Here is a 72,089-nt window from a genome sequence, read left to right on the forward strand (position 1 = left end):
TTCAACGCTCGCCCTTTCGATTGCTTGGCAATCACTTGTGAAGTTGGCATGTCATTGCAAAGTAACGAGGGCTACTCACTAAAGATAACAAAACCACTCTTACGGATATTTCAGCATGCCGCAACTAGTTGTTCAGGTTCAGTTGCCTTCATACACATGAAAGGTACAATCCTTATGCAACATGTTTTATAGCACGGGAGCAAATAAATGAGGGGATGCAGCATGAAAAATCTTCAGCAGACAACGTTAAATGATTTCTCATTATTAAATATTATTCATAAAATAATGTTCCTACGAAAAATTCATACAGTCCCTTTTTATCGTCATTATCACTGTCAGTTTAACATAATATTCACTCCCCTTCTGATAACTTCATGTTGCAGATTTTACACTACGGGATGCGGGCATCAATGCCATCCAATATTTCTAAAAACTACCTGAGACAATAATGAATACATAGGTATAATCTAGAAAAGGTATCATCATGACGCTGACCAACCTCATCTGCTCTTCCATGTTGCAAGTTCTAGGCAATGCAAGTTTTATCTATCCACGCAATATTCTCAAATAAAATCCATCTTCACAATGTCTGAGGCTGTGGATCAGGAGGGGAAAGGGTAACAAGAAATCTGTGAATCATCTCAAAGCTGGTGAATGTAATAACAGCAGCTGGTGTTGTTCTAATAAGGTTGGTGGCACACCCTCGGTAAAATCCAGGGAGACCCTCTTGTTGAAATACTTTCTTTATGCAATCAACCACACCAGAGTAACGCTTTTCTGAGTGGTGGCCTTGTTCTTGAAGCCTTGAGCGAACTACCTGTACAATCATGTGAAAATAAATTTGTATGTTAGTGTTTCTGTCAAGCAAAGATGACTAGCAACCAACAATTTACTGTCACATAGAAAACAAGCAAGAAGCTTAGGGGAGCTGGTGCGTGAAGCTGTGGCTTTCTGTTGAGATATAAGTAGCTTGCTTGAAGTTAATAGCTCGAAGGGCCTGTGGTTTCTATATAGGCAATGGAGGTATTTGGGATAGCTTTTACTGCATGATTTTTTGGCAAGGAAATGAAATAAGAGAACATTTTTTAAAGTTATCTCTGTTCACTTCACAGGATTTCTGAATGAAGTCCTTGAGTATCAGCATTCAGGGTTTTTTTTTTTTTTTTTTGTCAGTGAGCACATTTCTTATCTTTATCTATTGTTTATATCTTCCAAACCAGGTCACATGCTCATAAAACTAAAACTTGAATGGTAATTGATTCTTCCTACCCACGAAAGCTTATGAGCGCAAGAAACATCATAAGATTTTTTTCCTTTTTCTTAGGATAAAAGTGACTGCACAATTCATTGTGAAATCCTATATAATGATAGTCTTATCATCGATTCAACAGTTACTGGCAGCTTAGACAAGGCATTTTGAGTACGATTCTGATTGCTCAAAAACTGAATAGAACTTCAAGTTACAAGCAAGAAATATTTGACAGTCCAAAATTTTTCCTCTTCAAAAACAAGTAAAATCCAGAAAGAAGACCATTGAAAGGCTACAGCGCTGCCTGAACCTTGGAGAAAGGAGGGGGAGAAGTGGGAAGGCAGCTGAGCATCAATGATGTTTTTTTTCATGCTGATCAGTGATGACATATATATTAACTCAAGAAATCAGACCATTTTTTAAACAACATACCTCGTGTGGATATGTTAGTGTAGAAGCAAATATTTTGGAGACTGATGAGGCAACAGCAACATCACGTGCACCTAGTTTATCCATTGCGGTATTATCTGAAATGAAAAAATAACTTAAAAACAATTCTTTCCTATTTTAAATTACTAAGAGATTAAAACCAGTTATAAATCACCTCGGCTGGCCAAGTACATTTTGATCTTCTCGTATGTTGGAAATTGGATGGCAACATGACTGATACCAGCCAATGCAGGCACAAGACCACTGATTGCCGCATAAAAAAACTTACGTATTATTAAAACTCATCTTCAAACTTTAGATATAAATACCTAACACAGTCCAATGATATTCATTGAAGAATTCAATACCTGTACAACCCACGGATGCCTTCCTCATAAGCTATTCTTCTCAAAGCAGACAGTGTACTCCTATATGGAACTACACCAACTCTCATTCCTTGAGTCTGCAGAACAGAAGCAAACAAAACAATGTGAATGCTGACCACCTCAGCACCTTGAAATATGCAATCATCCACTATTTTTTTCACTTTCCACACTAGAACAAGTCACTTGCATGTATAGAAGATTTAATTACCATTATCTTGTACAATGCACAAATTTCAATGTCATGACTTAGGTACATATTGCAAAACCATATCACATAAAATAAACAAAAACTAAAATAATAATCACAAGCAACTAAATTAAAACAACAAAATTGTTGCTCCTAAGCACACTGAAGTGTTGACTGGACAACTAAGACATCTTATGCATCAGAAAATAATAACAAATGGGAACTCGAGAGAAGGTCCTCTCCTCTCCTCTCCGCCATGAGCCCACACTTGGCTAATCCTCCTTGAATCAGCATCATAGGTGGGGCATGGTATGTTCAGCAAGGAAACAAAAAAAAAAGAAGCATGACTCAAATGAGCTATAGGTTTTTGCATCCTGCTAAATCTACTAGGTGTATTAAATAAAGGAGCTTGACCTAAAATTCCATAGATGCTTCTGTTGGTAAGTGCTAGATTAACTAGCACATATTTTTATAATAACAGACAAAATAAGACATGAGCAAAAATCACACACTTGAAGTCTTGTCTTTACAACCCAAAGAGGATTTGTGAAAATAGTTGTTACAGCTCCAGCACCAGAAGCAGCTATCATATTAGCACCTATTGAAAGATGATGACCTTCATCTACACAAGCAACACAATCACAGGCTCATTAACACTAAAAAGAAAAAAAAAAGGTACTGTGAGATAAATGTTAAGAGAAACTATGAAACAGGGGAGAAAAGAAAGCAGCAATGAAGCTTTGTTTAATGACTAGTGAAAGTAACAAATTAGCACTGACCATTGGAACAAAGAAAGCTTTTGAGCTGTTCGTAGATTGTAAAATAAACCTGTAAAAGAAAAACCTAGATCATTAGGAAGAAGAAAATTTAAGGCAGCATGATCTACAAGAAAAGGAAGTTGGAAATGCTACGGGAAATGAGAAAATAGAATCAATTATTTTAATTCTGGACCAAATATATTTCATTATCTTCAAAATTCATCCTGGGGCCTCAGTTCTCACTAGTGATTGTTTATTATAAGGATACAGAATCAAGTCAACGAAGTACCTAAAAGAAACAATGCACGGTGACACTGAAAATTGACTGTGCTGTAGAGATGAATTCACCAATGACTTCTAGATTGAGCGTTACAACAAGTTAATCATTTTTTTGTTGATTCAGTCTGTGAATGGATTATTTCTTCCTTCATATTTCCACTCACCACGTTTCTAAAATTCAGCATCTTACAAGAACGCAAACAAATTTAATCGCATAATAGTTTATAGATATGCTGTGCCATGCCCTCGTCAAATTCTCATAATCAAGCTCCGATTTAGTTAAAAATGTTTGCAAACATAATCATACACTTCACACAAACTAGCATGGAAACCCAACTCAAGTGCTTCTGTTTTATAACAATAACTAAATGTTGTGATGTACAAAACATAAGTTCGAAACAAAACTCACTATGAGAACTAAATTGAGGAGGTAAGGCTTCAACTTACAGCCCAGTTAGGTAGCAGTGCGAGCACGGTTGGAGAAAGCCCCCGGTACATACCACGCAACCCCTCCCTCTGGAATATTTGTTCCAAACTACTAATTATAAGACTCCCTGACCAAAATTCAAAGAGAATTTCTGTAATTCACAAGCAAACCACACGGATGCAAATCTTCAAGGAACTAATTCAATTTTGGCGTCTGTTAGAATTTCAAAGATCAATTATTTTTATTTTTTTAAAGAAAAAATCAAACCTTTAAAACTATTGGCAGCAACATCGAGTTTTGGCAGGCCATGAACCTGAAACCTAGTTTTGATAACATCTAAAGGACAGACGAATGCAGCGGCAATAACCCCTGAATCCAAATTAAAAAAGAAAGCATCAATATTTCAATTAATTGATCTAGGCTAGAGAAAAAAGAAAGAAGTAAGAGTACCGGCAGCAGCACCGGCGCCGGCATTGCAGAGTAGACATTGCTTGGGATTAGGATGAGGATGGGCATGAGAATCGGTGGAGGACATTTCATGTGAAAAGAAAAAAAGCAGAGACTCGAGAATTATAAAAAGAATACAAGGAATCCTCTCTGGAGAGGGAATTTGCAGACAGCCAGAGTCGCATGGCCAGAAGATGAAACCCTGTTTTGATTGCTCGTCGAACCCGTCCGAGAATGCTAGTTGGGTTCTTTTTTTTTGTGTGGTTAATAAGGGATCGAAGAAATCGAATTAGGAGAAGGCATGCGATAAGGTCGAGGAAAGCATTTATTGTCGGGTTATTCCATTGTCGGAGAAGAAGGGAGAGAGGAACAATAAAAAGGAGAGAGATTCAGTTTCCTGTGTGGATTTTATAATTGAATTTCAAGAGATGATCCGGAATTAAAAACGTGAGGCTTTCTTTAACTTTCGCGGGGGCATTAAAATTTATGTACAGCAACGTCAATTTTATGCAGCCGCCACTCTAAACACTATCTGGAGGCAATTATCTTAATAAATAATCAGACCAAGTATCTTTGTAAATTGACCCTCCATTTCCTATCACAAGAGTTTTATTTGTCAAAAGAATGGTCAATACGGTGACATTTTGAAACATGTATATGGAGAGTATGTATCTCGTGTTTTTATCGTCTAACAAATATTGCAATCAATGCATAATTAAAAAACTAATATAATTAATAAAAGAGTGGACTTGCTTATGCAAATTCATCAAGACATGTTGTTGGGTGTTACTGCATCACTATCTTGAAAATTCAACAATTTAATTTTTAAAGAATTATAATTGTTAAAATTTTAATAATTTATAATAATTAAATAAAATATTTATCTGATTTTTCCACTCCAAATATCATCAAAACAATATTGATGTTGCATATATAAAATAGAACTATCATCAGGATATATCTTAATAATAAAGTGGTTATGTTTATTAGCACTCCTATAAGTAGTCGAACCTTCTCTAGTCTAAATCATATCTCTCTCGATGTCCTATTTCAGCAAATTATTAGTCTTTTCAATACAATTGAATATCTATATAGTTTAATCAAAAATAATAATTGACGATAGTATAATTTAAAATAAATACAAAAAAATACCATACATTATCTAGTTTCACAAGTTTTTCTGTTATGATCCATTTCTGTTTAATAATTATGAGTGCCTCTTTCTAGCTTTCATCTCATTATGTAGATGAGTGGATTTTCTTTGACCTTTATTCCTTCACCATCTAGTTAAGCATCCATATACATTTGGACCACCATATATAGGCTATAACGGTATATTATACAAGGGTTGAAAATGATAACTATATGTATTTTTATACAACAAGTTAAAGTAGAAATCATCAATAAATTGCACATAGTTCACATTTCGTAAAGTGTAATATGCAATTAAGTGTGAACATGGTCGATAATGCAGTTGCATTTGCTATAAATACAGATTGTTTCACTGATGTTAATTGTTTTCCACAGTTCTCGTGTAACACCAATCATTAGAGGTATCTTAGACTAAAATATCTCACCTCTAAGTTCAAATTGAGATATCAAGTGTGATCTAGAAGTTGTCTCATCAGCAACTATTTCAGCTATGACATTTAAAGGTTACAATACATCATGATTCAAAAAATCTTCAACTTTTTCTTTACGCTTCATAAAATACTTATTACAAGTAAAACAAATTGTCTACATTAACCAATATAAGTAAGCCACGTACACTTTTTTAAACATCATTAAAAACTTTTAACAAATTTGTTGCCATATTGCCATAACAATGACAACCAGAATCATATGACAATGCCTTTTTTTTAGATTCAACTTCTGAACATGCTCTAATCATATCATCAGTCTACACCAAATCCTAACATAAAATGTCAAACTCCTCTTTAGAAGGATTTGTACACATCATATGCAATATATTTTTCAAAGCAATATTTGTTAACTTAGTGTTTAAGTCACTCATAAAGTGTTGTGAACAATTTAAATGATATCTAATAAGCTCATAAAAAATTTATGCCATAGAATTCTTAATCACTACATGTTTATCTAATATAATAAATAACTCGGTGTGACCACCAATCACATATCAATAAAGTAAATCTAAAAACCAACTTCAATTATTATTCATCTTTCTTTTGATAATAGTAAAACGCAATGGATAAGCTCTATTATTTGCTTCATAAGCAACTACAACCAATAACTTTGCCTTGTACTGACTATAAAGGTGAGTATCATCAATACTAATTAGAGGATGACAATATTGAAACTCATTAATTAAAGCAAATAGCTAAAATGCTCTTCCAAATATTGCCTTATCGCCATCAACTATTTTATGATCCCTAATGACAGACGTTCCTAGATTTGAATATCTGATGGCTAATAACATTCTAGGTAGATTTTAAAATGATTACTTGTGTGTACCAAATAATTGCTTTAATATTTTTTTTTATCCATCCATGTCTTTCAATTGGAAACTTCATGCTCATAATTACTTAAATTTCTTCATACTTGTCATAACTTAATTTTTGGTTTTCCCCCAAATCACCATTTTCTTTTAAAAAATGAAAAGCAATAAAAAATAAAAAAAATAAAATATATTAGCAAATTGGAAAGAGCAGACTGAGAAGGGTTTCAAATATATGAGGGTACTAAGTTGGAATTTTAGATAAGATTGGGAACCCAATTATATCCAAGTTCAAAAAATAATACAGATACAAGGTCAAATTAAATGATTATAGGATGAATTTGAAAAAGAATTAAGTTTAAGGATTTAGTGAGACTTTAAATTAGCCAATTTAATTTAATCATGAGCCCAATTAAAAGTTTAATTAAATTTTAAAAATTAATTAGGTCAAATTAAAAGAAATAATTAAGTGTAAGGACTTCATTAAATTTTTAATAGGTCAAAGTAATTTTATTATGGACTTAATTGCTGAAAACTTAAGTCTATAAGTTTAATTTGAACTTAATTGAGAAGATTGAAATTTTAGAGGACCATATTATTGTTTTTAAGCTTAATTGTTTGAAATCATGGACATAATTGCAAGAAAATCAAAGTTTATTGGTCATTCAAGAGTTAAATTGAAGAAATTCAAGACCAAAAACCTTTATGTAAAAGGAATACGGATTTAGGGTTCAAAATTAATTGAAAACAGAGGTGAAATTGAATAAATTAGAAGTTTGAAGGTCAATTAAGAGTAAAATCATAAATTTCAAAACCAAGGATCAAGTTAAAAGAGGCACGAACATTCAAGAGTTGAAATTGACTGAAATCAGGGGTAAAATTGAAAAATTTAAAAATTTAAAGGATAATTGAGGATGAAATTGAAGACATTCTGGATTAGGGATCATTTTGCAAAAGGCACCAAATATTAAAGGTAAAAATCGACATGACTAAGGACTTAATAAAAAAAATCAAGAGAAATCAATCCAAATTGTGAGAATTCAACAAAATTAGAAAAACAAGGACTATTTTAAAGAAATAATAAAATAATGCTATTTTGGCACCACCATTTGCTTTCTTCTTCATTTTTCTAGCAAAAAAGCTGGTTATAACCCTACTTTGCAAAACTATTTAATGCATGTTTTCTCTACTAAATAGAACAAAAAACACATCCTCTTTACCACTTGACATTGTATTTCAAGACCAACCTAATAATTGTCAGTTTGTCACCCCTGAAACTGCTGCCATACTAGTCCAAAGTCACAGACCCAACTAATTGTTATGAACATAGTTTGGAGGTACAATTTGTTGGGTTTTTAACCATGGCTATAATTAATTCTATAGGGTTGAATTATCAAGATTTGGTTTCAAATGGAAGCCAATAAACCTCCTTTATCTTCTAGAAATATGAGATCTTTTCTTTGGTAAAAAAGAGAGAATTTCCAACTCTTTCCTAGAAAACCAAAAACCATTATCTCTACTAATACTTTTTTCCCCTATTTTCAGACTACCAAAATACCCAAACCCAATAATAAAAAAAAAAATAGCCTCTTTTTTTCCATAAGATGATAAACCGCAATCTTTAGTCTCCCAATAACAATTCTTCTAAGTGAACTAGAAACTATCTAACCAATATCACAACAAGCTGCATTTCTAATAACAATCTTCTCTTTACCACCGGTAGTGTTTTTCCTTTCAGTAACATCATCTTCTCTACATCATGACCAACAACAACTCAACACCTTTACAACTTTAGCTTTTATTTCTGTAGAGAACACTAAGCCAATGCCTCCCTCCTTGGTCGTACCATCACCTACATTACCAACAAGAATGCTAGACCACCAATTCTAGAGTTGCATCATCCTGCACTCCCTGTTCTCTATTTTGACCATGCATAACAACAATAACAAAGGTGGTCTTCCTTACATACCAACAATAAATCACTCTAGTATCCATTAGCATCTCCACTACTTTAAGGTAGACTAACAACGACAGCCAAACAACGCCCTCAAGTCAGGTAATCTTTCTCCTTGTACACTCTACCTTTTTATTGCATGAAAAATATGAATAAATTCATGTCTTGCAGCTTTTAGCTTTTTCTAGCAAAGCGTAAGATGGGTTGGATCCTCAGCTTTGCCTACATAACTAAGCTAGGTCCAACCCAACCTTATATATATAAAAAAATAATTAGACCTTCAGTCGACCCAACAAAATAGCTTCCTTGGGCTTAAGGCCTAACCAACCCAATTTTTAGGCTAAGGATGTGTTTGACAAATAAACCCTTATGCCTTTCTGTTAGTTTTTAACTTATCTTCATTTTATTATCTCGTAAAAAGACCTTTAATTTTTTTTCAAATTTTTTAAAAAACATTCAGGGATCATTTTGAATTTATTTATGAGTCCTTCATATATTTTTCCAATGATTTTTTTTAATATTAGGCTATAGACTTATATTGTAAGATATGAACCCAATATTAAAAAATACATGTTTTTCTCTTAAATTCACAAAAAATCCAAAAAGAATTAAAAAATTCCCTCATTTCAAAAATAGAAAAAAAAAATGCTTGTATGCGAATAGATTTTGAAATTTTCATGTTTGTTTTCTTATGAAAAAAAATTAGAAGTTTGCGATTATCCATTAGAATTTGGTCAAAATTTCAAATAAAAATCTTTTTATTTCTTGACATTTAGAATAGTTAAGTTTTGACTCGATAAGATAAGAATCTCATTATTGAGGATAACTTTTCTTAAACCTTGGATGAACTATTTTGAACTTTAGAATGATTAGGTTTTTACCTGATGAGATAAAAATTTTCTTATTGAGAAAGACTTTTCTCGAACCATAGATAGACTAATGAATATAAACGCGATTTAGAACAAACAACAAAGTAGACCATAAGTAGGGTGCATTGGGGTTTATATATCTTTTCTTTGTACAACCAGTCCCCTTACCCAGATTATTATAGACCATTAGATTTTCTAGTGTTTATAATACTAAGCGGTGCCTCCTTTTACTATTTTTTTTATTGATAAAGGATAATATTTTTTTTATCATTTACACTCACATCTACCTCAATAACCCTAATCTAGAAGGATGATCATTGTGATGTCGTACATATGCGATAACAGTTGTCAACATTGCCTCAACAATTAGATCTGAGTCAATCTGATAATGGCGTTATAAAATGAAAAGGTTTCGATATAATTGTGACCCTTTTAATTTTGAAACTTCTTATGAATTAAACCTTTGGTGATACTCTCCATGTAAATATCATCTACAAACTAATTCTTGAATATAATGCAATTGAACATAAGTTTTAGTTGAATGATGAACCGTGTACTAAAATAAATTTTTTATATGTTATTGTTTTATCATATTAATATATTCAGACTTATCTCTGAATTTTTTCCCAATCTTTAATTCATCAACTAATAAGTCCAAATACCTATTATTGTTAGCCTAGTCATTACATCCGTATTGGTCATCTATACTCATAACCTCAAATTTATAAATAGGAAAAGTTATGTATTGAGTGATAGGCTCAACTAACTCAGAATCTTCATCTCCCTCCTCAACCTCAACTTTGTCAATGTGACGGTCATCTTTCTCATCACTTAGTTCAGATTCTCCATAGCAATATGAAGTAAATGTCATACCTAGTTAAGATTATGTATTAATAACTTTCTATACTAATATTTGTTTACTTGTATTACCACTTAACCTAAATGGACTAGTCACTCATGATGCCCTATGGTTCTCTAACAATTATTTGAAACTCGAGTCAACTCCATACTAAAAGAGTTTTATTGTCTAGATCTACTATTCAAGTATAACTCCAACATATTAATCCCTACAAATCCAAAAATTGAATTCATACTCTCATCACTAAATATTGATACATCGATATAACGAGCTTGATTGGCCCTAGTTTGCAATATCCTCTAAGTAATTTCAACTTCTATTTCAAACATATTCCAACTAGGTCAATCACAAAACATTCTAAATAAATTGTTAAAGAACATGTCTGATGTAGCCATTAGGAATTCATGACTTCTTTCATTATAAGTGATACCATTTTCAGTATTTATAATGATACCATCATAGAAGCATAATATTCTTAAATTACAAAATATTATGTCAGACAACATAACAAAATACACTTTTAATTTATTAATATATTGAGGTTAATCAAAGTGTATAATTTATCAACAGAGCTATGACAGTAATATAATCAAATAAAACTTAAATGACAGTAATATAATCAAATAAAACTTAAATTCATCAAATTAATCGGTATACACCTACATTCATAAAAGTTTGCTATCATAACAAAATTATTAATCAAATTCATGCATTTTTATTATTTTATATGTAATTCGGTATAATCCATAATTTAATCTAATTAACACTAACTTTTTCAAAATAATTTTGTCGATTCACAATGAACAACAACCCAAAGTCATTGATTATTTTATCTAATAACATAATTATCAACTCAAGTCATATCTAACTAACCTAATCTTTAATTCAAAATCTTAACATTTTATAAAATCAAATTAACACATATTAGCATAAACTACATTAAATTGATAGAGGGAAAATGTTCAACATACCTCTAAATATAGAATGTGAGTGATGATGGTGACTAATGATAGATGTTTTGGCTAGAAAATTAATGAGTTGCGCTAGAGAGTGAGACAGATGGCCTACAATCTAGAAGCACACACACACACACACAGAGAGAGAGAGAGAGAGAGAGAGAGAGAGAGAGAGAGATGGGTGATGTTGCGCCACTGTGGGTGTTTTTTGGCTATAAAGAGAGAGAAAGAAAGACAGAGAGAGAGAGGAAGGTCATTGAATTTGGTGAGGGGAGAAGGATAATAGTTGTAAGAGAAGAGAGAGGGGGTGGAAACAAGGATATATATATAAAAAAAAAAGTCTCAAAGTTTAAATCTCAAACGAAGTTAGTTTAAATCTCAAACGAAGTTATAGACAACATTTGTGATTTGTATATATGAAAAATGTAAAATAAGAGGTTTTGATGACAATTATGACATGAGAATCGCAATTGCCATTCGTAATTGGTGAAACTATGCTATATCTCCAAATATTTTCTACATTAAAGTACTTTATTAATTTTTTTTACTATGCTAGAAAACAAAACAAAAACTCAAAGAAATTATTGTAGTCTATTAGTCATCACCGATAAATGTTTAAGAGTGGTAAAAATTGGTTTTAAAAGTGCTTTTTTACTTAATAATATATTAAAATATTTTTTTTATTTTTTGAAACTTATTCTTAATATTAGCACATTAAAATAATTTAAAAATATTAAAAAAATTAATTTAAAGCAAAAAAATAATTCAATTTTTTTGGTAAATAGGCTAAAACTCAATTCCAAACACATTAAAATAGTTTAGTGTTTACTTATTGACAGTTTGCAGCAAAACCAAACTGGTTTTGTTTATTGAATGCTGACAAATATTTGTTTTCTTTTTATTTATTATTATTATTATTTAAGAATATGAGTGCAATCTTCAGTGTCTATGTAACACACGGCGCTTGATGATCGTATTAGAATGGCGTTATGCTGAGTTTGACCTTTCAAGGCTGAAAATATTCAGTAAAGGACATGGATAAAAGTTTCCAACCAAACATGACCCTATTTATTGGGGTCACGTTGATTATTTAATTTGTTTTATAACCACCAGGGTTTCAATTTCATCCCTAAAAAAACCATAACTTGCATTATTTAATTATTGCATAATTGCTAAGGTTTGTGCATGTGTTAACGTATTATATGTTTTAATAGTCACACCTGACTACTTGCCTTTTTATATTTTTAAATTAATTTGTAAATTAATAAATTAATCAATAAAAAATTAGTTTTCTTTTAAAAAACATTTTATAAAGAAAGTTACAGTAGCTTCTACATCCCACATATTTTAGTTTTTTTTTTTACATATTTTAGTTTTTTTAATAATTATAATTATAATAAATTAAATCCAAGTTTTATCAAATATCTCAAGAAAATTTTTTAAAAAATCCAACCCATTTCTCATTTGTGGGTTTTTCATTAGATTTTTTTGATTAATTTATTAATATGTATAAAAAGGTTTTGTTTGATAATCAATAATATATGCTTCATGAGATGGCATGATAACTTGAGATGGGATGAAAAATGAAAATACAAATAGAAAATAAGAATATAATTTTAATAAATATCTCCCCTAAACATTTCAATAAAGCATAATTATAATGTCTTTAAATTTATAAAATAATAAGATAGTGTTTAAGATGCAATAAGTATAAATAAATACTTATTAATTCATGCTTAAATATTTTTTTTATGACGTAACAATAATTGTTTTTATTGAAATTATACATAATTGTATATAAATATTATAATTACAGAGCAATTATCTAAATTACAAAAGATAAGATAATTTCTTATGATGTACTAATCGAATCCCAGTTATTTGGTGCTAAGTAAATAATATTTATTTTTCCTGAAAGACAATAATTAATAACTAGCATAATTATGAGATAGTTAATTGAATTATTAAATGATAAGATAAAATAAATAAGAATATTAATTTTCCTGATTGGATTGTGATATGCTTGTCAAAATCGTGATAACCCTATCTAGGTTATCATTGCATTCCAACGGGAACGCTATTTCAATTCCCCCCTTATCCATGAAAAGCCCTATCCCTGATTTAACTTGCAGAAACCCCTGACCGAGATCCGTCCCTACACCACATCTCCCCGCCCCAGGTGCGTTTTGTCCTACACGACATCTCCCCGTCCCAGGTGCGTTTTGACTAATTCCTTCTCTCTAACTCATGCTCTGTTAGATTATATATATAATATTTTATCGGCTCTCTGTGCTCCTACCTTCTCCCCCAACAGTTATTGCTTCTTTATCTGTCTCTGTTTGATTCAAATATCACTTAGTTGAAGATGGTCCTAGGGTTTTAGGGCTGTCACAGGTTAAGTAAGATGAAGAGGAAAAGGGAAAGAAGATAGATCGAAAACGATGAGGAAATTTCGTAATTTTCTTTAGTCGTAACAGAAACCATCTGTACATACACAAACTAAATGCTTGGTTCTATAAATTTGAGCCTGTAAACTTAGAACGAACAGATGAAGTACCAGGTGACTGGTCTTGGTGATTTTGCAATCTGTCGTGGCAGTATGAATTGGCCTGAATGTAACTAACAGATGGCACCTAATGGCCTCCTCCCTGAACAAAAACCCACCGAGTGGTTTGGAGTGGTGTGGGGTTTTGATTACAAGTCTAAGAGGAGATGCATTTTGTTTTTACCATGTTAGTTGGATTATGAATACTAAGCCCTTGCTTGTGAGAATTAATGGAATATGTTCCTTTTGCATTGAAGAATATGGCTAACATTACTATAGTTTGATAATAGTATGCAAATGGAGTGTGATTATGGCGGAGCAAGTGCAATTCTTGAATCAGTTCATGGTGTAAGTGTCATTATGGTTGAGCAAGTGCAACTCTCATGGTGTAAGTGTCATTATGGTGAAGCAAGTGCAACTCTTGAATCAGTTCATGGTGTAAGTGTCATTATGGTGGAGCAAGTGCAACTCTTGAATGAGTTCATGGTGTATGGCATTGGAAGTTTGCAGACCTGTTTTAAGGACCATTTGACAGGGAAGAGGCCACATCTTCAAAATGTCTTCCTCCTCCCCTCATTACAAGAGCTATGTTATGGCCCTCCTTGCTTGCTTGCACTATTGATCGGGATTATTTTGGTAGCGTGTTCAAAGCTTTAAGCTAGAGTTTCCAATTCCAGCATTTGGGTCTTAGGACGATGCCCATGAAACATTCTGTGTAGTTTTTGTTGGCGCTCCTGCTGTCCTCGAAGTTTGGCCTGAAGTTTATAGACTTTTTACATTTTATTATCTAACTGTCCTCCTGTTTAAATCCTGGTGGGGAATTTTGGGCCTGAAATAAATCTTTGTAAAAGCAAAGGTGAAAGTTTGTTAAGGACAACACATTCTAAGGACCTAAACTGACAGTAGATACACGATGGCAAGCTACATAATGAAGATGACAAGTAAGCAAAGAGGCCTTCAACTTGCTTTCTTTGCTAACACATTTACCCCATTTCAAGTTCCCAACCTATGATCCTTGGGAACAAGGATCAAATGAAGCAAGGGGGCATTATAACCTATTTAACTATAGGAATTAATATACCAGTCCTAGTGATGGGGTGGAAACATCTGGCGTAGAGCGTGTTCAAAGTTTCTATTCTCAAACTTTGGAATCAAGTCTTTAGTGCATTTATATACGGTTTCTTAATATAAAGAATCAGTGAATGAAAATTACAAAGTTTTGTTTTCCGTATATCCTCTCTGTTCTTTCACCCCTTTTCTGTTTTTCTCCCTTTTTCTTAAAACTTCTCTATAACAATTACACAGCCCTAGGATTTGTTACATAAAAATGCAACATTTACTATTATATGAAATTTTTTTCCTGTCCCCCTCCCCCTCTACTTTAAGAAAAATTGGTATCATTAAGTGAACAGAAACAGTATTGTGCCATAACCATCTTCATGTTCGTGCATTATAATCAATAGCACGTGTTCATCAATTTGAGGGCATGGATTATCATTTCAATAACCTAAGAATCAAGCATTGAGGATGTTTAGGTTGACATGGAAAACAGAATGGCTTTATTGTGTTATGCTTGGTAGTATATTTTGAGGAATGGGACTGGAAATAAGAGATTGTCTCTGCATTAACTATTAATTAAAAACTTTTTAATAAGCAGGACAGTTTGGAATGCTGAAATGGGCATCCAAGCCAGAAATGGTAATGATCGTCTCCGAACAATTTGGACACCTGAAATGGATCGCTATTTTATTGACCTTCTACTAGAGCAGGCTAGCAATGGAAACAAGTTCGATGATCATCTATTTAGCAAAAAAGCATGGAAGCATATGACCTACTTGTTCAATGCAAAATTCAAATTCCAATGTGAAAAGGATGTTTTGAAAAATCGGCACAAAACACTGAGGAATTTGTATAAGGCTGTCAAGAAGCTCCTTGAATATAAGGGCTTCAGCTGGGATGAGAATCGACAAATGGTGACGGCTGATAATAATGATTGGGATGAATATATTAAGGTGAAAAGCTTCTCACTTCTGCTAAATTGAAAAGAATTATTATATACTTGAAATCTCATGTGTTATAGTTGCAGATACATCCAGATGCACGTGCATTCAGAATAAAAACTATACCATATTATAGTGATTTGTGCTTAATATATGGAGATCCAACCGTTGAGAAAAAAGGTAAAGAATCTAACTTTGATGCTGTCTTTGACAGTAATATGTCTGCATCACAAGGACTCAAGGATTTATTTAGTTTTATAATCCGTCACTGTCTCTTGATTGTTGGTTACCAGGTGACAATGTGCCAGAGTCACTGCCTTTGCTACTAACTTCTGAGAATGAAGAAGTCACAACCACCCAGCCAAATATTGGTAGTGAGGGAGTTGCTGAAATTCTTCAAGAAATCACAATTGATGAAGATTACAGAATATGTGTTTCAGAAGTAGTGGATGATTCTATGACAAAAGGGGTAGGGGATGATGTGCAAGAGGCTGCACCAAATATCACAGGAAGCATGGCAAGCAACCGCACTCGAACATATTGGCAACCACCAATGGACCGCTATTTCATTGACCTTATGCTTGAACAATGGCAGAAAGGAAATCAGATTGATGGTGTATTCCGGAAACAAGCATGGATGGACATGATTGCATCTTTCAATGTTAGGTTTGGCTTTAACTATGACGTGGATGTTTTGAAAAATCGCTTCAAAACTCTGAGAAGGCAGCATAATGTTATAAAGAATCTCCTTGAATTAGATGGGTTTGCTTGGGATGACACTCGTCAAATGGTAACTGCTGATGATTATGTTTGGCAAGACTATATCAAGGTACGTGTCTATTTACTGTATCTGGAACCCATAACCAACTGATGCTTGTTAAATTGAACAGCAGCTGTATAAAAGCCTTTGATGCTCGTCAAATGGTAACTGCTGATGATTATGTATGGCATTGAAGCAAGAATATTATAAAAGCCTTTGATATGATAAAATGCAGACGCATACAGATGCACGGCAGTTCATGACCCGGCCTATCCCATATTATAAAGATTTGTGTACGATATGCTGTGATCAAGACAGTGATGAGAGAGACTACTTCTCTGCTCAATATGCAGAGCTGCAAAATGATTTCAAGATTGCCAAGTCTTGTGGAATGCCACAGGGCTCTCAGTCGCCAGCTGCATCAAATTCCAGTGGAGATGAAGTTGGTGGTATATCAGACACTGCTCACACAGCTTCAAAATCCAGTGCACCTACACAGAAGAACAAACGTCGATTAGAAAACCAATCAAATTCTGCTCCCCTCAAAAAGCTCCGCGGTGATGAAGATGGCATGGCTAGTGCCCTTCGTGAGATGGCAACTGCAGTCTCATCTTTATCAGATAAAAGGAAGGATGAAAACTCAAACTCCAACTCTATAGAGAAAGTAATTGAAGCTATCCAAGCATTGCCTGAAATGGACGAAGACCTTGTATTAGATGCCTGTGATTTATTAGAGGATGAATTGAAAGCGAAGACCTTTATGGCACTGGATGTTAAATTGCGAAAGAAATGGTTATTGAGGAAGCTTCGCCCAGAGTCATAGGTGATCTTTGAAGTTTACACTTCATTCTTTAGCTGGCCATATTTGGATCTAGTTTTTTTTTGCTAGGCTGCGTAGGTTTACATGCTCGCCACGGCTAATGTAAATTTAGTGGATTTTTGAGGACTTTACCCCTTGAAAATAGAACAGTTCGGAATGTAATGACGTAAATTCAGAGAACTAAAAAATATATCCATTTGATTCTGTGATAGATTGGGATATGAATGACAGCATCACATGAAGCGAACTTTTCTATTCTTAAACACAACTTATTAGTGTCGTTTCCAATGACTCATTTTCTGAGGGAACCAGAAAAACCTGATAATTATGAAGTGTGGAAGTGGAGGGTATTGTGGCGCAGTTCACAGGAAAAGGAGTCTCCACCCCTCACCAGTGGACTCGGCGAATGCAGCAAACCCGTTACCGGCTCAAGTCTTTCGGTGTTTGGAAGCTCTCCGTTACTGGCTCAAGTGTTATTTTTCAGTCTGTTCTTTTGAGAATGGTCCTTTTTCTCATATGGGTCAGTGTCCCAATCTTAAATGTATTTCCTCCATCTTAAAGGTACGTGCTCCTTCACTATACTTTTAGCTTCTTCCTAATATCCTCTTTCTGTTATAAAGCATGAAGGATCGAGTATCTAGCCTGTTAAATAAAAACCAGCATTGAAGAAATGGAACACTGCGGTGCCTTCTTACCTAACAGGAGAACATATACATCAAGTATGCGTGCCTTCTCACCTAACAGGAGAACATATACATCAAGTATCTTTATTGTTGATGAGGCCATCCAAGCGGGGTGAGATAATTCAGGTCGATTTGTGAGCAAGTCATAAGCACCCTAGAGCCATGCATTGATGAATCATAACCAGCAATTAAAACCCCATTATTAGAGGCAGAATCACCACCAGGATCCTCAAAACAAGATTTTCCCATACAGGCAAAGTGTACACAATAGGAATTTGATTGGGATTTGAGATTTTGCTAGAAGAATAACGCTAAATTTCCATTAAGCACAGGGGCTTTGAAATTCTGGCTCCGATCTGGCCTCATGGATTACGTACAATTGCGGGATACAATTCAGAGCTGCATCTAATCTAGCTCTATTAGACAAGGTATATTCAACATAGCATTCACAATTAAGACCTTTTTGTTTTAATCTCAAGTTGACAACCAACAACGCTAATATTGTGTTTCATTCATTGTCCATCATCAAATATAGTGGACAATAACAGTCCCTGTACGCACTCACTTCTCCTTGCCTTCTCCATGTGTTCCTCATCTGACAAAGGCGATAGGAGATCATTCCTGCAATAATAAAAATACTATCAGAGTTGGTACTGCAAGAAAACAATCAAGTAGCGGTATTAAAATGAAAACCTTAGCAGAATCATAATCATACTAGTATGAATCCCCACATTAAGACAATAAATCAAACCACAGGAACTTCAAGGTTCCAGTGAGCTTGGAATCAAATGTAGGGCTTTGTTGTTTACCATGATTGTTGCTTTGTCAATATTTCCTTCCCATCCTATTTAGGAAAATTTACCTCCCTAGAGTTCTTTTGTTGTTTCCACTCAGACATTTCCAAGTGCTTACTATAATGACAGTGGTGCTATCCTATAATATATAGCTCTCCCAATAGTTCATAAAATGACATTGCATCCATCCATCTTCTCATCATCGTTCACTAGCAAATTATCAATAACTGGCACTTGTAACATTGAAATGCTTTGGGTCTCTTTTCCACACTTTGGCTTCAGAACATAAGCTAACCTTATATATTCTTTCAACCATCTGCCATCTATTACATTGTTTTTTACTTACCCTGCCAAAAACTAGCCCTTTGAATTTATTTGTTTTTCCCCAGCAAAACATATATATAGGAACAAACATTAGCACAAATGTGAATGATGTCATAAAGCATAACCAAACACCTAACCTTTCCAGTAGTTTCATATCTGAGTTTTTCTCTTCTACAGTCACTGTATTTGATAAACTAGGCTGTGCACTCTCATTCTTCTCAGCAGGGGGTACATTGCAAAGGAATGAAAGCAATGGATCAGGTGCTAAATTGGAGGATGACACCACTGAGGATGATCCACTAAATAACGCTTGCCAATATCCATCCTCTAACTCCTTCTTCAGAAAAGTAGAATTTGAATGTGACTCACCTTTCCGAAGTTTCAGTTTTTGCAAACTGTAATCTCTAGTCAAGGATGCAGACATGGTCTCAAGTCTAAATAAAAGAAATAAAAACAATGCAACTGGCAGTAAAAGGACAAGATGCAGTAAGCAAAAGTAAATATCAAGTAAAAAGATAGAAAATTTCCAATTAAAAAAAAGGATATCTTGTAAATGGTTCGATGTTCTGTTGTTATGTGATCAACCATATCCACCCCCACCTTGGTGAAACAAACAGGGCATACCTGCAAACAAATATCAGTGATTGTAAGCAAATTGTACTTCCAAAATTATATATCAAGCTGGCTATGACATGTGCACAAAGATCCCCATTATACTTATGATTAAAACATATTAAGTGAACCTCACACATGCTAGCAAGCTAGAAACAGATTCACTCAAGTCTCCCTGCCTTTCTCTTAACAAAACAGATAGGCATCAGTTTAGGTTTGTCAACAGATTCATCTAGATGAATTTCTCTTTTCAGGTATAACTCAACATAATTAAGATAAAATAGCAATTCAATGAAACGTGCTCCATTAGCTTTGATGCAGCGTATAGTGAAAGAAAGAACTAGGATTTTTCAAGCTCTAGAGTTACAACCTTAAACTATAGAGAAAACTCTGAACTGAAAAGTTCTTAATAAATCAATCTTAACTATATGAAAAATAAGCAATAACGCCGTTGTTTTAAGTAGCTGATATTGTGTTCCCCACTTTGCTTTGATTAAACAACATTATAATAGGCATTCACCTCAGCAACATCTATCAATATTTCCTATTCTTTGGAATCATAAGAATGCTCGGTATTCATAGATTTGTTTTGATGATTCTCATAGTTAATATGCTCTTGAATGCTATCAACCTCAAGAGGAACACAATCTTGCTTCTTTGACCCTTCTAATAACTAGGAATTTTCTTCAATAAAAAGTACAACTCTGATAACCATCCATTAAATCTTTTCTTCGAAAAATCCCCATTATAAAAAAGGAATTTCATCAAAATTAAGAACACGTTTATGAAAAGGTTGAGTGCATCGCCTAACATAAACAGCACTCTCCATGTAGTCATGATGCCTATATAGGTCCGCAAGAATAGATATGGGGGGGTTCGCCCTGAAGTAAAGTCTCTTAGCACATCCATCTCCTCATTACAATACTTGGTTGTGCCTCCCTTAGTCAGTTGATCCAATCGATCAAATCTTTATAATAGGGTTCTCCACATTGTCTCTCAAGCCCTCATAATGTCCCAGATGGCTTCCATTCCTTCAACGCGGGGTGGGAAGTTATTACTAACGTCTATGTCCATCAAACAAGCTAACCTACTCTGATATCAATTGACATAGTGTATAGTGAAAGAAAGAACTATAGTTTTTCAAGCCCTAAGTTTACAGCCCTAAACTGTAGAGAGAACTCCAAAGCAAAAAATTAATAAATTGTTGAATAATCAATCTTAACAGTTTTGAGAAATAAGCTAAAAAGTTGTTTAAATAGTGGCTAAACTGACCTAGCTAATTAAAACCAAATCAAATTAAAATTTTGTAACCTAACTAGGAAAGGAATCCAAAAATAGCTGGGAAAATAAAGAAAAATCCAGAACATCTTCTAGGCCTAATTTGGACATGACAATGAGGACCTTCGTTGGCTAAGGCTTAGCCAGCTACCCCTATAGAACCAAGCATGTAGAACACACTAGGAAAATTTCAACCCGATCTAACCATTGCATAAAAAATTGTGCAAATTTTCATCACAAAAGCCATTTGAAATGACTACACTTTTTCTTGAATTTAGACTTGTTGATACACGTCCCACATCAAGTTTAGTGTAAGAGAAATGGGGTGAAAGCCAATATCATAATCCAAAGGAGAATGTTCTAAATCATTTGCAGAAAATTGAATAACAAATTGCGCATTAGTAAGAAGCTCAAGCCTCTGTTGAATAACATGCCATTTTCAATGAAGATAACATCAAAACTTGACCTACGGTGTGTAAGAAGAAGAAAATCCCAAACAAAGAAGAAAGTCTTAAGATTTAACTGCTAACATTTTACCAATGATTGTTTACAATCACCCTTTCTGTTTTTTATTTACAGGAAAAAAACAAAAAAACAAAAAACAAAAAAAGCATATAGTATGCAAACAGGATTCAATATCAAACAAGTCCGACAACTCTTTGATAAAGCACACGGCCCAGGTTATAAACGCATAAAAGCTGAACTACAAAAGGCATTCAATAGGTATACCAAACTTTTCCGCCCCTTTTACTATTATAAAGAGAAAGATGGTCAGTTAATGATTCGAAAGGTTCTACCCAGCAATCAACACAGAGCGGTGAAAAGCATTAAAAGGTTGCCCAGCAAGCAGTCAATACAAGGAAGCTACGCAATAAATCAAAGGGACAAGATATTATTACAGAGCAAAATGGTAAAGTAAAATACCCCAGACTTGGCTTCTAAATAATGCTCCACATCAACATGGAAGCACAGCTCAACTAAATCAAAATCATCTGTACAATAAGGACACTGATACTCCGTCCTTAAATCATCATCATCATCTTCTTCTTCTATCTCTTCAAAATCAATGCAAAGATCTGTTTCAACAACAACCCATTTCTCAGGATTAACAATAAATAAAAACCCCTACAAGAAAAGACAAGAACAGAAAGAAAAATACCAAATATAAATAAGAGGAGAAAAAAGATGAATCTCGAACTGACCAGAAAGAGACTTGAGAACTGATTGATGGCTCCTTGAAGAAGAAGTAGAGAGACCAAAGCTCCACGTGTCATCTTCCATTTTAATTTGATTATAGTTCACTGATGATTAATTAAATTTACGTCCAATCTTTTGCAGATTTCTTGATTCTCTCTATCTGGGTTCTTCACCTCTCCCTCCCTCCCTCTGTAGAAATAAGGACAGCAGCAGGCAGTATGTGGCTCGGAAAGAAGCAAGTGAAAATTGCAGAGAAAAATCGAAGGTGTTGATTATAAATAGATTCTTAATGGACACGAACTCGGAATTATCAGATTACCCTCCGCCTCCCGCGTATTTCACAAAAAACTACCCTCATCACTACTTTTTTTTTTTTTTTAATCTTATGGGAGACCCTCGAGACCGACATAGAGCCTCCAGAGTCCAGAGTCCAGATCCTTTTTATATTTCAATCAATGTATCATATGACTCCGTGTCAAGGAAGTGTTTATTTATGTGATCTAATCTAATTTTTTTAAGTGTTTTTTAAACTATAAAAAATATTAATTTTTTTAATATATTAATGTTAAGAAAATTAAAAAATATATTCATTTAATTTTTTTAATAAAAGAAAACTTTTATTAAAATTCTATACTTTATTACCAAAACACACTTTAAAGTGTCATGCATGTTAGGAAAAAATTTACTTGTTAAAGAAGTTGTATTTACTTGCTAAAGAAGATCTGTGTTGCGTTGTGGGCCCCTGCTGACTGACCTCGTGCTGGGTTGTCCTTGTCCTTTTGCCCCTTTCGCCCTTTATCTTTTGAGTTTTCGTACAACATCATGTTATAATTGATTTGATCCTTCCCTTTTTCGAGTCAGTTGCAGTTCAGCTGCTTATCATGGTACGAGATAAAATGATATTTTATTTAAAAATATTAAATTTATTTTTTTATTAATTTAATATTAAAAATAAAATTTAAAATAAAATTCAACTAGAAAAATAAATTGAGTTAACTCAAATTAATTTATCAAATATAGATTATAAAACTAAAATAATTCTATAAAATATAAATCAAAATAAATTATGAATTTCAATTATTAATTAAGCTAATATTAAAGAGTGAAATTAAAAAAATATAAAACATTATTAAAGTCTATCAACCAAATTTGTGATTTGGATTATGAGACTAGAATAACTTTAAATAATTCAAACCAAAATAAATTATGAATTCTAATTCTCAAAACAATAAATATTAAATGATGAAATTAAAAAAATCAACTAAAAAAAGAACAAAAAAACTCGAGTCAACCAACTAACCCACGACTTAAATTATAAAATCATAATAACCACATAAAAAATAAATAAAAAAATTATAAATCTCAATTTCCGATCAACATAATTTTAAAGAATTGAATTAAAAAAAATTAAAAATAACAAAAAAAATGATCAAAGTCAACTCAAATTAATCTGTTAAACCAAGATTAGAACACTGTGATAATTCTATAAAAAGCAATTTGAAAAAAAAGTATAAAGTTCAATCCCCAACCAATTCAATCTCAAATGATAAAGTTGAAAAAAATTAAAATAAATAAAAAATTAACTTGAGTTAATATAATTAACTTGCAAAACTTGTAACTCGGATTATGAGATTATGATAATTTTATAAAAAATAAATTAAAATAAATTATAAAATTTTATATCCAATAAATCTAATTTTAAAAAATAAAATTAAAAAATCTAAAATAATTGAGTACCAAACTAAAAAAACATTGCTTTTCAATGTTCACTTTTATAGTGAAATCAAACCCTTTTAATATATGTTAATTAATAATGTGTTGAGCCTGATTGGTTCGTTTCATTTGGGACCGCTACCCATTCTAAGCCAGCATTACTCCTTTAGTAATTCTAAATCAAATCCCTTCATCAAGTTTGTTAACGAGAATTAATTTTAATTGGTAAAAAAAAACTCACTTGTTTCATCTTCAATTAATTTTAGATCCAATTTCAAATTAATCCCTCAACTATATTAACTTATTAGTAAATTAAAACATATCTTCATCTTTTGTTTTTCCCCTAGTTTTAATTCATCTTTCTTTCTTTCAATTTATACTTTATATTCATTTCATGATGAAAATTTGCTTATGATTTGTTTAGAGGCTTATCATTTACTCATTCTATTAAACATCAATAATGCAATTAATAAGACCTAGGTTTTTTTTTTTTTTAGTTTCTGCTATTGATTTCTTGGTATAAAAAAATATTAATTACTTTTTTTTTATTACTTCTTCTCTTATTTAGTTTTACCTAATTTAAATCAATTTTTCCCTTTCTATTTTTTTATCTCTTAGTTTCTTTTCTAGGGTTTTTAATCTTAATTTTAATAATAAACATAAATTTAAGAGGAGATGTTGAATTATAACATTAACTGTTATTAATTAAATAATACATCAAGATCCGTCTAATAAGAATATAGATAGAGTTTAAAATAAACAAAATGTTGAACTAAGAGGCTATTGTTTCACGGTAAAATATTTTATATAAATTTTCTTGAGCTATTTAGTAAATAATAATTAAGAAATATAATTAAAGTAGAATAATAATAATAATAATAATAATAATAATAATAATGTGTTATAGTAATGATAAAGTTATAATAGGATTGTGGTTATAGTATTTGTAAAGGTAAAGGTGGGGGTGGCGTTGGGATGTTTTGAGTGATGGGGTGGTGGAGTAACCACCGTAGTAAAGATGGTGGTGTTAGTTAAGTGATAAAAACAATGGTGGTAGTAGTTATATGATAATTATTATAATTTAATTTTTTATTGTTTTTAAATATTTTAAAAAAGACAAAAAAATTTCAATAAAAACCAAAAAAATATAATTCATATATATATATATATAAAATTTCAATAAAAACCAAAAAATATAATTCATATATATATATATATCAATCAATCAAAATTTTAAAAAGAAAATAAATAAATTAAGGACACAATTGAGATTAAATTAAGAAAAAATATTTGAAATTTTCTAAGTAATTGGAAATAGAAAAGCTAATGACTAAATTGAAAAAGAAAGCAAAATATAAGAACCACTACAATATAATTAGGGATAAAATTAAAAGAAAAAAGTTGAAATTGGTAAATAGTTGAAAATTGGAAAACCAAAAATTGAATTAGAAGAATTAGTGAAATAGAGGGATCATTTTAATTGTAAACCATCGGTCAAAAATAGATAAATCGGGGTTAAACATGATAACTATTTATTGAAAATTAACAAGTTAAGGAGAAAATCTTATGAATCTGGATGAATATTTTTAGGAGATTAATTAAAATTTAGATAAGATAAAGTAATGGAATAATATGTGAAATATTAACTAATAATAAATCTTAAAAAATTCCTTACCAAGAAAAAATAATGATTTGAAGGAGAAAATTTTGTAAATTTAGTGAGATTATGTGTAAAATAGAAGAAAATATCAAGTAAATCAATGCATGACCCTTGCGTTTGGTATAAACCCTGCACAAAACCCAGCCTAATTGTGCTATTAGGAATGAAAGTGGTAAGAAGCTCTGAGAAAAGTTTTATGATAATTATGAATAAGAATCTTCAAAGAATTAGTCTAAGACTCACGGTGATTTAAGTAAATTATATGCTATGTAAAATTCATATTTTGGCATGAAATTATCTACTGTCTAGTTTTATGATATTGAGTGTATATTTAAATTCGACCGTTGGATCATGTTGAAATTTTATGTGGGGTCTTATGACATATTATTTTACGTTAGTCTTCACACTTGCCTCTTTTTAAAATCATTTGAGAAATTCTTCCAAAATGATTTGATTTGAAGCTTGTAAATAGGTTTGTAAGGAGTGAAACACATTGAGGTTGAAATTAAAAAGCTTAGTTGGAGGAGAGGAGTTTGAGGGATGAGTATGGGTGATGAAAAGAAAGAACAATTAAAGAAAAAACTGGTAAGAACTCTTCAAATTAAATTTGAAATTGTTGATAAAATTGTTCTTTAGTTTTCCTCTTTGATTTCATATTTAGTAAGGATAATTAAAAAACTCTCATTGTTGTAATTCTAGGATTCTTGAAAATTTATAGAAAATAAAAGTTTCTTTGAATAAATAGGTTAAGATGTTAATAAAAAAGCTCAATGCAAATAACTGATGAAAGAAAAGTGAAAACATTAAGAAGAAAATCTTACCTATAGGGCTAACCGATTTAGATATAAGAGGAAGGGTGGGAACACTAGGTTAGAATTTGAAATATTTTGTTTTGAACAAATCATGTAAAAGAGAAATAGTGATTAAAATGTTTGTTGTTATCTATTTTTTTGACCCCATAAAAAAACAAAATATGAAAAAAAAATATTTAAAAAAAATCCAAAAATACAGGAGGATACATATGAATAAAACTTAAAAGATTGACTAAGTTATTGTAAATGATCAAAATGACAAGCAAAAAGTTGAAAGACTAGAATATACAAGACTGACGAAATTGATGATCCAATTTTAATTGATAAAAAATCTATTTGGAGAAAATATTTGTATTTGGGGTAAAAAATATAAATTTTGATGAGTAAGGACTCAATGAGTATGTTAGAAAGCTTAATTATTTTTATTAAGGATTTAATTGCAAGGAAAATTAATTTTTTGAATTCAATTTAGGTTAAATCGGAAGAAAGTAAAGTTTAGATATTGAAATTAGACTTTGAAAAATTTAATTGGTCAAATCAAGAGTTTAATGGTGAAAACATTAATGTATGATAGTCAATTAGGGGTTTCATTGAAGAATTTCAAAGTCAAAGACCAAATCGTAAAAGGTGAGAGACTTCAAGAGTTGAAATTGACCAAATTAAGGTGCAAATTGAAGAAAATTGAAAGATTAATAGTCAATTAAGGGTTTAAATGTACAAATCAAAAACCAAGAACCAAGATGAAAATGATATTAAACTTCGAAGTTGCTAATTGAGTTTGATAGAAATAAAATTGCATGAAATTAAGAGTTTGTGAGATAATTATAAATGTACAATCAAAGAAATAAATAAAATAAAGACTAAAATGAAATAATGTAATTAATATGACCTAGTTTTTTTTAGTTTCTGTTATGGATTTCTTGGTATAAAAAAGTATAGATTACTTTTTTTTATTACTTCTTCTCTTATTTAGTTTTAATTTTAAATCTATTTTTCCCTTTCTATTTTCTACCTCTTAGGTTTTTTTCCAGGGTTTTTAACCTCAATTTTAATATTAAGCATAAATTTGAATGTACATGTTAAATTATAACTTTAATTATTATTAATCAAATAATACATCAAGATCAGTCTAACAAGAACATGGATAGAGTTTAAAATAAACAAAATGTTAAACTAAAAGGCTATTATTTCATGATAAAATATTTTATATAAATTTTCTTTAGCTATTTAGTAAATAATGGTTGAGAAATGCTAATAGAATAATAATAATGTTTTGTAGTGATGATAAAGTCATAATGGTATTGTGGTTATAATATTTGTAAATGTTAAAATGGGATAGCAATGGTAATAAAAATGGCAGTGTTGGTTGAGTGATTAGAGTAATAGTGGTGATGGTTGAGTGAAAATTATTATAATTTAATTTTTTATCTTTCTATAATATCTTAAAAAATAAAAAAATTTCAATAAAAACCAAAAAAGGTAATTCTTATATATATATTCAACCAATCAATCAAAAAAAATTTTAAAAAGGAAAAAATTAAATTAAAGATGCAATTAAAATGAAATTAAGAGAAAATGTTTGAAATTTGCTTAGTCATTGAAAATTAGAAAGCCAATAACTAAATTAAAAAAGAAAACAAAATAAAATAACTATTATAATATAATTAGGGATAAAATTAAAAAAAAATTAAAATTAACAAATAGTTGAGAATTGAAAAACCAAAAATTGAAGAAGCGGAATTAGTGAAATTGAGGGATCATTTTAATTATAAACCTAGGTTAAAAATAGATAAATTTGGGTTAAACAAGATAATTATTTATTAAAAACTGACAAATTAGAATGAAAATTTTATGAATCATGATGAATATTTTTAAGAGATTAATTTAAAATTTGGATAAGGATAATTAAAAAACTTTCAATGTTGTAATTCTAGGATTCTTGAAAATTTATATATAAAAAAGTTTCTTTGAATATATAGATGAGGATGTTAATAAAAAGGCTTAATCCAAATAAATAATGGAAGAAAATTGAAAATATTGAGAAGAAAATCTTACCAGGAGGGCTAGCCATTTTTTTGGATTAAATATTAGAAATTTTATAGATAAAAGAGTATATTAACTTATTAACTGGAAAGCCAGCAAGCCAGTATACATAAGAACAAAACAAAGCTAGTAAGAACAGGATCCCAGTAAGCACTAAAGAAACAAACCAGCATTTATTTTAGGAACCTAAAGACAGGTGCCTATGATAACCGATCGAAACAAAACCCACATGCAGACCACCTACACAAATAATCCTATCACCATTTTACACAGAGAGGCAAGAGACCATGGCTGCCCGAAGACAAAACCAAGTGGGCCTTGAAGCAAAAAAAATTTATCATGTAAAACCAATATGCATGGACTATGCAGTCACATAGCGACGATTCATATGGACCGTGAAGAAACGAAATTCAGGGGAAGATGCCTGCAACACAGATTTGAGACCACAGACCACCCATGCTGGGACCATCAGCCAACCTGCAGAAGTAAATGATCCTTTTCATAGAAATGGAATACAGTGTAGAAAAGGATTTGGAATCTCCTGAACACTCTATCAATCTCCCTAATCTTCCCATCAAAAACCCGCTGGTTTCTTTCCTCCCAAATGAGATACACCATGATACCCAGGGAAACCCTTCTCATCCGAGCCTCCATGTTATTTCTCTGAGAGTGGAGCCCACGAATAAAACTGTTCAAAGTCTGCATGATCCTCCCAATACGCAGCCAAGATTTTATCCTTGTCCACAGTCGACATATCCATTCACAAGCAAAAAACAAATGACCATGTGACTCCTCTGCTTGTCTACAGAACACACAATTTGGATCCACGGGGACGAAACTCAATCTGTCACGAGTCCGAAGCTTTTCTCGTATTGCTAGCCAGAGAATGAAGCTGTATTTAGGCAGAGACCATTGTTCCCAAATCACTCGGCCCCATGAGACTATTGAACTAACAGGTCTGAAGAAATCATATGCATGGGACAGAAAAGATCCTGCACCAGTAGACCAGCTACTCATCAGAGTAATACTCGACTGAGAGTCCCCACAGTGCTGCAAGATGAGATCCCTAAGAACCAATGAGAAGAAACCACCTTTAAGAACTGATCATGTGAAGCCCACATGTTGAGGAATTTAAAATTTCATCTACCTGCACAAAGAGATCCAGACGAACTTCTGCAGGAGAATGGTCTGCAAAAGCACCTGGGTTGCCAAAATGAACATGAGTGAGACGGCGCAAAGAAGACCATGAAGGATTGACCAGCACCCGATCAAGCTTGCTCCAAACAGAGCCATTTTTCCAACTAAAATGACAGCCAGTAAAGTTGACATCATGGAGGCCAAGATCAAAGCAGCAGTCTCGAAAGTCAGAGATTTCATAGGAAGAAATGGTCGCATCATTGTGTTTATTTGTTGAGGAAAGAATAGAATTAAATTCACCAAGAACCATCTAGGGCAGCTAGAATTCTATCGTCTTAAATCCCCCCACAGAGATCGTCGAGCAGAAATAGTATTAAAACCATATACAAAAGTAATCATGAAGCTAGACTGAGAGATCAAACCGCTAACAGAAAAATGAAGAGTCTGTATAAAGGATGCAATCAGATTAACTTTGACTGCAGCTGGATTCCCAAAGATCACAATTCTAGAAATACTTTCTGCATCCATATTTGTATAGTACTGCTAGTGCCTAAGCCTAAATCTATGCATACATGCAACTCTGGAGGAAGACAATTTGGTTTCAAGTAAACCACACACATCCATCTTATGCTTCTTCACGAGGCTAACAACCTCATGTTGTTTCAGGGGATTATTGGATCCCCTGATATTCCAGCTGCATATAATCATGGGATTGCAGGGGAAGGGGAGACCCTTCCACTACTACCACGTTGTTTCTGGCAACAGGTTCTGACTCCATTATTGGTAAGAGCTCGTATTTATATAATTTTATTTATTAAAGATATAATAATATTTTTAATTTAACCTATATATATTTTATATGTATTATTATTATTATTAGTATTACTATTATTATTATTATTATTATTATTATTATTATTATTATTATTGTTGTTGTTGTTGTTGTTGTTGTTGTTATTGTTGTTTATAATTTGTACAATTAACCTCCCTGTGGTTCGACCCCGGTCTTGCCGGGTTATTTATTATTTCGACACTCCTGTACTTGGGAGAAGACATCAATCTTTTAGTCGTGTCAGTGTGCTATAAAAAAAAAATTAAAACTTACTGGTTTTACATAGACAATGATTATGCAAGAGACCATGATGATAAGAAAATCACTTAAGGTTACTTTTTCTTGTTAAGTTCAAGGGCAATATCATTGTTATTAAAAAAGCAGTCGATTGTAACTCTATCTACAACAGAGGTAAAATTCATTGTTGCAGCCTCTTGTGCATGTAAGATAGTATGGTTAAAAAAAATTTTAGAGATGTTTAGTAAAAAAGAAAAAGATGCTTACAATTATTCATCATGATAGTAACTTGCCCTTAAACTTGCAAAGAATTCAGTAATGTATGGACACAACAAGTATATAAATGTTTGTTTTCATTTTCTTCATGAGATTACAAAGATAGGAACCATAGAGATGGTGCAGTGCAACAATCAAGATGAAGTTGCATATGTGATAACAAAACCTCTCAAGTTTGATGCATTATGGAAATTACAAAATATCATCAGTTATTTTCTAGAAGCATGTATAATTTGACTGTAAGCTGCTTTCAATTTAAACGAATAATTGTTGGGTTTTGGTTAAAAATGTAGGTAGCTTGCCATTACTTATTTTAATAAATTCTTATCGTTTAAAAAGTATTTATTTTTTTGATTGATCTTTAGCTTGCTACCACATAATTAGTTGGGTTTTGGTTAGAATTGTAGTCAGTTTGTCATTACTTGTTTAAATAAATTCTTATTGTTTAAAGAGTATTTACTTGTTTTGACTTGATTTTTAGTTTGTTGCCATATAATTAGGTTTGTTCAAACCTGGGTAGTTTTTCTGCTTTGTTGATATTCTTTGTAAACTATTTTATGTAGTTATTTGCTTTATTATTTAACAGATGTTGAATTTTTTCAAAATATTTGTGATCTATTTAAGTTCTTGTTTCCAACAAATATCTGAGAGGATATTGTAATATTTGTTTTGTTAAATTCATCTTATTTTTAATTAGTCCCCTGTGCTTAAAAGAAAACAAAATAAAAGAAACATTATTAAAATTAAAAAAAATCTAAAAGATGAGGGTTTTTCACTTTAAAGGGCATTATAACATATGAGAGGATTTGCTTTGAATTGTAATAATGTTTTTTTTGCCTTTTTTTCACTCAGCATCATTTTTTTAATTCATTTTTCTACATTATGTTATCTTGAAATTGAGCTTTAAAATTTATTTTTGTTTTTTTTCTATATAGTTATCACAACATTAAAAAAAACTTTTTGATATTAAATTGATGCTCGGTTTTGGAAAAAAAAATGTTGGTTTTAGTGATGGGAAAAAAACTTCATAGAAAAATTTGAGAATGAGGCAAAAAATAATTTTTTTAAAGCTGCCACATTTTTTGCTTTTTTTTTAAGAGTTCAACAAATTTTGTTTTTGGTCCTTGTATTTTACTAGTTTTTTTATATCCAAAACTTTATTTTGTTCATTTTTTGGATTTTATGTATGGAAAGGAGAGAGAAACTTGTCAAAATATAATAAGGGATGTGAAAGTGTCGGTTGGGCACATTCAAGTGATAAAAAGACCATTTCTGGTGCCTAACAAGTTTCATTTGATGATAAGTATTTTATGAAGATATATTTTATCCTTCATGTTGTTAGAAAAAGCAAATAGTGTTTGAGAGAGAAATTATTTTGATTTAATTTTATAATTTTTGATAAATTTGGGTATGTTTTGAGTTGATAAGTTGGTTGGTTGACATTATAAGGATATTTATTAGGTGTTTTTAGGTGAAAAAGATCAAGAAATGATTTTTTGGGTAAAAAAACCCCACCTTGATTTTTCGACCACCTCTACAGTTGTCGAAAACTAATCAAGCAAGCAACATCTCATCTGTTTTATATATATATATATAAAAGGTTATTCACCCTTTTCGGCAATATAAAAAAATATAAATAAAAGACCATGCATGGAGACCTAGCCTTGTAAGTCCTTACTCATGACCTTCTATTTTAATTGGTTAGGTGCACTTGATCACATAGACCTAGGTGTTTAGCTATTTTTTTACTTTATTTTTTATTTAAAATTAAATTAATAAAATAAAGTGATCAAATATATGAGTGAAATGCCTTACCTAGTGGATATTCAATTAAAATTAAAAAAATAGGTTTTATGATTTTTAAATAAGATATCGCATAATATTTACTTGGTTTTCTAATAAGATTGTAATATTTTTTTCTTCTAATATTAGTATGTGTTCATTTTGTTCAACCCTATGTAATAATTGTTTTCCTTAAATTTTATTCAAATGCTTATCTTTGTGCATTTATTTTTTTTTATCAATAATTAAATAGAGAATTGACTTAAGAAAATAAAGTTATTAAACTCAATCGAGTTCATAATCCATATGGTGAGATCAAATAAATTAATCTACATCTATCTTTAATCTTTTAGTTTAGTTTATGGTTAACATTAACAACTCATTTATTTATTGATATATATATATGATTCTTGATTTAATTAAAAATATGCACTGGTTTTTTTATTTATAATTAAAAAATTTCTTGATTTCAAAATATACTGGAAAAGGTTACGTTTTTTTTTTTGTGAAAAAGGTTTTGATCGGTAAAGCGCTAATCAAGCAAGTAATGAAATTGACTAGTATATTCGTTTGTTTATGTTATGGGTCAAACTATTCTTTTTATTAACTTAAAAATATATTAAGACAATTAAGATTATTTTTTTTGGCAATATCATTAAATCCAATCAACCAGTTTGATCTTGAAACTTGCCAACTCGATTCCTTACCTAGTGAATCATTCAATTTAATAGGTTCATATATAACTTGGATTACCGATTAAAACATGGCATAACTTTTTTAAAAAAACTTTAAAATAATTTTCTTAATATTAAGACGATGCCAGATTGGATCGACCTTAGTCATCCTACGACTTGGGTGACTTCAATGAGTTTAATATATATTTTTAAAATTATTTTTATTTAGTTTTATGATAAAATTAGATGTTTACAAATTCGAGCATAAAATCCTTAAAAAAAATACATATTTAAGAGCGTGTATATAAAGTAGAAAATGACAAACCATGAATTCCATTCCCCAATCAATCCAATATTGAAGAAGAATGGAATTAAAAAAAATAAAAAAATCAAAGGATCAAAAATTAAAAAAAATACAGGATTTGATAGGTAAACCTGCTAAACTTGTGAATCATAAAACCCAAATTAACATGTTAAACTCGCAAACTGAGTAATGGATTCCATTGGAATTAATAACTTATTTTTTTCTAAACTATTTTTTATTTAACAATATAATAATAAAAATAAATAATTATAAAATTACACGTCAAGCCAATACTGAATTAAAAAAAAAAACTATAATAGCACTATAAAAAACAAAACGAAACAAATCATAAAATTCAATTCTTAATTAACCCAATTTCAAAGAATAAAATTATATATAAAAAAAAAGGTTGAACTCGCTAACTTCATTAATATGCTCATAAACTTTCTAAAATTTAATAATATTTTTTTCAGAAATTATTTTTTTAACTATATAATAAAAACAAATAAATTATATAATCAACTTCAATTAGTAAAAAAAAACCAATATTAAACTCCCAAATCAGGACAACAAGTGTTATTTCATCAAACTCGCAAATTAAATCATTGACTCCATAAAGTTTAATATTCTAATTTTTTAAATTATTTTTTATTTAACTCAGCTTTTTGAAATGCAAACCATACTGCGATGCTAAGATATTTTTCTGATATCAACCCGATGCTGAGATATTTTTTTATATTATGATAACCTTATAAAAAATAATTTTAAATAAATTATAAACTTTAAATCCTTATAATCACATCATATAAAAACTAAATTAATAAAAAAGGTCAAAATACAATGGAAAAAAATACTATTACAATATGGAGTGCTAAAAAGGTGTTGAAAAACAATATTTTCCTCATTTCTTTTAACTTTAATCTTTGTGGTGCGGGGAACTACAAGCTGAGTGTAGGTAGCACATGGGAGCAATATTGTGGTTTTTCTTGACAAAAACCAAATGATTTCAGTATATAAACAACAAAAGATGAAATAAAATAAAAATAGAGTAAAGAGATGTTAAAAATGACTTAGAGATGCAAAATGTTTCATTAGAATGGAAATAACATCCATCGAACATGGAAGAGGGTGGAGTGCCAAGCAATGACAATGAAGATTGGCAGCCAAGCTCAACATCAAAGGTGTAATAGCATAGATAGAATAGTAAACAACAATAAAGGGCAAACAAAGCATAGGTCATAAGTTAATAAGATTTGGTTTGGGATTATAATTGTGATTATTTTCTAAAGTATTTTTTATATTAAAATGTATTAAAATAATATTTTTTTATTTTTTAAAAATTAATTTTAAAACCCGCATATCAAAACAATCCAGAACATATAAAAAAATTAATTTTTAATAAAAATAATTAATTTTTAAAAAAACATGGTGGAATCAAACATTCTCGGGACAATGTTGATAGCAAATTATGTTAAATTTAATCATCTTCAATCTTACAAAAAATATGTCCAGATTTTCAAGCAAGGGTATTACAAATTTTTTTAACCCTTCTTACATATCATTTAAACAAATCAATCCCAAATCATAATTTCTAATAAAATCACCAAAAATTAATTAATTCAATCACAATGATATCAAACTTAAAAACATATAATTCAAATCTTGTCAACCTTGATAAATTCAAAAATATATCTACAATAAAAATCATACATATCAAAATCCAATTCTTACCTTCACAAGTTATTGAAATCCATTATCCTTACCATAAATCATTTTTTAGTTGGAACTTACATATACATGTTTCACATGCCACCAATTGAAAGAGAGGAAAATAAAAGATATAAAAACAAAGGATAAGAGTTAGGAGAGAGAAGGGGTAAACTCAAACCCTAGTTAGGGCCTAGCCCAAAAATATAGTTTTTTTAGTAAAAATTACTTGAACATGGTTTATGTAACCGGGTCTTAACTATCTAGATATGACCTGCTTTACAATTTTTCAATTTTTTTTTTAGTGTCATCATCAACAAAGCAATTTCAAATAAAATATATAAAACAATCAAGTTAAAATATTCTCTTTTAATGAAAAGAAAAAAAATCAATAATGTTATTTATAATTACTAAAATCACATTTACAAATGTAAGTTTGATGATTAAAAAAATCAAACTTTTTTATAAGATTATAATTTTAACTGTTAAAATCATAACATATAATTATTAAAATCCTTTTAAAAATAGTAAAAATTGCAAATAGCTTTAAATGACTTTTTTATTTTTATTTTTAGCTTAAGATCCTAATGAAATTGGGATTGAACTAGTGAAAATAGTAACATGGAATCTAAGTAGCATTATTCATGATTACTATGCATAGAACCTAAATGATTCATTTTGCCTAAGATTTATTGAAATATTTACAATTTTTCATTAGCTTAAATTGTTGGTTGTTTCCTTATAATTGGATTTTCCCTTTGTTTTTCTTTTTTTATTTGTATGTCATTTTAATTTTAGAGGTATTGTTTAGTAGTTATCACTTTATTTTTTTATTTTTGGATAAAGTAGATTTTTTTTATTTGGTGTTTAATTTATGTGTTTTGGATAAATGGATTTAATAATTGACATTTATTAGTACTATAGTAACTAAGAAGATACTAAATATTTCTAATGCCTTAACAATTTCATTTTATTTTCTAAAATGGATTAATCAAACATACTTAATGGAAGGCTTTATCTAACAAGGCATAAAAAAGGTGTTCCACTTTCCTATAAATAAGGCAAGAACTCAACATAAACATACGTAATGAATGAGAAATGATGAATTGTGGATTTCATAAAAAAAAAAAAAGTGATTGGTTAAAAATAAAAGGATTATTTATCACATTAACTTGTTCAATTTTTTTTATACATGTTGCATTACTCCAAAAGATATTTCCAAAAAAAATTAAGTATTGAAATTATTTCTCTAAAATTTTAAAACCTGCCTAAAAATATATTTTGATAATTTTACATTTTGTGTTTTTTCAGCAAAAATATTTTTAAAAAAATTTCATTTTTTTATTATTTTAATACGCTGATGTTAAAAATAAATTTTAAAAAATTATTAAAAAATTATTTTAATATATTTAAAAAAATACTTTAAAAGACAAATACAATATTAAATACACCGTAAATTTCCCTTTTAAGTGCCCATTCTAATATAAAAACTCTCTATTGTCCACTAATCATTTTTATTTTATTTTTTTGTGATTCCTTCTCGTGTGATTTAGTATATCCAAAGATGGAGATCCTTGTAGTAGATCAGTGAAGCAGAAAAATCCAGACATGGAAGTGCCTTCGGCCCTGAGCCTTTTGATTTTCTTCCCGACATTGACCACATGACAATGTCGCGTCACTAACCCGACCGTTTTATTTAAACATTGTCCGTCAGATCACATTCCATGTACAGTCCAGATTAATTGACCGTTGTGGTTATTAAACACCGACCCTCTTACCTTCTTCACTTGAAACTCCTTTAACTTCCTTTTGGTTCTGTCTCCTTCTCTCTTTCTTTCTTCATCTGGGTTCTCGTCGTTTTATATTTCTTTTACTTTCCAAAGAAACAAGATTCATTTTCCTTTTTTCGGCATTTGAATCTTCCACTCGTGAGAGAGAAACCAAACAAAAAGCAAAAAAACCTCAACAACAAAGAAAATGGTGAAAAGGGCTGGCTCTCCATGTTCATCTCCAGTGACCATAACTGTCTCATCAGGATGCAAAGGTGGAGGAAGTAGAAGTATGGGCTTAACAAGTCCAGTACCAAGAACTTCCATTTCAAACAACCCAAACTCCCCTCTTAGCAACAACAGAAATAGAACATCTGGTGGAGGCAGATACTGTTCAATGTCCAGAGACGATGCCACGGAGGAAAACAATTCAGAGTTCGTCTCGTACACTGTCCATATACCGCCCACTCCAGATCACCAGAACTTTTCAGCCTCTCAGTCAAGCCTAGCTGAAGACATCCAAAATGCTAGCAAACCTGATAGGAGTTTCATTTCTGGTACTATTTTCACTGGTGGGTTCAATTCTGTTACACGTGGGCATGTTATTGATTGCTCGGTAGAAAACAACGACTCCCTGAAATCTGGGCTTGTTTGTGGCATGAAAGGATGTGACGAAAAAGCAATTAAGGGAAAATGTGAGTGTGGGTTCAAGATTTGTAGAGATTGTTATTTAGACTGTGTGGGGTCTAATGGAGGAGGTCATTGTTCTGGTTGCAAGGAACCATACAAGGATGTTGACGATGAGGGGGAGGATGACGACGACGACGACGATGATGATTATGCTTATGATGAAGCTAAAAGCGAAGCAGACGATAAGGCACTGCCGTTGCCTAAACAACTGGATAGAAGACTTTCGCTTGTGAAGTCGTTTAAGGCGCAGAATCATCCTCCTGATTTTGATCATACTAGGTGGTTGTTTGAGACGAAGGGGACTTATGGTTATGGAAATGCTGTGTGGCCTAAAGATGGGTATGGTGCTGGGTCAGGTGGTAATGGGTTTGAGCAACCTCCAGAGTTTGGAGAGAGAAGTAGGAGGCCTTTGACCAGGAAGGTTAAGGTTTCCGCAGCAATCCTCAGCCCTTACAGGTAAACCCACAAGCTATAATTTTGATTTTTTTCTTTAAACTGGATATTAAAAGAATCTTATTTTCAAATTGAACTGGTGTTGTTATGACTTGAATGTATGATATTGATTACTTGTCTAGTTTTAAATTGGAAAGAAAGAAAAGGTTAATCATTGATGCTTACTTGTTAGTTGATTTTCAAAGTTTGGTTCTTTGTTAGGTTACTTACAGTTCCAGATGATGAACAATCCAATTTGTTAAGTCAATAACAAGCCAATTGCATCACCTATTTTTTATTATCATCTAAAATCTGAAGTTATTTGTTCCGATGCAGGCTACTCATCGTGATACGTCTTGTGGCTCTTGGGCTTTTCCTTACATGGAGAATCCGACACCCTAATCGCGAAGCTATGTGGTTATGGGGGATGTCCATAACTTGTGAGATATGGTTTGCACTGTCGTGGATTCTTGATCAGCTCCCTAAGCTCTGCCCTGTACACAGAGTGACTGACCTCTCTGTGCTGAAAGAGCGGGTTGAATCCCCCAATCTTCGAAACCCGAAAGGTCGATCAGACCTCCCAGGCACTGATGTATTTGTTTCCACGGCAGACCCTGAAAAGGAACCTCCTTTGGTCACTGCAAACACCATCCTTTCAATACTTGCGGTTGATTATCCAGTGGAAAAGGTAGCCTGTTACTTATCGGATGATGGTGGATCCCTCTTGACGTTTGAAGCTCTGGCTGAGACAGCCAGCTTTGCAAGAATTTGGGTACCTTTCTGTAGGAAACACAATTTAGAACCCAGGAACCCTGAGGCCTATTTCGGGCAGAAGCGTGATTTTCTTAAGAACAAAGTGAGACTTGATTTTGTTAGAGAGAGGAGAAGAGTAAAGAGAGAATATGATGAATTTAAGGTGAGGATCAATTCACTGCCTGAATCAATTAGGAGAAGATCAGATGCATATAATACCCATGAAGAGCTTCGAGCTAGGAAAAAACAGATGGAAATGGGGGGAAATCCATCAGAAACTGTGAAGGTGCCCAAGGCTACCTGGATGTCAGATGGTTCTCATTGGCCGGGGACTTGGGCTTCTGGAGAAGCAGACCACTCGAGAGGAGACCATGCTGGAATAATCCAGGTAATTCTCTTCCTTTTGAGTTTGTAAACTTTCTATAGAATGAGATGTTGAATAGAGAGTCATTCTACATTTTTGTTTTTCCTTTTCAGGCTATGCTAGCTCCACCAAATGCAGAACCCGTTTTTGGTGTAGAAGCAGATGGTGAGAACTTGATTGACACCACAGAAATTGATATTAGATTGCCAATGCTGGTCTATGTGTCTCGCGAAAAAAGGCCAGGCTATGATCACAATAAGAAAGCTGGGGCAATGAATGCTCTAGTTAGAACCAGTGCAATCATGTCAAATGGCCCCTTCATTCTGAATCTGGATTGTGATCACTACATCTCTAACTCTCTGGCTTTGAGAGAAGGGATGTGCTTTATGCTTGATAGGGGTGGTGATCGGATCTGTTATGTTCAGTTCCCACAAAGGTTTGATGGGATTGATCCAAGTGATCGGTATGCAAACCACAATACAATATTCTTCGATGTAAGCATGAGAGCTCTTGATGGGCTACAGGGTCCGATGTATGTTGGGACAGGCTGTATTTTCCGCAGAACAGCTCTTTATGGGTTTAGTCCTCCTAGAACCACAGAGCACCATGGGTGGTTTGGTAGGAGGAAAATCAAGTTGTTCTTGAGGAAACCCAAGGCAGCAAAGAAGCAAGAGGATGAGATAGCTTTGCCAATCAATGGGGATCACGGCGATATTGATGATGTAGATATTGAGTCTTTGCTTCTTCTACCTATAAGGTTTGGGAACTCTACTTCTCTAGCTGCATCTATCCCAGTTGCAGAATACCAGGGAAGGCTGCTTCAAGATTTGCAAGGAAAAGGTAACCACGGAAGACCAGCCGGTTCCCTTGCGGTGCCTCGTGAGCCTTTAGATGCTGCAACTGTTGCAGAGGCAATCAGTGTCATATCTTGTTTCTACGAGGATAAAACTGAGTGGGGAAAGAGAGTAGGATGGATATATGGTTCGGTGACAGAAGATGTGGTGACTGGTTATCGTATGCACAACAGAGGATGGAGGTCTGTCTATTGTGTAACCAAAAGGGATGCATTTCGAGGAACAGCGCCAATTAATCTAACAGATAGGCTTCACCAAGTCCTTCGATGGGCGACAGGCTCAGTGGAAATCTTCTTTTCACGTAACAATGCACTATTCGCTACCCGCCGGATGAAATTCTTACAGAGGGTTGCATATTTCAACTGCGGAATGTACCCATTCACATCCATGTTTCTCATAGTTTATTGCGTCCTCCCTGCAATCTCTCTTTTTTCCGGCCAGTTCATAGTCCAATCACTCAGTGTGACCTTTCTAGTTCTCTTGTTGGTGATCACTATCACCCTATGCTTGCTTGCAATTCTAGAAATCAAATGGTCAGGAATCACACTTAATGATTGGTGGCGAAATGAACAGTTTTGGTTAATTGGGGGGACAAGTGCCCATCCTGCAGCAGTTTTACAAGGACTACTGAAGGTTATAGCAGGCGTTGACATCTCATTCACTTTGACGTCTAAATCTGCCACGCCTGAAGATGGAGATGATGGATTTGCTGACTTATATGTGGTTAAGTGGAGCTTCTTAATGGTCCCTCCTATTACAATAATGATTCTGAACCTGATTGCAATTGCAGTAGGAGTTGCCAGAACTATGTATAGCCCATTTCCACAGTGGAGCAGGCTCCTTGGAGGAGTGTTCTTCAGCTTCTGGGTTCTGTCCCATCTTTACCCCTTTGCCAAAGGCTTGATGGGAAGGAGGGGAAGGGTCCCAACCATTGTCTATGTGTGGTCTGGACTACTCTCCATCATCATTTCTTTGCTGTGGGTGTACATTAGTCCTCCTAATGTAGTTTCATTACTGGCTACATGAAGTTTCATTTCCTTTGATGAAGTTTCTCCACTTCATCTTTGTAGCAGTGTTAAGCTTTTGTGTATGCAGATGAAGTTCTCTACTTTCGTAGCCGTGTTTAGCTTTTTGTTCATTTTTATTCAATTGATTTGGACCTCTTGTTTCCATCGCTTTCTTATGCAAGGAATATATTAGTTCTTAGATAATTCACGACATGTTTCTGACATTTCTAATGTCAGAAAAGTCTTCTACTGAGGAAATCTAACTTTGAACAGGCTAGTATTTGTTTTACCTCCCTTCAAATCCAGCCCGTCGTTTAGGGTTTCAAGCAGGCCTTTTAGTCTCTGAATTAGAATCAAACAAATCAAGTCTGAAGCTGCCATTACCCCAGGTTCTTGCAAAACTCTCTGGTTTTCATCTATAGGAACATATTGAAAGTTCTCCGAGATTTGACACTTCTGTGCGCGTCTGCCAGCCTCGGTTGGATCATAACCTGAAAGCAGATAGCTCCATTTTCTTCAGCAAGTCTATTTTGTTGCTGTGAGAATAGCTGAAAGCCAAAAGCGTTTTGGCAATGTCCCTTGAGCATGGTGTTCTGCTAACAAAGTTGTTATAAATCTAGTTTAAGCTCTGTCACGTCTCTTCATCGGTCACATCTGCGTTTGTAGGTGGTGTTTCCTATGAATTTTAAATACATTTTCATAGTTGAATCCGCACTGCAGAATAATACAATTCATGAACTTCTTATCACAAAACCTTTGGCATCTTATTCTAGAAATGAAACATATCGCAACTGTCTCTACAATTTCATAGGTAATCCAATTCCTATCTCTCTTACTCTGGTGTGAATTTCGCATCCTACGTGTTGCCAATTATTGATGCCTCACAAAACCAATCAAACATTACAGGAGTGAGTCCAAGTCGAAAGAAGCTGCTACTTCTACTACCACTCATGGTTAGAGAATCAAAATCCTGAACTTGTCCATCCCTGCCTTGCATATTTGAAAACATGCAAGTTCTTCACATGCCACAGAAAATTGTTTTGGCCTCAAAATAAATATGACTGTTTGGTGGCTTACAAAGCATTGAAACATCTCCGCTGAGATGAAAGTAGAAGAAGTTCAAGCAATGCCCGATTTTCCGTCATTCCTTGTCTAACTGTTGAACACTAACTGGTTCGTTACCACCTTTCATGATTTTCAAAGAATGAAGCTGATACTAGTTTACAAGATGATATTTGGATTACTAATGGTACGAGAAATTAAACTGTGTACTTGTATGATATAATTAAGAATGATAATATAGTTTATAAATGTGGAGACCGGAAAATTCCCAGTTCGCAAGGAAATATCTTCCATGGACACGAGGATAAGTGTGCTAGGTAATGACAACCAGGAAGAAAAATATACTGCAAGAAAGAAAAGATCAAACATGGGAAGAATCTTTTCAAGTAAGAGGATGTGGGTATGAGAGGAAACCACCCCAACTTATTCTCGAGAGAAGATTAGAGTTGAAAACCTCACGGACAGAATTTCAGAAGGATGGGAGAATGAAACTTCCCCTCTGAAATTCTAAAACTTGTGTGGGAAACAAGAACTTAAATATAAATGAGTCTTACACCGTGAAAATGATCTTTAACTCAATGGTTTAAAATTAGTAAAATAAATATAAGAAATAAATACACCATAAATTGAGGTGAAGCGTTCAAAAAATCTAATTGCAAAATATTGATAAATATGGTTAACAAGCAGTGTAAAATAATATCGGTGGATGGATAATTACTTAAAAATTACATTGAAACTTGGAGGGGTGATATTTTTGTGCATTTGGAGAGGAAAAAAACTCCATTCCCTAGTTATATCGAGGCCGACATCATTGTTATTAAAAGGAATGGAAAGAAAGAACTCATTTCCATTTCAAATTCTTCTTTCTTCAAAATTATTGGTGAGAATTGATTAGGGGTAAATTATTGTAAAATTAAGAGGGAAATCACACAAAAATGGGGAAATCAAGAGATCAAATTATTAGAGGGAGAAACAAGAAAATTTGAAGAGGAAAGAAGGAAAGGAGAATGGAGATGCAATGAATTCCTTATTTTTGTTCCAAATTATTGGGTAAAGTGTTGTAGTAGCCTAATTTCTTGTTAATTTGTGTTTCAACCTCATTACCAAACTAATTAATTAATGTGGTTTTTTTTTTGTATAAAATTCATGTTTAAAAAAGGATCAAAGGCAAGGTCATCTAATCTCTTTAGGCTCAAGTAAGCGTTGAATTCAAGTACATGTAGATCTGGCAAGCTGCCAGAACCAACATCCTTAGACATAACTATTGGGTCGGGCGAGCTGCCAATAATTCCTAGACTCATGCTAAGCTCAAATACATGTAGGTTTAGTGAGCTATTAAATCCAACAATTCATAGGCTCATATACATCCTAAACTCACATACACAAAGGTATGACGAGTTGTTAGACCCAATATCCCTAGGGTCAAACTATACATTAAGCTCACGTATATATGAGTCCAACAAGCTACTAGGCCCAAAGATTTACGAGCTTAGGTATATTCTGAACCCAAGTATATATGGGTCTAATGAGTTACTACACGGAATATCTATGGGCTTAGACTACAAGCTAAGCTCACATGTGTATATGTAGTTAGTTATTAAACCTAACAATCCCTAGACTTAGCTACGTGTTAAGCTCAAGTACATGTAGTTTGGTGAAATGTCAAACCCAATAATCCATAGGCTCAGCTATACACTAAGCTCATATAATATGGGTTTGGTAAGAAGCCACACCCAACATCTTTAAACTTAGTTATATATTGAGCCCATGTACATATAGGTCTAGCGAGCTGATACATACTAAGTCTAAGTACATGTGGGTCTGACGAGCTGCCAGACCCTGCAAGCAATGGGCTCAGCGACGTATTAAACTCAAATACATAGAGGTCTAACAAGCTATTTTACCTAAAATTTCTAGGTTCAGATTGCGTGCTGAGCCCATAAACATATAGGTCTAGTTAGCTACTAAACCCAACAATCATTGGACTCATCTACGCGTTAAGCTCATATACATATGAGTTTGACAAGTTGTCAAATTCAAGATCCCTAAGCCCATATACATGTGGGTTTGGCAAGCTGCTAGACCTAATCATTATTGGGCTCAATTACGCATCAAACCTAAGTACATATGGGTCTAGCAAGGTGTTAAACCTAACTTTTCTAAGCTCAGCTACGCGTTGAGCTTATATACTTAGAGGTCTAGTGAGTTGTCATACCTGACATCTCTAAACTCAGCATCTTACTAAGCCGAGATAGATGTAAAACTAACAATCTTTCTAACCTTCTTAATGAGCCATAAAACTCCATTTGTTTTTTTTCATGGACCTTACATAAATGTTATAGTTAAGGATACTTATATATCTACACCTCTAGGTATATAAAATCTTCAAAGGACTTGTTATTTATTATGTATTAATAATATGTAAGAAATGTTTATCTCTCACTAATAATGTGTAAGGGATATTTACCTTTTTTTAATAAATGTATCAATAAAATATATTTTTCTTGTTAATGTTATTAGGGCAAGATGACATTTCAACCCCCTATATCTATAAAAGAACAAGACTTATAAGCTATAAAGACTCTATGAATCCTTTAATGAAGAAAAAGGTTTATAATCTTTATTATTTACTGTAAATTTATTTTTAAAGTCTCTTCTTAAAATGTCATTGTCTTTACTCTAAAAAAGATACTTACTTAAGCATCAAGAGTCTTGAAATCCACCGAGAAGACATTTTGCATGGATCAACTACCAGTCATATGGTTAATGAGAATAAATCACATTATTAGAACTAAAAGACTAATTGATTGTCTAAGATGTAAGCCTTGCTCCTCAAACTATTTGAAGTTTTAGTACATCATCAATTATTGCTATCTGTGGGGAATGATAAAAAAAAAAAAAAAACCCATCAATTTTTCTTCATGAATTGGTTTTTTACACCCTTTATTGCTATTAATGATAGATAATCAAAACACAAATGTAACATGATATGCCACGGGCTCTTTGCAATTACTAGTATAACAACTTTATTAGAGCATCAAAACTTTTCAATTAAGTATGAGTCCTCATTAAGGTAGTGCTAGTTAGTTAAGGGAATCATTAAGCTTGATAAGCTCAATACAATAACTATGGACCAACCTTTATTATGGTTTTTAGTGACTTTAAGTTAAATTTATATTGCTTTTAAGCACTAGTATACCAGTTAAGAGAAGCTTTGTAGAGCTATAACATCACTCAATTAGAAAAATGGTTGTCATAACCCAATTTTGTGCCTCCTAGAATTGTTTTATAAAAAATTTAAAAAATAAAAAATAAAAATCTAAAAATATTTTCAAGACATATGGAGTTAAACCTTTGAACTACCACATACCAAAATACTAAAAGAATAGTTAGACTATGATATTTTGAAAAATAGGATGAAGACAAGACTTAATAGAAAGAAAATTGAGGGTGAAATCCAAACTTGATAAAAAGTGGAAAAATTAAGTAAGTTTAAAGACTTAATTAAACTTCTAACATGTTTAATTGAATTATTTAAAAATTTAATTGAATTAAAATTAAGTTTGAAAGTCAATTGAGCAAAAAATAAAAAAATAAAAAACAATTAAGTTTAAGAACTTAATTAAACTTTTAATGGGTTTTGTGGATTCAATCCAAGATTTAATTAAAGAAAAATTAAGTTTAAAAGTCAATTAAGAAAAAAAAAGAAGTTTAAAGACTTAATTAAACTTTTAATGGGTTTTGTGGATTCAATTAAGAACTTAATTGGAAAAAATCAAGTTCGAAGGCTTAATTCAAAACAATTCACAAAGATTTGAAGAGTAAGGGATAATTAAAACTTTGAAAGTCTAAATTGATGCAATTAGAGGTTCATTTGAAATAAATTTAAAGATTAAATAATGATTGAGGGCTAAATTGAAAAATTTCAAAACCAAAAACCAATGTGCAAAAAGGCACGTGAGTTTGAGAATTGAAATTAATCAACTCAGGGGTTAATTTGAAAAAAAATTAAAAATTTAATGGTCGGTAAGTGTCAAATTGAATAATATAGAAACTGCGGAATAACTTGGAAAAGGCAATCAAATTAAAGGATTTAAATCAAGGTTTTGAGGGAGGCAATTGCAAAAATTAAGAATTTTCAAGGTCAATTGAGGTGTCTATGCTGAAATTGAAAAGGTAAGGACCAAATTGAAATTTCCTGAAATCACAATTAAAAATCCTACTTTTTAGGGCTTAAACAGATGACATGTCACTTTTTTTTTTAATGAAGAGATTAAATGACACATCATTTCATCCATGTTTACTTCTTTTTTAACCAAAAAGGCTAATCAAGATGTCACTTTCAAGTGAAAGAACATAGCATCTCTGACCACTTTAGGGGCTCCAACAACCACCACTCGACTGTAAAACATCTTCTCTACAAGGATTAGTTGCTCTTTTTAAATATTTACATCTGATTTGCTTCAATGATGTTGACAACGTCTTATCCTAGTTAACCTCTTTTGTGTTGACAGATGCAGGCTGAGTGGGAACCAACCTTTTAGTAGATGAATAAGGGGTTATAGACATTCAGATCATATGAAGTTTGTTCATAATGATATATATGAATCTCCTTTATATGATTTATATCCTCCTATATTATATCTCATTTGCCACTGTGATCTCGCCAAAATAGTCCACTAGGTCAGTCATAACTAAAGAAGAAAATTGCATGTTTAAGCAAACTTCTTGGTTGCTTTCTATTGATAGGTTTGAGCTCATAAAAGGAAAAAATAAATCAGAATATATATTTCTAGAAAGGTTGGTGGAGAGGATGAGCAAGAATCTTTCATAAACCATCCATTTGTGTGAAACCACTATGGTTTTGCAACTTTTAGTTTTAGTTTGCTTATAAAAGAGTAAGTGTTCTTGCGTAAATGAAGGTTTATTTTAAAGGAAATCACAAAGATGAAGAAAGGAAACACAGTGAAATTGAGGGGAACAGCCTATAATTGGTTAAAAGAAAAGCTATAATTATTGTGTGTTAAGAAGGGAGGAAGAGAATCAAGATTAATCTCACATTGAAAACAAGTTAAGAATTATAAGGAAATAAGCAACTAACCTAAATAAGAAATCAAAATCCTCCATACAAATTATACCTTCAAACTTTGATGGGATGTGTAGCTTAATGATAACACCATATCCTCCTCTTTTAATACTTTATTGAACTATTGTTTGATTATTGGTTCAAATATTATGCTTTGGTTATTAATTTTTTTGATAACATTTGTATTTAGATGCATTTGTTTATTTTTTAAATTAATATCCATATGTGTTAAGATTGGATTTAAGGCATAGATTGTTATCTTAATGTTGTTTTGATGTAATTTAATGTTGTTAAGAGGTATTCTAGCGAGTTTAGATTCTTAAACAGTTAGATAAGATTGTTTTTATTCTTGTTGTTTCTCAGCAAAAGCATGGTTGTGTTATTCTTGGTGGAAAGTGGGTTGATGAAACTAAATTTATGATAATGTTAGTCATGAGTAGATGTTAGAATCAATAAAATAATGTTTACAATTAAGTCTATCCCTTTTTGTTTTCTTATGTGGCTTTATAGCTAAATCTCTGTTTTTATTTGTATTTCCTTTCTTTCATGTTCTTGAGAGTTTTGGTAGGTCAATATAAGCATGCTTAAAGTTGTTTTGGTTTTGTTTAAAGCTTGATATTGGAACTTTATCTTTTTTATGGGTTTCAGGAAGATTTTATGTTCACTGTTGAACATTCATGGATGCAGATTTTGATTTCCTACAAACTAATGTTTTGGCTTTATATATACACTTTAGTCGAAGCCGAGACTCATACATGTTTGTTCTCTGTCATTAATTTATCTATTAATCTCTTATTTTGGATTGATTAATCCTTAAAAGTTTGAATGTTAGGGTTTGTGTTCTTGGTTGTCAAGCTTGATTTTTAGTCATTTTTGGTTTTTTATTCTTATCCAATGCATCATTTTGTTTCAATTTTACATTATCTATCTATTGTGCTTTTCAATTGATGAAATATGAACTACATCATTGATTGTATTTCTATGTTCTTTGGTGTGTTTTTCATGTTCTTAGCAAAATTCAAGCAAAACAATCTTTTGATCTTCTCTTTTACAAATACGAGAATGAATTTTTTTCTTTTTTCTTTTTTTTTTTTGCTTTGCTTTTAGGCTTTGGGTTGGGTTAAGTCCATTGAGATAAAAGCGTGTTTGGTATGCAAAAAACTTTCCAAATAAAAAAATATTTTTCATATCCTTAAAATGTGTTTGTCAATCATGACCTTAAGGTAATTTTTAAACTTCTAATTTTTTGCTAAGGGTATGTTTATCAAACACCCTATTGATTTTCTAGTAGTGTTTTTTTTTTTGTATTTTCTAAACATGGCCCTTGTTTTTTAATTAAATCAATTTATGTGTCCAATTGATGTATTTGTAATTTTTTATGTTTCTTATATTTCACTCTTTATTATTTATTATTTGGGATTGTGACATGTAGTGAAGTGTTTTTTTGATATTAAATAACATTCTTTATTTTAAAAAATGTAAAAACAATTAAAATCTATCTTTAAAAAATCTACTAAATATTTTTAAATTATATGTGGTCAAGTATCTCAAATAGAAATTATATTTGCATAAAAAGAATTAGCATTTTTAAAAAATACAAAAATTAAAGAAAAAGAATTATTTTTATATCTTTACATGCATATTTGGATTTAATAGCAAGTTTATTGAATTCTTGAGAACTTGACCAATATTTTAATAACACCAAAGAAATTAGTTTGTTTATTTTAATTCCTTTATTATAAACTTATATGTATTCTAGATATTAAAAGAAACAAAAAAGAGATACAAAAAATTATTATCTTATTTTTAGAATGACTAAGATTAACCCATAAAGTAATGGTTCACTCAACTGGGGTGAACTTGTTTTGACTATTAAACAAACCAACGATTAGAAAAACAAATCAACTACATATGGGTCTGGCGAGCTGTCAGACCTAACAATCATTAGACTTAGACTATATGTTGAGCCCAAGTACAAAGTTGTTTTTCATAAATTATATAAAATGAAAGTAAAAAATAAAATAAAAATAGGAATGATGAGGGTTATAAAGAAAACAAGACTACACATTGAGCCTACATACATATAGATCTAGTTAGCTGCTAGACCCAACAATCTTATGGCACAACTATATGTTGAGCCTAAGTACATGTGAATCTAAAAGTTGATAGGCCCAATAATTTATGGGATTAACCACGTATTAAACTTAAGTAAATATGGGTTTAGCAAGTTGTCAAACTCAACACCCTTATGCGTGGTTACGGGTTGAGCGCAAGTACATATGGGTCTGATGAACTGTCAGACCTAACAATCCCTAAGCTTAGACTATGTGTTAAACCCAAGTACACGTGGGTTTGTCGAGCTACCAAACCTAACAACCTCTAGGCTTAGCTACGTGTTGCATTCAAGTACATGTAGGTTTAGTAAGTTATCAAACCTGATATCCTTAAGCTAAGCATCTCATCGAGCCTAGGTAAATATAAAACTAATGATCTTTCTGACCCTCCTATTGGGCCACAAAACTCCTTTTATTTTTTTCTTATAACCTTTAACATAAAATGTTAAGATTAATGGTACTTATCTCTCTACATCTCTAGGTGTATAGTTTTTTTTTTTTTTTCAAAATGACCTGCCACTTATCCTATAATAATAATGTATAAGGGATATTTATCCTTCTTTAATCCATATACCAAGATTTTTTTTCCTCGTTAATGCTATTAGGACAAAACAATACTTCAGCCTTTTACAAAAGAACAAGACTCATGAACTATAAAGACCCTATAAATCCTTCAATGAAAAAAAAGATTCACAAATTTCATTTTTTACTGCATATTTATTTTCAAGTCTCTCCTTAAAATATTATTGTTTTTTTATCTCAAAAAATACTTATTTAAATATTAAAAAATTCCCAACCAAAAAAGATCTTTTGCAGCTATCAACAATCAATCATCATAACCAATTAGTAAAAATTAAAATTATTAAAATTAAAAAATTAATTAATTATCCAAGATATAAATACTACCCCCATAAACTATTTGGATTTTAAAGACATCATCACAGAACAGTCTTCTAAAATGTAGCGTTTACCTTCTAAAATTTGATACTTTCTTTGTTTAGTGTCGGCAGTAATGTTAATAATCATTTCTTGTTCAAAATTCCATCATCCTCGACAATGTCGTGAGACATCAAGTCGAAGTTTATAGATGATGCCAAGGGACCGATTTGCTTTGTTTTGTTTTGAGTGTTATATTGTGCTCGGTAGAGGTAAATTGGATGCGGAAGGTAGCCATGTATCTTTCATGCGTGGACCGACTGATCATGACATGCTATCAGCCTTCAATTGCCTCTCGACTCAAGACACCTCGATCGAAGCATGCAAGATTGCTCCATCTCCATTTTTTTTTTTTTTTTTTTTTGAACTTCAAGAAAAATAAAGCACACATCTACCTTCAATGCCACCCCCATGAACAACCTACCACCTCCGAAAGCACAATAAATACTGAAAATTTCGTGCAGTCCGTGGTCTGGAACACGTACTTCTTCCTCTCCTCTGGAGAACCATATGACCATATCAAATCTCCATTGAATAGACTATATATCTCAATAAATTAACTTGCGGTTTGCAATAATTTGTGAAGCAAAGCTGTCAAAGTCAGATTCATCTTCTCTGTGATTTCATTGAACACTCAAGGCTGTTGCCATTTCTTAATCAGCATTACTTGTATTATATAACGATGTACACAGAAATATCTCTTCTGCAGACGGGCAGCCTCCAATGGAAATACCCAACAAATACCTAGTTTTTTATTTCCATAATTAATACGATAAATAAAAAAAATACAACCCAATAATGGTGTTGGACTAACCACATGTAACCAGCTGATTCCAGGAGAGTCCAGGCAACTGGCCACGTGTGATGCCAGGGCAAAAGGAATCGGTCCCCATCCCTACTTTGGACATTTGCTACGCAACAATGACATATGGGTCCCTCTTTTGATGCCACAAAATAAATTTGATCACCCAACGTCCAAGCTTTTTTTATACATACATTTCTTCAAGTCGACTTGTCAAAAATTAAAAAAATAAATAAACATACACAGATAAGACGTGGTTGCCACCAAAATGCGCAACGGGGCAGGAAGGAAGAGGTGGTTCACAAGTCCGCCGCTGCCACCAAAGCAAGGCAAAATGCAGCCCATGGACTTCGCTACTATAAAAACTTGACTCCAAATTAGCTCCGACGGTCGGCACCCCTCCCTTGGCTTGGATACAAGGCATTCGTTTCGGCCATCACACAAAATGGACAGCCGCCTAGCAAACAAGTTTTGGCTCACATGCCCCAGCCCATGGCCCCTATCCTTTTTGGTTCATTACACTCCACCTATACGCATTGTAAGCTTATCGTTCAAGTGTCTCTTTCTTTCTTTTTCTTACTTTCATTGCTACCAGTAGAGTGTCTCTACAAAAATTCTAAAAAATGGGGTGCCAAGAGGGAAAAAAAAACTATTCCAAGTCCCTTTCTCAAGCAGTGTTATACATTACTCACATGGCCTCTGATTCGTCCGAAAAGAGGACAAAAGCCGCCCTCCGTGAAGTCCACCCTCCTAACCCCCTCTGCAGTGTCAAGTGTGCACCCCATTACCCCATACCTTGTGACTCTCACCACTAAACTCACGGACACTACTAAAAGGAAGTGAGTACTAAATAAAGAGAAGAAATTCACAGGAAATAAAACAAAGCAAATGGTGCCCGATCAGACCAGACCGGCACCGGCCCCGACACCGACACCGACACCGACACAGAACAAATTTACAATTGCAATTTGCAATTGATATAATAATTTAATGGCATTAAAACACGCAATTCGGACACTTCACTGCTACTATTTGTCTATTCCATTCAATATGAACTGTCTCCCTCCATAGGAGGTGGACAGCTTTCTACCTCTTCTTTAGCAGATATGTTCTGTTTTGCACTAATTGCTGCAACTTTTAACAACACACCAAGATGCACCACCATAACAAATTGAATGTCCCCCTTGTTTTTATTTTTATTTTTCGAAGGCAGGAGTGATAGAATAGAATACAAATCGCCTCAGAAATGACTTGAAATTAAAACTAAAAAAAAAAATGAGGTCTTATGAAGAACAAATGCCAAAATATGAGAAATTATAAAACAAAAAAAAAAGAAATAAATAAATAAATTAACAAAAAAACGTTTCCTGAAGGGTAATTAATTTACCGGCGAGTAGTGCAGAGTTTTTCAAGGTGGGCGTCCGTACAAGTCGTATGGTGCCCACAGTGCATCAAGAGGGCACGGTTGCTTTGAGTCGAGCCTGAGCCACGGCTTTCCACTACCTGACCAATGCAATAGACTAACCGGACCCGGATGCAAGTCCCGGCAACTCCCTCTCACATTATCTCCACCTAACCCATGTTGGTTCCACCGGTGCCCAATCGGCGCCACGTGTCCCGCAAACACCAAAAGATACGACGGCAACGAACCCAGTTCATAAATCCGGTGACTCTTCTGGATCTCCATCCACCTCTCAATCCGCTTCGTGTACCCGGCCCATCTCCATTTCACCAGATCTATCACCATCACTCCAGTGTTAAAGTAACAGGGTTTCCGCCCCCGAAATGTCCCTGAAAACCGCTTCTCGGACCAGAAATCCGCCGTGAAATACTTAGTGAAGTTGGCGTGGCAATATTCTGGAGCCCCGATTATTCTAGAACCCAAATTAGTTGTCCACAACTTTGCAATATCATCAACGACAACTAGATCAGAGTCCAAGTAAATCACTCTTTTAACACATGGCTCAAGCAAATCAGCCAGATAATTCCTAGCATAATTGAGTGGCTGCTCCAGCGCTTGCCTAACTGAGCTGGAAATGAGGCTCCGAACAATCTCCGGATCGAAATAATAAACTTTGAACTTCAATTGAGGGAAAGTGGATCGAACCAGGGATTCCAGATTGGTCTCAGATACTAAAAAATGGAAGAACACATTCTCCGGACACATTGAGTGCTGCAGAATTGAGTGAACAGCAGCAACTGAGCCACGAAGATACTCCACGTCGAGAGTAATCGCTACGTGGACCAATGAAGGATCACAGACACTGGTTTTGCCTCTGCTTTGGTGGTCGGAGAAGCCGCATTCATCAGCATTGCGGAATATAGTCGATTTTCGGAAGGATAGTTGGGTGCGGGAATCTGCAGGGGAGAGAAGGGGGAAACGGAGGTGACCGTCGAGATTGGAGGAGTGAATGGCTTCAGCTGGAGGGAAGGATTGGAGGGACGGAGAGAGTATAATCATGACGAGAGCGGCAGAGAAGAAGCCTGAAAATCGTAGAATCCAAAGCATTTTCGCACCGTAAATCCCTCTCCTCCTCCTCTTCTTCTTTGATTTGAAATCGAACCGATCTGCCACTATTGAAATAAGGGACGATCGAAGGAACGCCAAGGTTCCCTTGAGGTCCGCCAGGCTTGCTTGGTCTACACTCTCTGTAGCAGCAGTTGATGCGTGGATTAAATGAAAGGAAACTTTCGATTCTCTCTCCCACCCTTTTCCTTTCAAAGTAGTATTACCGTGAGAACGAAGCGACTACAAGAATCCATGAAACGAACCAGGGCGCACAATTAGACCCTGGTGCTAGTGTGCGCCACCGTGAACTCTACCCCCCCTCCCCACCTTACCTGTACCCTATCCCTCAATAAAATGAAAAGAGAGGAGAGAAGAGAGAAGCAGGGCAGAGAGAGAGAGAGAGTGGGGAGCTTTGCCTTGCCTTGCTTCGCTTCTCTTTATCCAGCTTCGCTTTGTATTGCTTTGCGTTTTCCACCATAGATAGAAGGCCAACTCTCTAATTTTTTAAAAGAATAATAAGATACAATAGTAAATGGTGGCAGAAGAATTTTAGGAAATAAAAATCTGTTATCTACGATTTGATAAATAACCGTATTTGCATTGCGGGGAGTAAAACTAGCAGTGCTCTTTTTCTAGAAACAAACTTACAGCTGTCCTTTTCTTCTATCACAGTTACGATTTTGTCCCTATACCTTCTTTGTGGTCGCCTGTCCTTCCTCCTGTTGTTAACCATTTATCTTGCTTCCCTTACAAATAGAATCTCAATTCAATCCTTGATGAAAGAAAAGAATGTGCGATTATTGTAAATACATACTTTTAATTCAGAATTAATAATTTTATAATTTTATTCCATAAAATAAAATAAATATTATATAAACCAATAAATTATTAAAAAAGTCTTCATCGCTAGTATAATAATTTAAATTATATTGAAAATATATAATTGTTAATATAAGTTCTCATGCTTTTTTTACATAAAAAATATTTCTTTAGCTATGTATACCGTAAACAATTAAGATTAACATCCCCAAATATTCAAATGATTTTAAATAAATATTAAAAAAGAAACATGTTTCCTTGTTAATGGGCTCTTTTTAAAAAAAATAATTACCAAAAGTTTCTTTTAAAACAAAAACTTAGATATAATTTTGAAAATAGGTTTTAATATAAAAAAACATGATGAATTAAATAATTCTATAATATATAAATAATAAACTTTAGAAAAAATTATAGAAAATATTTACTATAAAAATTTTTAAAATATTTGCATTTTAGAAAATTATGCATATCTAGTTTATATATAATTATTCAAAAATAAATTATTAACAATACCTTGAAAGATGCTAATATTATTTAAAATAATTACATGATTGAGCAATTATTTAAACATCATTTAATTAAATTCATTTTATAACAATTAAATTATAAAATACAAAAAAAAAAGAAGAAGTCAAGCTTGTATGGGCTAGACATGCATGCTTGTCTCACATGAAAATTTAGACTCATAAACCTACGCTTACACACCTAGTTTTTATTTATATTTTATTAAAAAGGTAAAATGCATCACCCACCATGGTCAACAACACGTTGTCCATTAACTATCTTTTCTTATTGCTAAAGGTGGCTCTAGTAAATGAAAAATAAAAGTCTAAGATTTTAGATTAAAAAAACCTATATCTCAACTATTTTTTCCACCCAAAATATGAAAAAAAAAAATCTCATGAACGTCTACAATATCATCTCTTACAACAAAATACATTATAATTGCTCCAAAAAAAAATTAAAATCAAATAAAAAATTTATAAATTATGATTTTTTTATTATTATCATTGAAAGTGAAAAATATTTTCATTGAGTTTTTCTTTTAAAATCAAACTCATAAATACCAAAATTAAAGTTATTAATAATAAGAATACGACCATCTAACTATCTTTCTCATATTTTTTCTGGACCTTTTCTCTTCTTTTTCAAGATATAAAAACTACAATACAGGATATAAATATAAGTTTAGGATCTAAACTAAAAACCTAAAAATAGAAAGGATCAAATGTAAAACAAATTAAAATTAAAGGATTAAAATGTAGATTTACACATATATTGAAAAATTAAGGGACTAAAATTAAAATTCCTGACGATGTTTACCTACTATTTTAGTGATGAAAAAATTAGGTCGATAAATATCATTATAATATACTGAAAGAAAATTTTTGTCGGTGTTTTTATTTGTATTTGCTAATTTTCTAGTAGTGAGGTAAACCACAGTTAAAAATCGATAACGTTACCGTGAAATAATAATAAGTTCATAAATAAAATAATAAACATATTTGATGATAAGAAAATGATTCTAAGGATTCAATAAAATATTTGGTATAATTTATGCAATAAGAAAACTTGAATTTATAACAAAATTCACAAATTTACTAATTTTACAGTATTAAATATAACTTTTAGGCAAAGTCTCTTGACCACAGTTATTAAACCCGAACCGGGCAGTGCGGATTGACCCGATGACTGAATTGATCCAGATTTGTTAAAAGACCTGTTTGTACAACAACCCGACAAAACTCAGCAGGTTGACCCATGAATCGGGAGAACCCGAATAAGACATGGTGTTTTTTTTCTTCAAATGCAGTTTTTATCCTGTAACTCTTTTTTTCATATTTTTTTAATTGATTGTTAATTTTTTTTTAAATTTAGTATATAAATATTAGAAAAATATTTTATGCTTTAATATAAGATTTGAAACTATTTAGTATATATTTTCTATATTTTTAGGAAAAAAATTATATTTTTAATGCGAGATTTGAAATTTTTTTGTATATATACTCCATCTTCACAAGAAAAAAATTATGTTTTTTTAATGTGGGATAAAAAAAATTTTGGTTTGAATACTTCAACTTAAAATAATAGCATAATATCTTTTGAATGTGTGATTTAAAATCTTTTAATATATATATTTTATGTTCCTAAAAATTATTTTTTTTCAATATGAGATTTGAATCTTTTCGTATATATATTATATGTTTACAAGAAAAAAAATATTTTTTCAATGTGAGATAAAAAATTTGTATTTAAATACTTCAACTTAAAATGATAACATAATATCCTTTTAATGTGGGATTTGAAATTCTTTAATATATATATTCTATAAACATAAAAAAGAATATATTTTTTAATATATATTCTACATTTACAAGAAAAAAATATGTTTTTTAAATATATGATAAAAAAATTTTAAAAATATTTTTTAAAATTTCATTATTTAATATATATATATATATATAAAAACTATATTTATATAGATTTTTTTTCATATGAAATATTAAAATATAAAATATTTTTTTAAGACAGCTAGAGAGAGAAACAAGAATTTGAAGAGGGAGAAGAAGGAGGTTGGAAACCTTGGAATTATTGTTCAAGCATGATGGCTGTGGTTCTGCCTTTTCCCTTGGTTTTGTTGTTCCTTTTCCATGTTTCCTGGCTTCGATGCGAGCTTTGGGCACCTTTTTGTTATTCTTCACAGGCTTAGTCTCTTCGTTGCCGCCCCTCTTTCTTGAAATTATTTACAAAGGTTTCCAGCACTTGCAAAAAACTTAAACAATGATAGCCTTTTCAGCTGGCAGCTGAGGTCCTCTTTGCTGGTCATGACCATGCCTCTTTCTCCACTGTTTTCTTGCCCGCTCTAAGAACAGTTAGCTTGTGCTTTTTTTCTTTTGTTTTGTGCCTGTTTTTTTTATTTTTGTTAGCTTTGAGATGGTTTTTTCCTCAACATGTTTTTTCTCTGCTTTGTAGCTTCTTATGTTGAAGGAAAAACTCGTTTTCTAAGCTTTCAATGCATCTTTCGAATCCTTTTTTCGGCATTGCTAATTGTTCATGTTGTTTTTGGCTTTTTAACCAATCGCCTCTTTCGTTCGTCAAAACAAAACCTTTCAAGGGTTCTTGAGCAACACTTCGACATTTTTGCATGCCTTGGATACCTTTTTTGCTTTGTGTACACGTAAACATGCCTACTTATTGTTCAAGCATGCCATGTTCTTCTCTGTTTTATGATTTTTTGTATTGATACACTGTTTCTGGTGGAGTGCAGACATAGTAGTGAATTTCTGACCAGCATTCTTACAGAAAAGGATCAACGTAGGCAAGGTTGGGTGGTTAGTGTTCCTGCAAAAGAAAAAGGTCGTGAGAAGCTACGTGGAAAGTGCAAGGAATGGATTTAGAAAGTTCTTACTGTTTGCATTTTTACATGGAAGATGACTGTCATGTTTTTGCTCATGCATCGCGAACCATTGCGAGATTGGCATTGATGGACGATCGACAAAAAATGCCCACGGAGGAGTGCAGGCACCTTTCCTATTTGATTTTGATTGTTCATATGCTTCTTGCTTGGAGATACTGATTTGTTTTCCCTTTTTTCCTCTCTTGCAGGTTGCCTTGAGTTTTGAAGCCACTAGCTCACCTAAACTTGAGTGGGACTCCCGAGTTAAAAAAACCAAAAGATACAGCCATGAAAATAAACTAGGCGAGAAAGGTATGACAAGAGTTTTCATCAGGTCAAGATTGACATAAACATTATAACCAAATAATCAATCCAAAGATTATGATTATTCGGGCCCTGGAAGAAAGCAGAGTGTGTACATCGATGTTCAAAACTAAAAGAGTTTTTTTTTTTTTAATTATATCTTATTTTTAGTTTTTTTTTAATATTTTTATATTAAATTTATAATTGATATCTTATTTTTAATTTTTTTTAATATTTTTATATTAAATTTATTAAGGATTAGATTTTATTATTTGTTATAATTTATTTTCTATAAAGTTATCTTGAGTTCGTGATTTAGATCACGAGTTTTACCAGTTAATCCAGGCAGGCCAGGTTATTTATTATGTTTTTTTTTAGATTTATTTTTTTTTAATTTTATTATTCAACAATAAGTTTATTAAAAATTAAGTTTTATAATTTGTTTAATTTGTTTTCTATAGGGTTATCACATATGCTTTATCTAAGTTACAAACTTAGTAGGTTAACTCAGATTAGTTCAAGTTATTTTTTTTGTTTATTTTTTATGATATTATTTCGGTCTCATGATGCAGGTTGGTTCTGATTGTTTTTTGTGTTATGTTTTTATTTTATTTTTTCATTTTATTCCTTTAATATTGGATTGATTGAGAATTAAGTTTCATAATTTATTTTGATTTATTTTCTATGAGATTATCCTAATCTCTTGACATGGGTCGTGGATTTAACAAGTTTACTCTAGTTGACTTGAATTTTTTTCTTTTTAATTTCATCATTGGGTTGATTGGAAACTAGGTTTTATAATTTGTTTTGATTAATTTTATACAGGGTTATCATAGTTTCATAACTCAGGTTATAAATTTTAAAGGTTAACTTAGGTTGAGTCAAATCAATCCAATATGTTCTCGTCCTTAAATGTTTTGGGTCATATTATATTTTTGCGGATTATTGAGGTTTTCTTTAGGTTAGTCGAGTCGATTGAGTCATATCAGGTTAACTTTTTCATTATTAATTTTTTTCTACTAAAAAAATGTTAGTTATGTTTGAAAGTTTGTTTTTATGTTAAAAAAACCAATATTCTAGTTAATGTATTGTGTGTGCAAGTCACTAGTAATTATTGTATAAATCTATAATTTTTTAGTTACTTAATTATTTATATATAATTAATGATTTGATTATATTACCATAATTTTATTTATGTGTTATCATAATTGTTATAATTATTTGAACAAAAATATTAAACGGTATTGCACTCATAAAAATACTCAACTTAAATATATTATAACTTTTATAGTGGTTGATTTTTTATTTTATTTTTCAATTTTTTTATTAAAATTGAATTTAAAAGATTTCTTTCTTGAAACTAAATCTGAAGGTAATAAAATGTTATAATTTTAACGTGAATAAGATATTCACATTTGGTGCATTTAAGAAAAAAATGTTATAATTTTACTACACAAAATAGATTAGACCACACAAAGTTTTCATACAAATTAACGTAATGGTTCATACTCTAAATTAATATTTGTAAGATTCACAATTCATATTTATTGCTCATATTTTTTTCATATGAAATTTTAGGACGGTTTATTTGTATGCATGTTATTTTAATTTCTTTTATACACGTGTGCAGATTTTAATTGAGTTAATCTGTATGAATATTATTTTTCCTCTTCAACATTTATGCAAATTCAAGGCCAGCGAGAATTCATCCACCAGGAATTGAAATAAAGGGATTTCTCAGTTACTTTGTGTTTAGATGGTATTTAACATCTTACTATGAATCGGAGAGTATTCTACCTAATTAGGTCTTTCACCAAGTGTCTTGGTAATGCTAGTGGTTGTGCCCACGATTAATTGATTTAAGTAGATGGAGAATAATCATTCAACCCCAATCTCAAGTGTGAGTTATGTCCACTATCTTTTTAATTAAATATAATATTGATATTCCATTGATTCTTTCAATGTATATATTAATTATGAATCTTGATCTCATCGTAAATGCAATTAAATTTTTTTAACGTATACATATTTTTATTAAAAATTCTAGATTAAGAAAAACATATGGATATAATTTTTTAAAATTTTCAAACTTATTGAGATAATATATGCTAGCACCAAACACGCTCCAGTAAAAATACACTGGTTTTAGTGCTAATCAAATCCAATCATGACTGAATCTAGTAAAGCGTCAGGCCCAAATATATTAAGTATGGCATTAGCCACACCCTGTCAGGCCCAAGTATCACATTAGCCACACCCAAAAAATGAATAGATATGGCATTCTTGAACATAGCAAACACCATATCCAAACTTTGCTAGTATGGCATTCTTGAATATAGCAAACACCATATCCAAACTTTGCTAGGTTTGGCAGGTCCACTCATTAGAGTAGGTTTAGCAAGACCAATTATATTGGGTTTAATACCAAACAAACCTAACCACAACTAGGTTTGGTAGTGTACTAGGGTCAAGCGTGTTAAGTCTAGTGTTGGGCAAATTTAAGAGGTGATTAGTTTTAACACTATTAATTCTATAAATTTTTATATAAAATTATAAATAAATTATTCTTCAAAAAATAAATTTAATTAAACCAGTTTATACTCCATCAATACTATTAGGTGTATTAAAATTTATCATGGCCTATCATATCTCTATTTTTTAGTTGGATAAAATATATGAAATATATCTCACAATAACTAAAAAAATATTATAAAAATAAAGTTACGTGCTAGCTTTTTCTCCACACAAAATAACAAAACTCATGAGATATAAATACAATATAAATCTTTCAAGATAAAAGTTTATGTTCATTCTTTGTTGTATATATATATTTTCAAAGCATTTTTTTTTATAATATTACTATATTTTTTTTCTTATTAAAGTATATGAGTCTTCATATTTATCGAAGAAGATTTTTCACGGGTATTACTCATAAGTTATCTTAACTTACCAAACATTAAATACAAGTTACAACTATCTTGACTAGAAAAAATAAATGAAATATTATAATTAATTTATTAATCAATTATTTAATTAAAAAATCCTATTTCTAAGATATTTAGATTTTTTAATAAACCATGAAAATATAAAAAAATTTCTCATAAAATTTCACATAATTGCTTTCAATGTTATTTTCTCTTATATGTGAAACACGTATATCTCGCTATATTTATTATTTCTCTTCCCATTACATGCCATTAGCATTTCTATATAGCTAGTTGAGTCTCATTAAAAATTTTAATTTTCATATTATAAGTGAAAGAAAATAAAGCTACCACAACTTGCTTTTAGTGAAAACGACATTTCTAATGTTGATTGATGCTGAATTGTTTGATACCGAACTAAATGCACGTCATTATCTTATAACCTTACATTCATCTTCATATTGAAAAAATCTTTGTGATAAAATTAAAAGTTATAAATTTATAATATTTTTTTAGTTGATTTATAATTGAATATTTTTTTATTTTTCAATTTTATTTAGAACATTTTTTTATTAATAAATTTATTTAATTTATATTTAAAAATAAATTGATCATTTATAAATAAAAATTTATATACAAGAGCTTGCTTTTATTTTTTGTTTTTTATGAAACTTTTATAACTTATCAAATATTAATTCTTTACATCATTCATTCTTATACTTTTAGTTTCTTATTCGTTGTACTAAATGAATTAAGACTTTCATTCAAAAATTATGTTTTTTATTTAAACAATCACTTTTAATTTAATTTTAACTTTTTAGGTTATATTTAATATTGATCATGTATTTTAGAGTTTTTATGCTATTGCAATTTTATTTTTTAGATGCTTTTTTAAAATATATATATCTTGAAAAATATATCAGATTAATTTTTTTATTGTTTTAAAATAATTTTAACATGTTAATATTAAAAATAAAAAAATATTTTAATATATTATAAAATAATTTTTTTTTTTTTTTAAAAAAAAACCTAACAAATACTTTCTCCTTTTGCTCGCTTCAACAAAATAACCGGAAGTGGTCAGGCTTTTTAAGATGTTTTTAGCATAGGGAGTGAATGCGGGTTAGTGTAGACCAGCTGGCTTGGTCAGTCCATTAACAAAATTCCAAGTTCGATAGAAAGTGTATCCAGTGATGTGACGGTCCCATTTCCAAAATGCAGGTGCACGGTGCACCTGCGCCTTCCGGGCAGCACAGCCACTCCAATGATTGTCCTTGCGAAGCGTGTCCCACGGTAACAGTCCGTACGATTCACACTTTCCCGTCCAGCTCAGCCCGTCCGGAATCAATAGTCATACGTGACATTGTTAATGTATATTTATTATTAATAGGAATTTAATTTATTTTTTATATTTATATAATATTATATTAATAAATTTAGTATTTGATTTATAAATTAAAGCAAAGATAAAGTTTATAAGATAAATATTTTGTATAAAGAATTATAAAGTTATTATAATTATAAAATTTTTATTATATCAAAAAATTATTTCTAAATTTTTTTCAATCGATATTGTCTTAAATATTAGATATTTATTGGAATCCGTGGAGACAAGTATATACTATATTCTTTTTTTTATAAAATGAATCAATTGTTTTTATAAATTGAAGTATAAGAGATATCTATAACTAATATATAGATATTTGTTATTAAACATATATACTGAATAGATTCTTATGAAAATTTTATATGGAGAGATAACTTATGTTTATGAAAAGGTTTACGTGATGACTGTGTAAGTGATCCTTATACTTGATATCGTTTAATTATTTTATATAGAGAATGTTATAATTTGATTTTATTAAATGTTATCTTAATAGAGGTAATAAAGAGACAGGTATTAGATATAATATGAACTATATGAAGGTACTTGAGTGATCAAAAGATGATTCAACACCCTAAATAAATTTGAAAAAATATTTCATCTGTCATCAAATAGTATTAATTGAGAAATCGCTGGCCAAGATAGAATAAGATTTGAAAGGGCTTTAAATCTTATTTAAATGATTAATAACTATTATATAAAGAACAAACATGATTTAATATCATAGAGATATTATATGCTTTAATGTTAAATAAAAAAATTAGTGATAAAAAAATATTAATTACACTGAGAAATTAGTTACTGAAAGGTTAAGTCAAATCACTAATGATTTTTTAATACCTAGGGGATCATGATATGTTGCTAAACGATGTATTTGATCTTGAAATATAAATTAATCAATTATTGGATTAATAATAATTAATAAATTTTATTTTATTTAATAAGAATTATAATTTATATTTAGGTAAATATATTAGCAACACTAGTGACAGAAGATAGATGCATAATCATAATTATGCCCCTCATTTTGTTTAGGGTTTTAGATGTAAAATTATGATTCTATCCCTGTAACTTATTTCTAATTATTTTTAGTATATTTGAAGTTAAAATTATGATATGAGCCCTTCATATATAAAATAATTATTTTATATTAAAATTGAAATTATAAATTAAATTAATTATTCTAATCCGATTAGGATTGAATTAAAATGTTTAATTCAAAATTTTTGTAGTTTTGTCATATCATATCCTAATAAGATTAGGATTTAATTAAATGGTTTAATTAAACAATATTTAGAAAAAAAATGGTTTTTGAAAAATAATGAGTGTTGTTAAGCCAAAAATTTTTATTTTATTAATCCTAAAATAGTTTAGGATATCAATAAGAATTTTAATATGATTAATTTGCTCATTAAATTTTGAAAAATATTTTTCATGTTATTTATGTTGAATAAAATTTGTTTTGTTTGGAAAATTATCAAATTAGATTTGACTGAATATTTCTAAGTGTTAAAAATATTATTTTATAGGAGTACATAAAACCAATAATTAAAATTAAAACATGCAATACAATTTATTATGCATATTAATATGTTATTAAACATGATGGATGATTATGAACATTAAAAACTAATGTAATTATGTTTTTATGATTGAATAGTTGTAATAATAAATAGGGTTTATAAGTCTTGCCCTTTATCTATTTTTCTTCTAAATTGTAAAATTCCATTCTTATCTAATTTTTTTTAATGTAATTATTGAGGTTTCTTATATAATTATGTAAATGTCATGTAATTTATAAATACGTAGGTTTAGATATGAAAATCTATTTTATAATAGCTATAATTATGGTGTCACAAAAAACTGTAGGTTTAGATACGAAAATCTATTTTATAGTCCAAGATGAAGGAATAAATAAAGGTAAAAATAGCTATAATTATGGTGTCACAAAAAACATATAAAGATTTACAACAACTATTTAGGTTTTAATCACTTAATTCCCTTTGATCCAAATCCCTTCAATAGCTCAAGGTTGAAAGCTAGATCTTGTATAAAAAAGGAAAATTTTATTTTGATTGAATTACTGTAAGTCCTCGGATTTTTCCTTGGTTCTTTGATTTTTTATTTTTACTTTAATTTTGACTTTTAATTTCAATTTTCTCCTTCAATTAAGCACATAATTAATTTTTTTAACTTTACTATTTATTTCAAAATCATCATTGAACTTCAAATTTTTTTCAATCTAAGTCAAATTAAATCAATTTAAGTCATTTTCTCAATTTGCACTTCAATTCAAACCCTCAATTGAGACTAAAAAATTCTCAAACTCAATTGTTATATGGGTTACTCAATCATTGGTTTAGTTTCAAATATATATATATATGCATGCATGTATGAATGTGTATATATTGTATTTTTTTTTATAATTTTTCAAACTTTGTTTTGACACAAAAATTAAATAAAATGAAGAAAATAACAAAATGATTAAAAAATAACTAAAATGATTGAAAAACATATTTTGTTTTTTGAAATTTTCTGATTTGTCAAAAAATATACAAAAATGAGAGGTAAAAAATTAAGTTATAATATGGGGTTGACAACTTGCCAGACCCATATTGTTTTTTACTCGGTATATGGCTAAGTCCAAATATATTAGATTTGACAACTTGTAAAACTTACATTGTCTTAACTCGACAAATGTTTAAACCCAAATATACTGGTAACTTGTTAAACCCGTATTGTCTTGGGTTTAAAATATGACTGAATTCAAGTATATTTAGTCTGACAATTTGTCAAATAAATATTAACTTGGGTTTAACACATGGTTAAGTCTAAATATATTAAATTTGATAATTTACGATACCTATATTTATTTGGATTATCATCTTTTATATATATATATATATATTAAGTAAGAAATACTATGTCAATACACACCTCAATTTCAATCTCATATATTTAGATGAGTTTAATAATTCTTGCATATGCTAATTCTCAAGATTTGAATCCAAAAGGTCGATGAAACATATCCCAATGTGACCTATATATTGTGCATCAATGGAGACTAAATCTCCTCTCTAAATGATTTTAAATAATATACATTCAGACCAACCGTTTAAAATTATCTCAATATTTCACTCAACTTGACTTAGAAAATTTCAAGTCATAGACTATATTAAATGTTTTTTTTTTAATATATATATATATAGGAAGGTTAAATATAATTAAAAAGAGATGGCTATTGCTTTAAGAAAAAGCAACGGGAAGATCCAAGACCAAGCCCATCTCAGAAAAAGTCGGGTGTACACTTCGTAAGGGTGACAATATTATTATTATTATTAATATTTTTTTTTAAAAAAACTTGTAAAGGGTGTCTGTCTTCTGCCAATAATGCAAGGTAGTTTTCAACTAGTTTTTGCTAATCGTCACAAAGGGATTCTTGTTCCCATTATCGTCCACCATACGTCAGAAAATGACCTAAAGTTAGCCCATTACACCCACCAAGGATTCAAGTTTGTGCATCCATTATCGCCTGAAGGGCTCCTCCCAGAAGGACAATCGTCGAAGAGTTTATAATCACCATCGCCATGCCAAGGGCAGCATTTCGTTCAAGCTAATATTTCAAAACAATCGAGTAATTTATGATGACAGAGCAGGTAAGATGTTGCTTGTCAATGGGTTCCTTTCTAGCAGCAGTCGCAAGATTAGAGACGTTGGAGCTCCTTTTTGGGCAGACGGACCGTTTTTCTCCGCGCCATCTCTCCACTTGCTCTCTAGCCGTTGGCTGCGCAGTTGTCACGGACCATTCATCTCATCTGCGCAACATTGACTCCGTAGCCAGTATTTTAATGACCTGACATGACTACGAGTATTTTATTATAAGAATACTTGTTCAGCTCTTCTCCCCTTTAATGGAAGAAAAAGAAAAAAAAAAGAAGTTATTGGGTTGCATCAGGGACGGTGCCTAGAGAGGAGGGTTGGTAAGCCCGCCGGTTCCTCTCTGTTTTTTTTTTTTTTTTCACGAGTAGAATTCTTAATCTTTTTTATGGTGAATAAAAAATCTGCTACAAGCTCGTTGCAGGTAGTTCTTCCATCTCCATTAGGCGTTGACTATGATCAAATAAAAAAAATTAATAAATAAATATTAAAAACCTAAAAGATAAATATAAAATTAAAAGAAAACCAAAACAGTGTAGACCGACTTGAAGTAAGAATAAATTTTTATTTCTTAATAAATATATAAGAAATAAAGGAAGAGATTATTTGGAAGACTAATTGTGTAGACCGACTTGAAGTAAATTGGTGGGAGAAAAAGAGCACTAGAAATAAATAATATAAACATGTCATCAAAAACTTATATTATTATTACAATCATAATCATATTAAATAATAATAAATCATTTATTGTTTAAGTGTACATTACTTGCTGAAACAATTCTTGTAACTAACAAATAGTTCTTTGTCCTGAGAGTCATTTTCCTCTTTGTTTTCCTTTTTTTTTTTTGTTCCCTTTGTATTGTCTATTAAGACATTTATAAAGGTGAAGAGTTCCTAATATTCGATGGTTTGTTAGGATGTATCTCTTCGATTATTTTTTTAATATATTATTTTATTAATATAAATATTATTAATATAGATTAGATTAGCTCATCATATATGATAAAAATTCATTTTTTTTTATCTCTCACTTGTAAATGATGGATCAACTCTCTTAATAATTTTGCAATATATATACTTAATAAATAGATTGCGTTACCGAGCATATTTGAGAACTCACATATATTTGTTAAGAATATATAGTTGCTCGAATAAACATATAGTAGATGTAGGATGTAATATTATAAATCATTTAACATATTTTTGTTTATCAAGATCTTATTCTTTATACTTCTTGAATTTATAATTATATCTTATCACATAAATAAATATAATTGATTGACAAATAAATACAAGTAGTTATAATAATACCAAAATAATCATTTTTTTTGTTGATTCCCTCAACTTTTACTTAACTCGCTTTTCTAGTATGTCCTAGTAGATCGAATTATTAATAATCTCTTGACAACATCAAAGATAACAATTTTTTTAATATATTATTTTTTTAATATAAATATTTATATTTTTAATGCTTTTAAATTATTTTGATATATTGATCTCAAAAATTATTTTAAAAAATAAAAAATATTATAAATATTTTTTTAAAATAAAAAATATTTTTAAAAATAACTATAATTATACTTCTAAACCATACTTAATAAATAGATTGCATTACCAAGCATATTTGAGAGCTCATATATTTGTTAAGAATATATAGTTACATATAGTAGATGTAGGATATAATATTATGAATCATTTAACATATTTTTGTTTATCAGGATCTTATTCTTTATACTTCTTGAATTTATAATTATATCTTATCACATAAATAAATATAATTGATTGACAAATAAATACAAGTAGTTATAATAATACCAAAATAATCATTTTTTTTGTTGATTCCCTCAACTTTTACTTAACTCAACTCGCTTTTCTAGTATGTTCTAGTAGATCGAATTATTGATAATCTCTTGACAACATCAAAGATAACAAATATCAAATCTAAATCTTCATAAATAATAATTTTTAGGTCTCACAAAAGTCTATATAGTTTGTGCTTTTGGCATTTCTTGGCAAAACCTAGAAGTTGTTCCATATAGATTTCTTCTTCTAATTCTTCATTAACAAAATTTATCTTTACATTTATGTGATGTAATACAAAATTCAAGTTAGCTATTATAGCTTAAATCAATTTTATTAAGGCAAACCTTACAACATGTAAAGATGTCTCTTTATAGTCAATTCTTTTATATTATGTGTATCATTTAACCACTAATCAAGTCTTATATTTTTTAATATTTTTATTAACCTTTCACTTTATTTTAAGAATCTGCTTATTCTTAATGGCCTTGCATCCTTTTCATAAATCAATCAATTTTGAAACTTGGTTTAATTTTATAAATTCTAACTTTTCTTCCACAACTTTAATTTATTATTAATTAGCAAGGCATGTAAAAGCTTTATTCATATTTATTGGCTCTTTTTTATCTTGTGGAATAAATATAAGTTCTTTCTCTTTGATATTAAAACGACAATAATGAATGCTAAATGACCATTTCATTGTAACTAAGATTGATTTATTAATAAATCAAAGATAATGTTACTCCTACTTGAATTAACAATCATTGATGAATTCAATAATCATTGATGAATTCAATATAGGTAGCAAATGAGTTTTAGAAACTAATTCATCATACCTCAAATTGCTCTCACTTGAAAGTGAACCAATTTATATTTATATGGTAGAAACATGTAATCCTAGGTCTTATAAAGAGATAGGTCTTGACCTACTTTTATCTATCTAGAAAAGTTATTTTTTAATAATATGATATCTCGTTATTCAAATTTACTTATATTTTCATTTTTTTCTTACCAATAAACACATGTCCTTTTAAGTGTTCAAAATATCTTATAAATATACATTTCTCCTCTTTTAGAACTAGTTTTCCATATTTATGATAAGAGTCATAAGTATAAATAACTAACCTCATGGTTTTAAGATACTCAAGTTAGGTTTATATTTTATCCACAATTCATATGGCAAGGTTGTAACTAATTTAGAGGGTATATGATTAATTACATATATGATGGTTAATAGTGCATCACCCCGATAGGTGGTAAACAATTTTGCTTGTGCCATTATTAACCTAATAATTTCAAGTATGGTTTTGCCTTTTCTTTTTACAACTTTATTTTGTTGTGGCGATTTATAAATAGTCAATTGTTGATTTATTTCTATTTCACAATATAATTATCTGAATTGATCATATAAATACTTAAATCATAGATTAATCTCAATTTATTATATAACATTGATCAATTAATAAATTAATGATAATATTACTTCTACTCATATAAAAAAAATAACTATAGACTGAAATCATTTATAAATATAATGAAATAGATACTGTCATGCCTTTCCTTCACATTCATTGAACTATAAATGTCAAAATAAATTTATTATAATAGAAATTCAACTTTAATATTGCATGAACATGTAGGTTGTTTTAAGTTGATAGTTTTTTGATGTGGAACATCTTGTATAATCTGGATGATTGGATGTTGTTTGATAGTATTGTGGTTTGTTGGAACTCGAAAAGCATGTTTTAAAGGCCTAAAATGCAATTTTTGGGTTTGATAATGGCTGGTTTCTTATTTGGGTATTTTCTAGGTTCTAAGACAGTGTTCTTTATATTATGATGAAGAACATTTTCTTAACCCCATGATTTGGACCAATTTTGGTCCAATTCTTTATACATAACCTTTTGGATGACATTATTAGTCAATAATTTAAGGTTTATTTGCATCAACAACATGTTTTTAGTAGATTTTAGGTAGATCACCAAGTGTGTAAACTTTTTTTTTTATGCTTAAGGTTTGTTTTGTTTTGTTTTTCCATGAACTAGTGAAGGTAACCTCTAAAGATTAATCTTTATATATTCTTTTTCATGACATGGCTTTCTACAATGTTATATCCATAGTCACAAAAAAACAAACTTTGTTAATGTATTTTGTGTTCACATTATTTTTAGAAGGATATTGCAATTTTTTTTTTTTGATAACATCCAACACCTTAGTCTATGTGGTGGTCATAGAGGTAGTTTGGAGCTTAAGGAATGTAAAAAAATCATTAATGTATCCATTAGTTCTCGTTTTAGATGTTCTAGCTAGAGACTATTGATGTTAAGTATATTGTACTTGATGAAGATGTAGATGAACTTGTCTAGTCACTATTTCTTCTTCCACCCAAATATAATTTCCCATTATATATTTAACACCAAGAAAAGTCCTATTAAGCAGTGTATATATACATTCCCATATTGAGCAGTTGATGACTCCACTAATTAGGGCCTTAATGGTATTGGTTCAATTAGATTTTTCATGTTAAAAATTTCTTCATTAAATCTCTAGAGATGTATTCTAGTGCTTTCATCTTATCATTAAGAGATGGCAAAAAGCTCTATCATGTTTTTTTTAGTTGGAATGCTAGTGCTAAAATAAGAGATGAGCTTAACACAGAGGTCGTGAAGGCTATGAATAGAGATATGTTTAAGCTTGTGATACTAGACCTTAACAGATCCATGAAAAATTACATGGAAAATTTTGCATATGTTGTCACTCTATTATATCACAAGCTCTAGGTTTCCTTTAATATTTTGTATGTACTTCCTAGAATCTATAAAGCTATTGTAGTTATTCAAGATCGTATTTATAATGACACATTCTTTGAAGAGATAAGCGTAACATTTTATGATAAAGCAAAGAGTTTTCAGCTAGTGGGGTTAATTTTATTATTTAAAGCTAATATTGTTTTGCGTCTAGGTCTTTTTTATTGGAGAGCATATGAGTGAGAGTTGGAAAAGAATTGATAGAGATAGCCACACCTATGGTTGGGATCTGTAGAGGAGTGCTCTCGAAAGCAAGAGTGTCCTTTTCAAAGAGTGAGAGTATCATGCATATTTTATATGTCATTTTGTTATGCTTTTCATGAAACTGGAGTTGTCTCTATGCATCTAGTGCATAAATGAAACTATAGATTGAATTTTTTTATTAATGGAACAAAAGAATATGAAGGTGTTCTTGTATAACCAAAACAACATTATTGAGTACTTGCAGTTGATGAGTGAGTTGTTAGAAATTTTAAGAGGTGGAGTCCTTGTAGCAGGGAGATGAGTTAATTTCTCTCATTTTAAAGTTTCATTAGCTATGTGAAGAATTATTTGGTAAGTGAAAGGTGTGGAAACAAGAATGAACTAGCTTTTTGTTTAGGTTCTAACAAATAATGTTAGTGATGAAGTAATAAAAAAACTTAACATAAAAAATTAACTTTTCACGGGTTGTGATCCTAGGCCAAAAGCTTAACAAAAAAACTTTTTGTTAGGCTTGATTGATGAGTGAAAGTTTATATGAAAAAACAAGTCCCTTGTGAAACAAGAGACTTTCCAATACTTAAGTCAATAACTATATGAAAAAAATAATGTATGAAAAAATTAAAAGACAATGTAAGTGTTTGAGAAATTGTGACTTTGAAAGCTTATAGAACTTGTAGCTTTGGAAGCTTATACCTTGTTTACTAGTAACCTAAGATATTTTTAGACTTTGGTCATATCAGCCTATCTCAAATGTTGAGAATTGTATGAAGGTTGATTGGTTGAGATGCTAGTGCCCACCATTTATTATTGTGTCTAGCTTGTTATTGATTAAAGTGGTTGGAGAATTGTTAGTGATATGTTCGTGAGAAACAACCAATGGTGTAGAAAGAAGGCATTTGCTTTGTATAGAACATGGTGTTTAATTGCATTGTGGTCATTGGAAAAAAAATTCAGTGTAACTTGTATAAAAA

General features: G+C 31.0%; 5 protein-coding genes across 8 annotated transcripts; 2 read left to right on the forward strand and 3 right to left on the reverse strand.

Moving 5' to 3' along the window:
* Window positions 1–239: 239 nt before the first annotated feature.
* On the reverse strand, window positions 240–4,641 carry LOC105113348 (nicotinamide adenine dinucleotide transporter 1, chloroplastic-like). Its single transcript, XM_011009499.1, has 9 exons — window positions 4,166–4,641; window positions 3,983–4,084; window positions 3,736–3,842; window positions 3,031–3,079; window positions 2,764–2,873; window positions 2,047–2,141; window positions 1,854–1,942; window positions 1,682–1,776; window positions 240–817 (listed from the first exon to the last, which is right to left on the reverse strand). Exons 1-9 carry the CDS (start codon window positions 4,248–4,250, stop codon window positions 581–583), a joined length of 969 nt encoding a protein of 322 aa, XP_011007801.1. The 5' UTR covers window positions 4,251–4,641; the 3' UTR covers window positions 240–580.
* Window positions 4,642–13,298: 8,657 nt separating this feature from the next.
* On the forward strand, window positions 13,299–17,648 carry LOC105113349 (Myb/SANT-like DNA-binding domain protein). 4 transcript variants are annotated; one of them, XM_011009501.1, is made up of 5 exons: window positions 13,299–13,434; window positions 14,080–15,812; window positions 15,887–15,980; window positions 16,094–16,629; window positions 16,796–17,648. In XM_011009501.1, the coding sequence occupies exons 2-5, from the start codon at window positions 15,477–15,479 to the stop codon at window positions 17,381–17,383; spliced, it is 1,554 nt and encodes a 517-aa protein (XP_011007803.1). In that variant the 5' UTR covers window positions 13,299–13,434; window positions 14,080–15,476; the 3' UTR covers window positions 17,384–17,648. The 4 variants fall into 4 exon arrangements, with proteins under 4 accessions (XP_011007803.1, XP_011007804.1, XP_011007802.1 ...); XM_011009502.1 differs by having other exon boundaries at window positions 14,091–15,812; XM_011009500.1 differs by having other exon boundaries at window positions 15,458–15,812.
* A 586-nt stretch (window positions 17,649–18,234) lies between these two features.
* LOC105113350 (protein DEHYDRATION-INDUCED 19 homolog 6-like) lies at window positions 18,235–22,650 on the reverse strand. The gene is made up of 5 exons (XM_011009504.1): window positions 22,274–22,650; window positions 21,996–22,147; window positions 19,728–19,805; window positions 19,319–19,578; window positions 18,235–18,684 (listed from the first exon to the last, which is right to left on the reverse strand). Exons 1-5 carry the CDS (start codon window positions 22,350–22,352, stop codon window positions 18,576–18,578), a joined length of 678 nt encoding a protein of 225 aa, XP_011007806.1. The 5' UTR covers window positions 22,353–22,650; the 3' UTR covers window positions 18,235–18,575.
* A 14,638-nt stretch (window positions 22,651–37,288) lies between these two features.
* LOC105113352 (cellulose synthase-like protein D5) lies at window positions 37,289–41,533 on the forward strand. The gene is made up of 4 exons (XM_011009505.1): window positions 37,289–38,360; window positions 38,673–39,477; window positions 39,567–41,379; window positions 41,427–41,533. The coding sequence occupies exons 1-3, from the start codon at window positions 37,423–37,425 to the stop codon at window positions 41,331–41,333; spliced, it is 3,510 nt and encodes a 1,169-aa protein (XP_011007807.1). The 5' UTR covers window positions 37,289–37,422; the 3' UTR covers window positions 41,334–41,379; window positions 41,427–41,533.
* Window positions 41,534–51,155: 9,622 nt separating this feature from the next.
* Window positions 51,156–54,435, reverse strand: LOC105113353 (probable galacturonosyltransferase-like 7). Its single transcript, XM_011009506.1, has 2 exons — window positions 52,702–54,435; window positions 51,156–51,841 (listed from the first exon to the last, which is right to left on the reverse strand). The coding sequence occupies exon 1, from the start codon at window positions 53,821–53,823 to the stop codon at window positions 52,723–52,725; it is 1,101 nt and encodes a 366-aa protein (XP_011007808.1). The 5' UTR covers window positions 53,824–54,435; the 3' UTR covers window positions 51,156–51,841; window positions 52,702–52,722.
* Window positions 54,436–72,089: the final 17,654 nt, after the last annotated feature.

Source organism: Populus euphratica, unplaced genomic scaffold (genome assembly GCF_000495115.2).
Source record: "Populus euphratica unplaced genomic scaffold, PopEup_1.0 scaffold773.1, whole genome shotgun sequence".
Taxonomy (NCBI): Eukaryota; Viridiplantae; Streptophyta; class Magnoliopsida; order Malpighiales; family Salicaceae; genus Populus; species Populus euphratica.

Coding starts and splice junctions, on each gene's coding strand:
- LOC105113353 (XM_011009506.1), bottom strand. CDS start 53,823: ATGCTTTGGATTCTACGATTTTCAGGCTTCTTCTCTGCCGCTCTCGTC.
- LOC105113349 (XM_011009501.1), top strand. CDS start 15,477: ATGGGCATCCAAGCCAGAAATGGTAATGATCGTCTCCGAACAATTTGG. Junction 15,981..16,093: donor TCCAACCGTTGAGAAAAAAG/GTAAAGAATCTA, acceptor GTTGGTTACCAG/GTGACAATGTGCCAGAGTCA. Junction 16,630..16,795: donor TTTGGCAAGACTATATCAAG/GTACGTGTCTAT, acceptor GATAAAATGCAG/ACGCATACAGATGCACGGCA.
- LOC105113352 (XM_011009505.1), top strand. CDS start 37,423: ATGGTGAAAAGGGCTGGCTCTCCATGTTCATCTCCAGTGACCATAACT. Junction 38,361..38,672: donor GCAATCCTCAGCCCTTACAG/GTAAACCCACAA, acceptor GTTCCGATGCAG/GCTACTCATCGTGATACGTC. Junction 39,478..39,566: donor ACCATGCTGGAATAATCCAG/GTAATTCTCTTC, acceptor TTTCCTTTTCAG/GCTATGCTAGCTCCACCAAA.
- LOC105113348 (XM_011009499.1), bottom strand. CDS start 4,250: ATGTCCTCCACCGATTCTCATGCCCATCCTCATCCTAATCCCAAGCAA. Junction 4,085..4,165: donor CGGCGCCGGTGCTGCTGCCG/GTACTCTTACTT, acceptor ATTTGGATTCAG/GGGTTATTGCCGCTGCATTC. Junction 2,874..3,030: donor AAGCTTTCTTTGTTCCAATG/GTCAGTGCTAAT, acceptor TTGCTTGTGTAG/ATGAAGGTCATCATCTTTCA.
- LOC105113350 (XM_011009504.1), bottom strand. CDS start 22,352: ATGGAAGATGACACGTGGAGCTTTGGTCTCTCTACTTCTTCTTCAAGG. Junction 19,806..21,995: donor ATTTAGAAGCCAAGTCTGGG/GTATTTTACTTT, acceptor ATTTGTTTGCAG/GTATGCCCTGTTTGTTTCAC. Junction 18,685..19,318: donor GATATGAAACTACTGGAAAG/GTTAGGTGTTTG, acceptor TTATTATTGCAG/GAATGATCTCCTATCGCCTT.